The following is a 72,089-nucleotide window of genomic DNA, read 5'->3' on the forward strand; positions in this document are numbered from 1 at the left end:
TGTTTTTTTGGTGATTTTTTGCTCCACTATTCTTTCGGGTATTTTTAGTCCTTCTTTTGAATGGGTAGAGGGTGGAGTTATTGGTAGTTTTTCCAATGATTTATTTTCTGGTTTTTTTATTCATCTATTGATAGGTGGCGGTTTATCTGCATTTATTTTATACCAAACTTATTATGTTATGAAAGGTTTGTTGTTTTACATATTTTATTCAAAGTATTGGAAAAGTTTTTTTTTCAAAAAGAAGCCATCAAATATTTTGGTACAAGGAGATACAAAATCCTCTTCAGAATCTTTTGATAATTTACCGACCGTTATCCATAATTTAATTCAAGAACAGCATTTAACTCAAGAAACTGTGGAAGAATTGTTGATTGGTTTAGAAAAAGAGGAAATGAAGCTAGAGTTGTCGCAAATTTATTCCTATATCCATTATCCAGATGTTTTTGGGAAGCTCTTAGTACAATTTATCTATAATCTTTATCATATTCAAAAAACCACAATTAATCAAATTAAAGCCCAAGATAACAGTCGTCATCCAGAATTGGAGAAAGAAAGTCTAGCTTTACAAAACTCTACTGATGTTTCTAGTTATACAAGAAATTACCAAGAAAATACAATTGTTGAAATTCAAGATTATACTATCCACAGGGAAGAAGAAAAATCTGAATTGTGGAATTTAGAAATTATTGAAAGTATGATTGATGATACTTCTTTGTTTTTAACGGATCAATTTTGTATTAAAGAGCGTTTAGAAGATGTTTTTGGGAGTTTACACTCTTCTTTTTCATTTCCGTCGCCTAATCTTTCTAATGGCTCCATCTCCATTGCTAATCAAGAAATACTCAAACCTCAAGAAGCTTTGCCTTATGCAAAAGAACTTTTTTTAAATCTAACAGAAAAGAGTATGATGGTTCCAATAGTAGGGCAAGTTAATACAGAAAATGTTAGTCCAAGTACTTTGGAAAATTATGATGTCACTCTTAATAAGAGGGATATTGAAGTTCAAGAGGGGAGTCCAGTATTGACTGAGGATATAACAGATGAGCAAGTCTATGAGTACAAAGAAGTTTTAGAAAATGAAATAGATGCTTACTTACAAGAAGTTATGGAACAAGAAATAAATACTCAAGATAAAAATTTATATAAAGATATTGGAGTAGAATTTATAGGAGAAGAAGTATTTCAAAATGTCCATTCTTTTCATTTCCCATCTCTAGAATTACTCAAGAATTCTGTTCCTATAGAGGCATCTGAACAAGAGGATAAAGATTTTATTGGAGATGAAATTATCAGTATTCTTAAAGAATTTAATATTCAAGCAGAACTTGAAAAAATTATTGTGGGACCAGTAGTTACAAGATATGAAATTAAACCCCCAAAGGGATTGAAGGTGAATAAAATTACGGAACTAGATGATAATATCGCCTTGGGGTTAGCTTCTAAAGATAGAATCCGTATAGAAGCTCCAGTCTTTGGAAAATCTGTAGTTGGGATAGAAGTTCCTAACTTAAAAAGAGAAGTGGTTACATTTAAAGATATTGCAGATATTTTTGAGAAAGATTTTGAAAAAAAAGATTATCATATACCATTTTTAATGGGAAAATCTCTAGATGGAGATATTTTAATCAGAGATTTGGTCAAAATGCCTCACCTCCTTATAGCTGGTTCCACAGGTTCTGGAAAGAGTGTTTGTGTGAATACACTCATTAACAGTATTTTGTACTATAAAGATCCAACTGAGGTAAAATTACTTCTTGTAGATCCGAAAAGAGTGGAATTAATCTTATATGATGGTCTACCTCACTTGATTACCCCTGTTATTAAAGAGACCCCAGAAGCAATTAAAGCGTTAAAGTGGCTGGTGGCCCATATGGAAGAGCGTTACACTATATTAGAAGAAAAACAGGTGAGAAATATTTCCGAGTACAATCAAATGCAACAAGATCAGGGGTTAAACAAAATGCCTTATATTGTTGTTGTCATGGATGAATTTGCAGATCTCATTCTTCTTGGAAAAAGAGATGTGGAAGAATCTGTTATTCGTTTGGCAGCTATGGCTAGAGCAGTGGGGATTCATCTTGTTTTGGCAACACAAAGACCATCAGCCGATGTTATTACAGGGCTTATTAAGGCTAATTTCCCTAGTCGAATTGCATTTAAAGTTTCTAGTAAGATGGAATCTCGTATTATTCTCGATGAAAATGGGGCAGAAAACCTTCTTGGGAAGGGGGATATGTTATTTTTATCTTCAGACGGGGGAGCTATGACTCAGAGAATTCAATCTCCTTTGATGAGTGACGAAGAAGTACGAGGGGTTTGCAATTTTTTTAAACAGAGGTATAAAAGTGATTATTGGGATGAGGTTATTGAAAGCGATTTAGAGACAGAAGGTAGTGATACAGAACAACTAGATGAGCCCCTATTTAGGGAGGCGGTAGAAATAGTTATCAGAGAAAAAAAAGCTTCTGCCTCTTATCTTCAGAGGAGACTTAAGGTAGGCTATAATCGTGCTGCAAGAATGATAGAAACGATGGAAGAGATGGGAATTATCAGTAGGGCTAATGGATCCAGACCGAGAGAAATTTTAGTAGATGCGTGGGAGTGGTAAGTATCAACGATGTTTTGAAACACCTACCCTCTGACAAAGAGAATAGACAGGACATTCTGAGCATAGAGGGGATGTAGGTTTACACAGGGTTTGCCCAAAACCTACAATTAAATGATTAATCTTGAACCACCAAGTTTTATCCGTAACTTTTTTGGAGAGTTCTGCTTCTGTTTCCTCTGGAGTTTTAGTCTTTACAAATCCCCAGCGGTTACAAATTCTGTGTACATGAACGTCCACACAGATATAAGGTTGTCCAAATCCTGACGCTAAAACTAAATTGGCTGTTTTTAATCCCACCCCATTCAATGCTAGTAATTCTTTTCTCGTTTGAGGGACCTTTCCATCGTATTTATCCAAAAGAGTTTTCGAAATATCCAAGATAAGCTGAGATTTTTTTTTGTAAAAACCGATAGTGAAAATAGCCTTTATTATTTTTTCTTTGGGGATTTTTAGCATGTCTTGTGGGGTTTGTGCTAATGCAAAAAGATTATCGGCAGCAACAGCGGTTCTTTCATCTTTAGATCGTAGACTCAGAAGTGTAGTAATTAGTATTTTATATGGAGATTCACTATTGACCTTCATCATATGAAGAACAGGGGCGTTCCAGCTTTCAAAGTGTTTTTCTAAGATTGTGAGTGTTTCTAAGAATTTTTTGTAAGTCATAATACTCACTCTCTAAGATTCTTTATCCAATTCTATTAATTGAGAGGCAATTAGGTGGATATTTCCAGCTCCCATTGTCAAGATAATATCATTTTCTGATGCTATATTTTTTACATAAAACAAAGTATCTTCCATATTTTTAGATACATAATAATGTTTAAAACCTAGTTTAGAAAGTTCATCACCAAGCATTTCAGAGGAAATATTTTCATTATTAGTTTCTCTTGCACCGTAAATATTATCAATAATCAAAAAATCCGCTTTAGCTAGGGCAAGGGCAAAGGCTTTCATATGTTCTTTGGTTCTAGAATAAAGATGAGGTTGAAAAATAATAATAACACGACGAATGCTCTTATTCTGACTTTTTATTTGTTGAGCAGTATCAATTGTAGTGCTGACTTCTGTTGGATGGTGAGCATAATCATCAATGATGTAAGCTCCTTTATAACGACCATGAAACTGAAATCTACGGTAAGGAGACTGGAATTTTTGCAATGCCTCTTTAATGGTGGAAGTAGGAATCTCTAAATATAGAGCTACTGCTATAGCCAACAAAGAATTATAAATATTATGTTTTCCTGGGATAGGTATGTTAAAACGGTCTATTTTTTTATTTTGGTAATAAATATCAAAAGAAGAGTTGAAACCTTCCATTACAATATTTTCTGCATAAACTCCGTTATTAGGGACTAAACCGCATAGAAGATATTTTTTGTTAATGGAAGGGAGTAATTGCCTTATATAGGTGTCATCACCATTTAGTATGGCAATACCATAAAATGGAGTTCTATTGATGTAGTTTAAAAAGGCACTTAAGAGATTATCCATATTTTTATAGTAATCCATATGATCATTATCTATGTTGGTAATTACGGCTATCTCTGCAAACATATAATCAATAGATGCAAAGGCTTCACAAGCTTCGTAAACAATGTAATCTCCTTTTCCTAAATAGGCATTTTTATTAGGAAATTTAGTTGTTCCTCCCAGCATCAAGGACGGATGTAGATCTGCTTTTTCTAAGATAGCCCCAATAAGGGAAGTAGTGGTTGTTTTACCATGAGTTCCAGTAATACCAATGGGTTTTTTTAATTTTAGAAGTTCTCGTACCAGCTCAGCACGAGGGATGATGGGGATATTGAGAGCATAAGCTTTTTGAATTTCTGGATTCTCTTCTGGGACAGCGTTAGAGTAAATAACTACAGCGGTATCTTCCAAAATATTAGAAGTTTTGTGTCCAATAAAGATTTGGGCCCCTCTTTGAGATAAAAAATCTGTAATAGAAGAAGACTTGAGATCGGATCCAGAGATTTGAAACCCCAAATCTAAAAAAATATTGGCAAGTCCGCTCATACCAGAACCGCCAATTCCGACAAAATGGAGTTTTTTGTTTTTTAAATCTGTAATCATGGCAGTTAAAGATACTGATTTTTCTACTCAAAGTCAATTCACTGGGGAATTTGCCACGGGTAGTTTTGGAAAAATCCAAATTTCTGTCCTTCTATCATTTCCATCGGTGCTAGGTTCATAAAAAGAACGACCAGCGGCCATGAGTAAGGTAGGATTAACACCGAGTTCTTCTGTGAGGTAACGAACAACCATAGCTCCTCTGGTTGTGGAAAGTTCCCAATTAGTAGGGTAAAAATCACTCAAATTTTTTCCAATTGGTTTTGAATCAGCGTGTCCTACGACCATAACAATTTTATCTTTCAAGTTTTTTATTGTGGGTACAATTTTTCTCAATGCTTCCTCTCCTTCTGGAGAAATAGAGACCTCTGCTTCTCTAAAAAGAATATTACCATTCAGTTTAACTTTAATTGTTTGGTTATCATTGGTTACAGACATTTGACCCTCTTGAATTTCAGATGCCAAAGAATCTTCCAAATCTTTTTGTGTGGATTGCATATCTTGAGTAATGCTAGGAGTATTATCTTCTTTTGCCCCAATCATGGACTTCATTTTTGTTTCTAATTGAGAAATACGATTTTCCAGATTTTGTAAAGATTTTGCGATGTCTTGATTATTTATATCTTCTGATTCTATTGGATTTACCGCAGAATTAGGAATTTGATTGGGAGTATTTTCTAATTTTGAAATCTCTTGACTTAAGCGGTCTAATTCTGTCTTAGCCTCTTTCAATTTTGTGTCTGTGGACATCAGTTCTTGTTGTAAATTTTGTACTTGAGTTTGCTTTTCGTCTAAGGGCATTTCTTTCCCAGTATCTCCATTAATGAGATTGTTGAGTCTAACTTGTAAACCAGATAGGTAAACATTTAAATCACTGAGCTGATTTTGTAGTCTGAAAATACGATTTTGTAATGTTGGAATATCGTTAGAGGTACTCGGTGCATTTTGTTGTGTTGTATTTTCATTGTTTATTTCTGTCGGATTATCTACCGTTGTAGTAGTTTGAGCATAAATGTCAGGTGCTACTAAAATTAAAATTAACAGTAAAAATTTAAGCTTTTGTTTCATACTTTTGTCCTTGTGTTAAAGATTCATATACCATATTAGCAAGTCCTAGTGGGCTTGTTGTTGCGGAATCTTGGGCATACTGATCTAATAACATATCTTTAAAAATATCTTCTCCCATACTAGTTTTAAACAGAGTGGAGTCTTTGTTTAAACTACTAATAGTTTTTTTCATTTCTTTATAAAGCTGTCCAATAAAAATAGATTCAAACTGTTGGCTGACTTTCATCAATTCTTTATTGGTAGCATTCTTTCTTGGAACCTGTAATCCTTCTGTGGAGTAACTGTATGATACTGGGTTGGTTGGAGTTATTTCCATATTGCTTTTCCTTTTAGAGCTTAATGATCAAAGTATCTGTGAGTTTTAATTTCTTTTTGATCTGATTTTGAAAATCTCGAGCATCTTTTTGAGATTCAAAACCAAGAGCACTGACTCTATAAAGTACACCTATTTTTAACATATTAATATTATGATAACCCATTTTGGCCAAATTATTTTTAAGTGCTATAGCATTTTGTTCATTTTTTACTGTTACCATCCTAACAGCCCATTTTCCATTGGAATTTTTCAAATGAGGAATAATACCATTACCTTGTGCAATATTAGAGGGTTTAATTACTGGTTTTATAGGTGTATTATCAACATCTGTAGGTTTTTGTTTGATAACTACTGGATTTGTATTGACAGGGGGAGTAGCCTCCAAACTGGAGGTATCCATAGGTGCAATATCATTTTCTGTAGTTATGGTTTGGCTAGGTAAAGTACCAGCGGGAGTGCTACTGGCGGCAGCAGAATCTAGTGCTTCTAGATTGTCTCCAGCATAGACATTGTCCATGTTAGACCCTGTATTATCATTCATTCCTACCAGTGGAGTTACATCTACAGAATTGTTCGGCATAATTTTAAAATAATCTGCGGTAGCTCTTTGTTGCCCTACCCAATATCCCAAAATAAAAACAAAACTGACGATAAAAAAAGCTAAAACAACAGTCCAAAATACCTTTGTTTTATCAACTCTATCTATTTCTTCTAAACCTTGCGTTGAAGGGATAATCACTTTTTGTTCATCAAAATGTTGCTCACTCATGTATATCTTCCTTAAGTTGTGCATACAGCCGTTCAAATTTTCTTTGTAATTCTATTTGATCTAGACTATTATCTATAACAATGTCGGAAGGTTTAAAAAAATGATTATCCTTTTTTTGTTTTTCTAAAAGTTTTTTCAGTATTTCTGGGGTGAGATAGGTTTTTCTTTCCAAGATTCTTTGTATGAGTAATTCTTTATATACACGAATTTGAATGATGAGATGACAGAGCGAATCTAATTCCATTTGAAATAACAATGCAGCATGAAGAACAATCTTTTTGTTTGGGGATTGTTGTATAATTTGAATAATTTGATTTTTCATTTTAGGATGCATATACTCATTTAATTTATTGAGCTCTGCATCATGGTGAAATACAATCTCTCCAAGTGAAGAAGGAACAATTTTTCCGTTGCTATCTAATATTTGAGATCCAAATAGCTTTGAGAGATCATGAATGGTCTGTTTGCTTTGTAGAATCTCTTTTCCTACTGAATCTACATCAATAACATGCCAACCTTTAAGAAAAAACAGATGGGCAAGAACATTCTTGCCCGATCCCATTAGTCCAGTAATTCCGAAAACTGTTGGCATTACTTCCAAAGTTGAAGACGTCTTAACAGTCTTTCTTTTCCTAGTAGAGCCATTGTTTCAAAAATAGCAGGTCCATGTTCTTGCCCAGTTACAAAAACTCTTAGAGGCATAAAGAGTTCTTTTCCTTTGAGATCCATTTCTTTTCCTAAATTTTTAACTTGAGCTTCTATTTCATCAGCAGTAAATCCATCTGGTAAATTACCGATTATGGTTTCCAATTTTGGAATCATACTTTTATACGGATCCACAAACCAAGAGGAAGATTTATCGAAGTCTTCGTTGAAAAATATAGAAGTCAGTTCTACAATCTGTGCAAGGAATTCTAGACCACCAGCGGTAATTTCGAATATTTTTTCCAATTGTGCGGAGCTATATGATTTTAAATCAGGGTAAGCCGCTTCCATATAAGGTACTAATAAGGCATTTCTCTCGGTAATCGGTAGCTCTTTAATATAAAGGCTATTGATAAATCGGAATTTTTGAATGTCAAACTTGGAAGAGCCCTTAGTAATTCTATCAGGGGTAAAAAGTTCAATCAACTCATCCATAGAGAGTTTTTCTTTGTCTGTAGCTGGGGTAAAACCCAAAGTGGCTAAATAATTAATAATAGCCCCTTTTAAATACCCTAGTTTTCTATATTCTTGTAGAGATGTTGCTCCATGTCTTTTGGAGAGCTTGGAGCCATCTGGTGCTAAAAGTAAGGGAGTATGTCCCATTTTTGGAATGGGGGCCCCTAAAGCACGATAAACCAAAATTTGTTTTGCAGCATTGGTTAAGTGTTCTTGCGCTCTCATAATATGAGTTACACCCATTAGAATATCATCCACAGTAACACAGAAGTTGTAAACGGCAATACCATTGGACCTTAAGATGATAAAATCTCCAAACATCCCTTTTTTCATAACAACATGACCTTTTATCATATCATCCATTTCTATATCTTCTTGGGCTACTTTTAAGCGAATAGCAAATTTTTCCCCTTTATCTACACGAGCTTGAACCTGTTCTGGGGTTAAATTTTTACATGTTCCATCATAAATGGGAGGTCGTTTCTCGGCGGTAGCTTTTTCTCTTTTTGCTTTGAGTTCTTCATCAGAACAAAAACAAGCAAATGCTTTTCCTTCATTTAACAGTCTATGGGCATATTCTTTATAGATATCTAACCGTTCAGATTGTCGAATTGCATTAGGTAAATTTCCCTCATCAAATTTTAATCCAAGCCAATCCAAATTGGCACGAAGTTCCATCTCATCTTCTCTTTTAGAACGAGCTAAATCCGTATCCTCAATACGGAGAATGAGTTTTCCTTTGTTATGTCTTGCAAAAAGATAGTTCCATATGGCACTGCGAGTGTTTCCAACATGGATACTCCCCGTAGGAGACGGGGCAAAACGTGTAACTACACCAGACATTTTGTCCTCCTTTTATTACGCTAAATAATAGCCGTGTCAGCAAGATAATTTTTACTACAAGTAGTAAACTCTATCAGTATTTCCCTTTTTGAAAAGAAAAATGATAATGAGAGCAAAAAAGACACATTCATTTTCATAAATTACAATTTAAAAAAGGCACTGATTTTAAAATAGCACTTTTTAAGGATAAAGGAAAGTATTTTACAAAATAGTTCCTCGGTTTTCAGGAAAGATACGAAAGGGGGGACTTGAACCCCCACTCCTCAAAGAGGCCTAGGACCTAAACCTAGTGTGTCTACCAATTTCACCACTCTCGCATGACATGAAATTTAGCTTTTCTTTATCCTAAAGTCAAGGAGATTTCTTTCTTTTTGAAAATTTTAGTTTTCCAATTGTTTCTTTTGTTCTTCCAGGTCAGAGTATTCTGCGTAAATTTTTTCAATTTCTTCCTCTTGAGATAAAATCATTTGATGCAGTTCTTGAGCTTTTTGGTAATCTGTATAATATTCTTCTTGAAATTGTTTGTCTTTGAGTTCTACTAGTTTTTGTTCTCGGTTTTCTATGGTTTTTACAATAGCTTGGAGCTGTTTTTCTATATTTTTAATCAGTAATTTTTCCTCTTTAGATAAAGTTTTTGAAGCAATATTTTTCTCATTTTCTTCTTTGAGTTTTTTTACTTCTTGTATTACTGAGGGGGAATCATAAGAAATTTCTTCATAGGCATCAAATCTTGTTTTGTAGAACATAAGAATTTGGAAAATATCTGCCCAGCTTTCTTGATGCATAGATTTGAGTTTCTGCTCTTGGAGTAAATAGACATGTGGCTTGAGATCTCTTAAAATTTTACGGTTGTGGGTAACAATAATCAGAGTGCCTTTGTATTCCTGTAAAATACGGCTAATTCCCTCAATAGATGGAATATCCATATGGTTAGTGGGTTCGTCTAATATTAAAAAATTGGAATTTTTTAAAAGTAAAGTGAGAATTCGTAGTTTACTTTGTTCCCCACCAGATAAAGTTTCAATAGGTCTATCAGCTCGAAGATGGAAACCAGAAAGAGCTTGATGGTATTCTTGCATTTCATATTGAGATTTAAATTTTTGCTCTAAATATTGAAGTGCTGTTAGTTTTCCGTATTCCTTGCTCAAAGTTTTGTCTTCTTGAACGAAATATCCATGTTCTAAGCCTTGCCCATATTGGATTTTAGGATTTTTTTTTTGAATAGCTCCTATCATTTGAGTAAGAAGTAATGTTTTTCCTGTTCCATTAGGAGCTAAAATTGCTATTTTTTCGCCTCTTTCTACGGTCAAATCTAGATCTCTAAAGAAGATTCGATTTTCTAACTGAAAATTAAAATTTTGTATTTTAAGAACGGGATTAAAAGGCTTGTTAAGTGGACGATGATGAAAATAAAGAGGCTTTTGATTTTGATGATGGACTTCGTAATGGTTTAGCTCCTCTTCTAGTTTGTCCAATCTTTTTTGCATACTTTGAGCCTGCGTACTCCTAGTACCAGCTTTAAATTTTTCGATAGTAGGTTTAAGTTTTTTAATTTGGTCCTCTAGTTCAGAATACTTTTTTTGGTACAATTCTTTTCTTTGTTCCAGATTTTTTAAATATTCATTATATCCACCTTTTACTTTAACGAGGTTGTAATTTTCTATACTTACAGTATGAGTGGCAACTTTATTAATAAACTCTGTGTCATGCGAGACGAAAAAAACTGTGCCAGAATATTTTTTTAAGAAATTTTCTAAAAATAATATATTTTTCAAATCTAAATGGTTAGTAGGTTCATCCAAAATTAATAAATCTGGTTTTTGTATCAAAACTTCTGCTAATAAGGCTCTTCTGAGTTCTCCACCTGAAAATGTGTTGATGGGACGATGAAAATCTTCCTTTTCTTTGAAACCCAAACCCTCTAAAACTTTTTCTGTTTCGTAGATATAATGAAATCCGCCCTGTCTTTCAAAACGGGAAAGTTGTTCTCCATATTGTTCCAAAATTTCGGGACTTCTGGGATTTTGTTCGAGTTCTTTTTCAATTTTTAACAGCTTTTTATATTCTTTGTCAATGGGGAGTTTTTGGGTTACAAAATCTAACAAAGAAAGTTTGGAATCTGGAAGTTTTTGGGCAATAGATAAAATCAAGCCTTTGGAAGGAAGTTGTACAGTGCCATCATATTCCGTATCTTTTTTTAAAATGATATTGAGAAGAGTTGTTTTTCCACTTCCATTAGGTGCAATTAAACAAGTTCTCTCTTTTTCAAAAAGAGAAAAAGATGCATTATGGAAGAGTTCTTTATGACCGAAATTTTTAGAAAGTTCTTTAATAATCAGCACTATTGCCTCTATTTTTTAGTAATATTGGACTCCTATGTGAAAATGGATTATCTCTTAAGATAGAAGCGCGTTCGGTAGGACTCGAACCTACGACCTTTGGATTCGAAGTCCAAAGCTCTATCCAACTGAGCTACGAACGCAATACACAATAAATATAGTCATAAAAAAAGAGAAATCAAACTCTATGGAAAAAATGAAAAAAACTTGTAAAGTTTCAGAATGTCCGTAAAAATCAGCCAAATGAGGGGTATAAAAAGATGGAAGTTTAGCCTAGGATATTGTTACTTATTGCTACCAAAATAGAGAATTTATAGATAAGATATAATCGTTAGAAAAATACGAGAGTTGGTTTATGAACACCTCATAAGAACATGAAAGCACACAAATTTCCAGAAAGATTTTTCTTAATTAAGAAACACACCCAAGCATTTAAACTGGGACTCTTAAAAAAATAATGAAAAAGGGGTGAGTGACGGGGATCGAACCCGCGACAACCGGAACCACAACCCGGGGCTCTGCCACTGAGCTACACCCACCATAACGAATCTTGTAACGTGCCGGGTAGGGGTCGAACCTACGACCTACAGCTTAGAAGGCTGTTGCTCTATCCAATTGAGCTACCGGCACAACGACATATTAATAATAATCAACATACCATAAAAAAGCAAGTGAAAAACAAATAATTTTTTGCGATTTATCATTGGTATTACGAGAAATAATCGATTTTGACTTACTAAAAAAGAAATCTCCATCTTACAACTAACAAACAAAAATACAAAGCTAAGTGGAGCAATAAAAATCGGGGTGGAGAGACTTGAACTCCCGACCCTTTGTACCCAAAACAAATGCGCTACCAAGCTGCGCTACACCCCGAGATGAACTAATAAAATATAGTGTATTTTATTTTGAAATCAAAATTTTTTGAAATGAGATGGTTAAGATTTAATCTCTTATTCTAAAGAAAGAGTATCTCGTTTTCTAGAAACGCTGGATTTTTGTTCTTTCAATGGAATTAAGTTAGAAAGTATATAAAAAGAACCAACCCTACCTATAAACATAAGACATATAAGGACAATTTTACTTTGGGGAGTGAGCACTGGAGTTAGATTTAATGTAAGTCCGACGGTGGAAAAAGCGGTAACTGTTTCAAATATTAAAGAAAAAATAGGAGCATCCTCGTATAAACTCATAATGAAAATAGCTATGACTAAAATTAACACTCTCAAAAAAAAGATAGCTCCAGCTCTAGCCACCAGACGAGTTGTAAAATTGAATCCCATCAGAGGTTCTTGAGATTGAGTTCTGTGTAAAAGCACTTTTACTAATGCCCAAATTAACACAAAAAGAGTGGTAATTTTCAATCCTCCTCCTGTAGAACTAGGTGCTGTACCAATAAACATCAGGATAACTAAAATCCACATTGTAGATTCTTTGAGGTTGATCATAGAAACAGTTTGGTAACCAGCCGTTCTAGTGGTGACTGATTGAAAAATAGAATTATGAATTTTATCTGCAGTACCAAACCCAGCTAGAACATTATGCTGTTCTATATAGTAAAACAAGATAGCTCCTAACAAAATTAAAAAAGTAGTCAAATATAAAATGAGCTTTGTTTGATTACTGAGGCGAACAATTCTTTCTTGTTTTGTCGTTTTAGACGAAAAGATGTAAATAATCTTTTTTCTTATGTCGGATATAGTTACAAAACCCAAACCTCCTAAAATAATTAATGCACTAATAGTATACATAATGAGAGGGTTGTCATAAAAGTACCGTAAATTACTGGATACTAGAGAAAATCCAGCATTACAAAAAGCGGTTACAGCGTGAAAAACGGCAAAAAAGAGACGATTGGATGGATTCATATTTAATGAAAGACTACCAAGATATAATAAAATTATCCCAACGGATTCTATAACGACGGTCGAAATAATAACTCCTTTTAAAAGAGAATTAATATCCTGCATTTCTTTAGCAGAGTAAAGTTCTGTGGTGTACATTCTTTCTTCAAAAGAAAGTCTATCTTTCAAGTTAATAATATACAGTGTGGAAAAAGTTAAAATGCCTAATCCGCCAATTTGCACCAATACTAAAAGTACAAATTGTCCAGCAAATGTTAGATCTTTGGTAATATCAATAGTACTTAATCCAGTTACGGTAACTCCAGAAGTAGCGGTAAAAGCCAAATCTACAATGGGGATATCGTGAGTTCTACAAAATGGAAGAGAGAGGAGCCAAGTTCCAAAAAAAATTAAAAAAATAAATCCAAAGGTAAAGGAATATAAAAAATCCATTCGTATAGAACGCAAAAACCCAGAAACACGATTAAATGTAAAAATGAGGTAAATAGAATAAAAAAAGATTTCAATGGTGGTTCTAATTTTAAAAATTAATGGGATAAAAGTCCCCGAGGAGATGCTGTTTACTTGAAAAAAGAAAAAATAAATACTTCCAAATAAAATAGCCAAAGCCATTTCTCTAATAAAGCGCTCCATTTCTCTAAAAATAAGCATAACCAAGGGTCTTAGTATCTGGAAGGTAGTAACGATAAAAATCAAAATATCAAAAAAAGTGGTATCTTCACCAATATCACTAGTCAATAAAGAAACGAATAAAAATAAGGAAAAAAGCATAATAGTATAAGTAATACAGTCAAATATATAAAAAAGAGAAAATACTCTTTTTTTGAGTTTTGCAGAAATATTAATACTAGAAAGATTCCAAGCCATAATTTTACCTATTCCCTTTTTAGAATAAATTGTCGTCGTTTTGAACGTTTTTAAAACCAAAATAAGTATATGCTTTTTTGGTAAGAATTCGTCCTCTAGGTGTTTTTTGAATAAAACCCCCTCGTATCAAAAAAGGTTCGTAGATATCTTCTATAGAGTCTTCACTATCACCCAAGGCTATAGATAGTGTAGAAAGACCAACAGGTCCACCTTGATAGTGTTGGTTCATAATCTCAATGAGTCGAATATCATTTTTTGTCATTCCATATTTATTGATCTGCATGGCATCCATAGCTATTTTTACCGTTTCTTCAGAAATTTTTTCTTCTTCTTGAACCAAACTGAAATCCCAAACTCTTCTTAAAAGTTTTTGTAAAATTCTAGGAGTACCTCTTGATCGCTTAGCTATCTCTCGAGCAGCGGATTCCTCTATTTTGAGTTCCAACATTTTTGCTTTTTGTTTCAGTATGGTTAGAAGATCATCATAAGTGTAAAAATCCATATGCAGATCGATTCCAAAGCGGTTTTGAAGAGGAGAACTGAGCATTCCTGGTCTTGTAGTTGCACCTATCAGTGTGAAAGGTTGTAAGTCTATTTTGATCGTTTTAGCTCCTGGACCTTGCCCAATAATGACATCAATTTGAAAATCTTCCATAGCAGAATAGAGAATTTCTTCCAACACAGGTTTAAGTCTATGTATTTCATCTATAAAGAGAACAGAACGGGGCGTGAGGCTAGTTAAGATGGCAGCAAGATCTCCTGTTTTTTCCAGCGATGGAGCTGAAGTCGCGATCAACTCTTGTCCTAGTTCTAAAGCGATAATATTTGCCAAAGTAGTTTTTCCTAGTCCTGGTGGGCCTGAGAGAAGAACATGATCCAAAGCTTCTTGCCGTTTTTTTGTGGCAACAATATAGGTTTGTAGGTTTTGAATATTTTTTGTTTGTCCCGTAAAATCTTTGAGTTTTTTAGGGCGAAGATTGGGGTTTTTTTCTATTTCATCTGGGATATTCAACATAATTTCAGATGAGTTGTTCATAAGGATCACCAAATTGAGTGTTTTAATTATAAAAGATAACGAAAAAATTATTTTTTAGTATATTTATCTCACTAGAAATTCAAAAGGTTTTCATATGGAGCAAAATCGAAGCATATCTATGAAAGATATTGTTAATTTTTGTATTACACGGGGTTTTATATATCCTAATTCAGAAATTTACGGTGGACTTGCTAATACTTGGGATTATGGTCCATTAGGTGTAGAAATCAAGCGAAAAATTAAAGAGATATGGTGGAATGAATTTATCCAAAAGCGTTTAGACATGGTGGGTTTAGATGGAGCCATTTTGATGAATCCTAAAGTTTGGGAGACATCAGGACATCTAGGAAATTTTACAGATCCTTTAACGGACTGTAAAAAGTGTCGATCTCGATTTAGAGCAGATCATTTAATTGAAGAACAATGTGGTATTCAAACATATGATTTGGGTCGTGACGAACTAGAAAAACTTCTGGAAGAAAAATCTGTGATCTGTCCTAATTGCGGATCCATTGGAGAATTTACTGCTATTCGTCAGTTTAACTTGATGTTCAAAACTTTTCAAGGAGTTACCGAGGAATCCAGCTCCGAAATTTATCTGAGACCTGAAACAGCTCAAGAGATTTTTATTCAGTTTAAAAATATTTTGCAAAGTAGTCGTAAAAAACTTCCTTTTGGAGTAGGGCAGATAGGGAAGTCATTCAGAAACGAAGTAACGCCAGGAAATTTTATCTTTAGAACTAGAGAATTTGAGCAGATGGAGATAGAATATTTTATCCCACCTATTTTATTGGAAAAATCTTTTTCAGATTGGGTAAGAGATAGTATGACCTTTTTTACCCAACACTTGGGAATCCAAGAATCTTTGCTTCGTATTAGAAGACAGGAAGAAAAAGAATTGGCACATTATGCTAAAATGACTTCTGATATAGAATTCTTGTTTCCATTTGGCTGGGGAGAAGTGGCAGGAATTGCTCATAGAGGAAATTATGATCTGAGTGTACATCAGGATGCCACTGGAGAAAATTTAGAATATCTGGATCCTTATACTCAAGAAAAATATCTGCCTGAGGTGATAGAACCCTCTTTTGGAGTGGATAGAGCTTTTCTTGCTCTTATTGTTTCTAGTTATAAGTTGGAGGTACTACCAGATGGTAAAGAAAGAAATATCTTGGCTATAAAATATAATTTAGCTCCTGTTTCCGTAGCTATTTTACCGTTGAAAAAAAATGAACCTAAAATTGTGGCTCTTTCTTATCAGGTAGTAGAGTTACTTTCGTCCACTTATAAGGTTGCTTATGATGACACAGGAAGTATTGGTAAGCTTTACCGTAGACAAGATGAAATAGGAACTCCATTTTGTATAACAGTGGATTTTGAATCTTTAGACGATGAAATGGTAACGGTGAGAAATAGAGATACGATGTTGCAGGAACGAATTGCTATAAACCAGCTCCTTCAATATTTTCAATCTTATTTTTAGGAGAAAAGATGGATATTAAAATTTTAGCTGAAGGGCTTTTTGCAACAAACTGTTATGTATGTTCTTCTCATCAGAAGGCTTTAGTAATTGACCCTAATCATCAGGCAGAATCTATTGTAGAATTATTAGACGGTTTAGAATTAGAAGCTATTTTACTAACTCATGGACACATAGATCATATTTCGGCATTAAATGAGCTCAAAACATTTTATCCAAAAGTTCCTGTTTATCTTCATCATCAAGAAGTAATTTATCTCACAGATACTACTTATAATCTTTCTACCTCAATTTTTGGAGAGCCTTATGTGTATAAGGGTGATTTTGAGTTGTTAGAGGATGGACAAGAAACTGTATTTTTGGGAGAAAGTGTAAAGATTTTTCATTTACCAGGTCACTCCTTAGGGAGTTTGGGTTATTATTTCCAAAATAAAAATCTTATTTTTTCTGGAGATGTTCTTTTCTATCATTCTATAGGACGAACGGATTTGAAAGGTTGTAATACGCAAGATTTGTTCGATTCTATTAAAAATCGGCTTTATACCTTGCCTCGGGTTACAGAAGTCTATCCAGGACATGGAATTAAAACCACCATTCAACACGAAATGGAAAATAATCTATTCACAAAATAAAAAAAAAATTGATTATGTCAAAAGAAGATATTATTTTAGTTTGCACTATAAAATAAAGGAGTTTTTAATGGAACAGTTACTCTTAGAAAGAGAGATTTTACTTGCCGAAAAAAAGAAGCAAAATACAGATGAAGAGATGGATGAAGAATTCTTAGAAGAAGATTTTGAGGAGGAAGAGGAAGAACTTGAAGAGGAAGAAGAGTTAGAGGACATTCCATTGGAAGAATCTGAAGAAGAACCCGATGAGGAATTTTTAGATGAGGAAGAATCTGAAGAACCAGATTATTATGTGGATGAAGATGGCGAATTTGTAGAAATAGAACTGGATGACGATGAAGACTACGATGATGAAGACTACGACGATTATGATGAAGATGATGACGAGTATGATGAGAAATTTGGTGATGAAGATTATGACGAAGATTATGATGATGACTACGACGATGAAGATTATGACGAAGATGACGACGATTACTATGATGATTTTGACTATTTTGACAATGATGACGAATAAGGTTAACTAAGGGTCAATGGCAAAAAAATATTTTTCAGAAATATATGGCTGTCAGATGAATATTTCTGACAGCTTAGAATTGGAAGAAGCACTCAAGCAAGTTGGTTGGGAAAAAGCAGATTCTGTACAACAAGCAGATGCGGTACTCATTAATACCTGTGCTGTACGGCAAACAGCTGAAGATAGAGTGTTATCTCATTTAGGATTTTATAAAAATCTAAAAACTAAGAAAGATTTTATTCTCGTTTTTATGGGGTGTGTTGCACAAAAAGAACAGGAAAGGATAATAAAAAATTATCCTTTTGTAGACTATGTTGTTGGTACTAAGAATAGGCATCTCATTCCAGAATTGTTGAATAAACATAACTTTTACTCTAAACAAACTTTCAAAAAAGATATTCATCACCGAGTGTGGACATCTTTAGATGAAGATGCGGAGCAGTTTTTACCCCCAGTCCCAGATGCGTTTCATCCATTTAGAGCATTTGTTACTATTATTAATGGATGTAGTAAATTTTGTACATATTGTATTGTACCTTACACAAGAGGAATGGAAAAGTCTATTTCTAGTGAAAGAATTTTAGATCAGGTTAAAGATCTAACCCAACAGGGAGTGAGAGAAATTTATCTTTTAGGACAAAATGTCAACTCTTATGGGCTAGATTCTGGAGATATCTCTTTTGCTCAACTTTTGAGAAAGGTCTCTTTGGTGGACGGAGTGGAGAGAATAAAGTTTATCTCTTCTCATCCTAGAGATTTTTCAGATGATTTGATTCAGGAATTAGCAAATAATCCAAAAATTTCAAAAAATCTTCATCTGGCATTACAATCAGGTTCCAACGAAATACTCAGACGCATGAATAGACAACATACGATCGCAGACTATATTCAAAATATTCAAAAACTCCGAAATATGGCTCCCGATTTTCAAATTTCTACGGACATTATTGTTGGATTTCCATTTGAAGGAAAAAAAGAATTTGAAGAAACCCTCCAAATAATGAAAAAGATTCGTTTTTCTCATTCTTTTAATTATATGTACTCCCAAAGAGAAGGAACAGCGGCAAGTCATTGGAATGATAGTATCCCTTTAAAAGAAAAAAAGCGAAGAGTTCAAGAATTAATAGATGTTCAGACTCAAATTACAAAGGAAATTCTGCATAGTATGTTGGGTAAAGAATTTACAGTTTTAGTGGAGAGTGTAGGAAGTCAGCCTAATCAATGGCGAGGTTTTACAGAATACGAGATGAGAGTTGTTTTTGATGATCCAACAGATGGAAAAGAAAATTTAATTGGGAAAAGAGTTTTGGTTCAAGCACAAGATTTATTAGGTTTAACTCTGCACAGCAAGGTGATAAAAATTTTGGACTAATCAAAATGGATTTGAAAACTATTATTCAAAAAACGGCATATAAACAAGATTTTGTCCTCAAAGAGCGTACATTACACGCTGTTCTTGTGATTCTTTGTATGGAGATACAAGGAGAGATACATTTAGTTTTTCAGAGAAGATCAGCATTGGTAACTCGTCCCCGAGAAATTGCTTTTCCTGGAGGAAAAGTGGAACCAACGGATGTTAACTTGAGACAAACGGGAGCTAGGGAAACTCACGAAGAAATGGGGATTGAATACGCAGATTTACAGGTGTACCATAAACTTTTTAGACTGAGTACTAAAGATTTGATGAATTTGGATGTGTTTCTGGGATTTACTACTCTGAAGAGCTTAGACGAAATGAAACCAAACCTAGATGAAGTAGAAAGTATTTTTAGCATACCCCTATCTATATTGAGGAAAACACCACCCACTCTCCATTTTATTAAGTCTCAGTATATTGTTAGAGAAAAATTTAACGGAGAGACTGTAACTTATTTTCCTCCTGTAGATGATATGACTTCTGTCAATCAAGGACAGGATATTTGGGAGGATTCTCAGCATCCTATATTTGTTTATAAGACGGATTATGGCTATATATGGGGGCTTACAGCTCAAATTTTGTACCAATTTATTCAGATGTTGGACTCGGATGATGTATTAACGTCAATATAGTGGATACATTTTTGTAAAGTGATTTCCTGTATCCAGTGAATATTAGGGATATGTCTGAATAGTGTTAGTTGTCTTTTGGCGTATCTTCTTGTATTTTGTTGGATTTGCAAGACACATTCTTCTAAAGAGATTTCCTTGTTAAAAAATGGAATCCATTCTTTATAACCTATAATTTTGTTGAGGATTTGGGGGAAACCTTGAGGTTTTTTCCAAAGATTTTCTACTTCTTGAGCTAGTCCTTGTTTGATCATGTTAAAAACGCGTTGGTTAATTCTTTCGTATAAAATATTTCTGGGTATATCCATACCAATCATCAAAAATTCGGCTGGAGGTCTGTATTCTTGTTGTATTTTTAAATCGATGATACTTTTTCCTGTGCTATATTTTACTTCTAGTGCTCTTTGTACCCTTAAGGAGTCATTGGGATGAAGTTTTTCAGCAGATTTGGGATCTTGAAGTAGAAGTTCTTGCCAAAGTTCTTCTGAATTTTTAGTTCGTAATATTTTCCTATATTCTTCTGAAAAGCTAGGAGTTTGAAACATTCCCCAAAGTAAATTTTTATAGTATAAACCTGTTCCTCCTGTTAAAATAATATTCGTTGTTGCTTTTAATTCTTGAATTAACTCATAAGATTTTTGGAAAATATAAAAACTATTTTTAGGTTGGTAAATACTAGCAATATCCACTAAATAGTGAGGAACTATTGCTCTTTCTTGTTCAGATGGTTTAGCACTTCCAATATGGAGCTCCTTGTAGATCTGAACAGAGTCCAAATTAACAATAACAGCATGGTAGTGCAAAGCCAATTGGATAGCTAAATCTGTCTTACCACTTCCTGTAGCACCCACCAAGGCGATAACCTTATTTAAACGAGCCATAAATATCTTTTTCTATTTCTTTGACCGCAGATTCAGTGGTTGTGTTGACAACAAAGTAATTGTAGTAAGGAATAAATGCTAACTCCTGAATAGCATTTTGCAAACGGAGTTCCACTTCTTTGGCGGAAGTATCTCCACGATGATTTAATCGTCTCTTGAGTTCTTCTAATGAGGGAGGAAGGATGAAAATCCTTTTTGTATGTGGATAAATTTTGGTTACAGATAACGCTCCTTGAACATCAATATCCAAAAGGCAACGAGTTTCTGAGTTTTTGGAGAGAATATTTTGAATAGTTTGTTTAGCTGTTCCGTAGTGATTCCCGTGCACTTCGGCTATTTCTAAAAATTCACCTCGATTAAATTTTTCTTGAAATTCAGTCCGATCTACAAAAAAATAATCTACTCCTTCTTGTTCATTAGGACGCTTAGATCTTGTAGTTGTAGATACTGAAAATTCTAATATAGACTGATTACGTTCCATTAGCTGTTTAATAATGGTTGATTTTCCAGTTCCAGATGGACCGGATATAATGATGATACGGGACTGATCTTCTTTGGTCACAAAAACTCCAAAACCTATTTTCTTTCATAATCATCGAAAAAACAATGAGAAAAATTGAACGGAAATATACTTAATTTTTATGCTTTTGAGAAGACAATTGTAAAAGTATTCCAACGGCAAATGAAGTCATAATGAACGATGTTCGTCCATAACTGACCAGTGGCAGAGTAATTCCAGTTGGAAAAAGTAATGCCATATTAACAGCAATATTGACGACAGCTTGAAAAACAATAGAAAAAGTCAATCCAAATGCAAGTAAGGAAGAATAAAGATCTTGATGGTAAAGTTGGCTGGCAATTTTAAATCCTCTTTGAAGAAAAATCAAAAATAAGATAAGAATAAAAAAAGTTCCTAAAAAACCAAATTCTTCAGCTGATGCAGCAAAAATAAAATCATTAAAGATGTATGGAATATTATGTTTTCCATCGCCTGGTCCAACACCTATAAATCCCCCTCGCACAAAAGCATTAAGGGATTGATATACTTGATAAGCACTTTCTGGATTTTCTTTTAGATTTAAAAGCATATCAATTCGTTCTAAACGATAAGGAGTGAGGAGTAAAAATGGGAGCAAAGCTAAAGTTCCTAAAATACCCAAACTCAGGAGAGTTTTCAAAGGCATTTTAGCTACAAAAAATAAACTTAAAATAGTTGTAAAACAGAGGATAGTCGTCGAAAAATCTTTTTGTAGTAGAATAAATAGGCAGGTTAAGGTGGAAAAACCAATTACAATACTCTTTTCCCTGTTAAACTCAGTACTAACCATAGAAGTTTTCCAACGACTGAGCTGGTAGGCAAGGTAAAAAATAATAAGGATTCTAATGATTTCGGAGGCTTGAAAGCGTATTCCAAAAATGGACAACCAGCGTTTCGCTCCTCCAATTTCAATTCCAATTCCTGGTAAAAGAGGAGCAATCAGCAGAATAATAATAAAAAAAGACAACATAGGATTGAGTTTTTTAATCAGGTGGATAGGGATAAAAAAACCAACAGCCCCTGACACAGCAGAAATAAAAATTCCTACTAAATGTCTATGAAAGAGGTAGTAAGGATCTCCCGTTTCTTTGAGAGAAAAAACGGTGGCAGTACTATAAACTAGTATTGTGCTAAAACAAATTAATGCAATATAAATAGTGAGCATGATATAATCTGGACTGGATGATAAAGCTGTTTTTTGTTTCATTTTTTCCATATTTTAGGTTAACTCATTGACTATTTTTTTAAATTCTGTTCCTCTATGCTGATAAGATACAAATTGATCAAAACTGGTACAGCCTGGAGAAAGTAGAACTGTTTGAGCCTGATTTTCTTGAGCTTTACGGTAAGCTAATAATACAGCTTCTTTAAAATTGTAAACATAATCAGAATCCGCAAATTTTACCATATTTTGTAGTTCTACACCTGAAAAACCATAAAAAACGATATACTTTACGTACTGTAAATGTTCGTTCAATAATAAAAAATCTAAATTTTTATTTTTTCCACCCAGAATTAATACAATTTTTCCATATTCAGGATTATCCAAATTGGGGATAATGGCAAAAGGAGTTGTGGCCTTGCTGTCATTAATAAATTGGATATTGTGTATTTCTCCAACCCATTCAGATCTATGTTCTAAACCTTTGAATTCTTTTAGCACTTGTAGTTGTATTTTCTTTGGTATAGCTAGTTCCGTTGTAAATGCTAGAGCTACACACATATTTTCTACAATATGAGAGCTTTTTAATTTTAAATTTTTTTGCTCCAAAAAGACATCTTGGTAATGATAGATATTATGACTGTCCATAGAAAAAATATAATTTTTTTGAAATATTGTGCTAATTCTAATAATCTTGGATGAAATTATGTTTTGGAAGTGCTGTGCTTGAGGTAAGTTCATATTTAAGATAGAAAAATCATTTTGAGTCTGGTTGAGAAAAATTTTTTCTTTGGTTTTCTGGTAATCCAAAAAGGACTCATAACGATCCAAATGATTAGGAGTAACATTAAGTATGGTTGCTCCATGTACACTATATTTTTCGGCATCTTCTAGTTGGTAGCTAGAAAGTTCTAGAACAACTATGTCTTTTGGGCTAAGTTCTTTTATCTTGGAAATCAGTGGAGTGCCAAAATTTCCTAAAAGATAGGAATTTCCTTTTTGATAGCCCTTTTGGAGTATTTGAAAAATCAAAAAAGAAGTTGTGGATTTACCTAAACTTCCTGTAATGCCCAAAATTATGGGAGTACGATTTTCTTGTTTAAGTATGTTGAGCGTAAAGGCGATTTCCGAGTCTATAGGAATTCTTCTTTTTTGGGCTTCTTGTAGCAGAGGTATTGCTCGAGGAACGCCAGGTGCGATAAGAATATGACCAATATCTTCTAGTTGATTATTGGATTGTATTGGCTCATCGTAAACATCTATGGGTTGAGTTTTTAACTTTTCAAAAAAAAGTTCTTGGAAAAAATTTGTTTTTGTATCCGATATAGAATATATTTTCCCAGTATCAGATAGGTACTGAACGAGTGCTTTTCCTGTTTCAGAACTGGCACCAACAACGAGATAACGGGGATTATGTGTTAACATATTCATTTCCTTGCCGATTTTTTAATAGGTATATTTATTATATAAAGCTAATGGTTTTATGTGGTAAAATGAAAATAAAAATAATTAAGAAATAGTTGGAGGCTCGTATTTCCAGTAACGAGAATAATTCTAAATTGAAAACTTCAATATCTCAGATAGGTAAAGACGAGAGACAGGAGCTCTTTGATACATTTGTTGCTCATGGCGGTAAAGTTGTAGATAAAGAAAAAGAGACTGTGATTGACAGAAGAACTCAGTCTCGTGAAAAACCTAAAGGAACTTCTACTAATATGTCCCTGTTTAAGGATGAGTTGGACAAAACAAGAAGTGTTAAAGATGCTATTGCGGATTTTCAATCCAAAGATGTTTCTAGAAAGGTGGTCTTAGTTCCAGATGAGTATGTGGAAAGAGTTAAAAGGAAAGAACAACTTAAGGGGGCGAGTGCTTTTTTTAGAAAATTTTCCGCATTTATTTCTGGTATTACCGATTTTTCTGGAAAAAGTATACAGTCTAGGTTTAGTAGGGAAACTTATATTATTCTAGCTGAGGATATTGCCAATCTCAAGGCTATTACGGGTTTTATTGTTGGTTCCTCGTTATTTAGACGGCTGGATATAGTGCGATCTTTTGCTGGTACGTATCCTATTTTTACCGAGATTATTTTGAGGATTAATGCACTAAAGCTAGATCAAGTGACTCCTAGGTTTAAATCTCAGGCCCCGTTTTCTTTAGAGAGCTGTAAGATATATTATTTTATGATTATCAAGTCTTTTTTTCCATTTTTTGGTAGAAAAGAAATGGTACTGTCGGCGTTTTCCCAATGTTTTAGAGTTTTAAAACAGCTTCAGCTCTACAATAAACAATTTCTTGCTACAGAAGAGGAAAGACTTCATAAAGCTATAAAAAATATTTTTGATTCTTACCTACCCAAACTCAATAAATTGTATCCTTTGCTGATACAAAAAGATGTGGAGATTATTTCTCCGATTTCTAAACACGTCCTAGAACTTACAGAAGTAGATTTCTTGGGTTCTTGGGGTGCTAAAATTCAAGAAGTGATTTCTCACGCAGATGCAAAATTAGATGAGTCTGAAGAGTCTGATGATTCTGTGAGTTCTTCCGAAGAATCTGAAGGACAGGAATCCTTGGAACAAGGGATGAAAATGATTAACACGATTGTCCTAGATGAGAGCAATATTTACCAAGAAATTATTTCTTACCCTAGACGGGATAAGATTTTTATTACGGCTTACCTCTTAGATTTTTGTGCTAAGCGTTATTGGATACTAAATAATAGAAAATATATAGAGTACAAACCAGCTCAAGAAAATGGAGAAAGATTTTCGTTAGAGATTCTGATTAATGAGTTTTTTATTAATATTGAAAAATTCCATGTCACTTTAAAAAATTACTCGCAAATTTTGACCAGTTTATTGGGTTTTAATCCAGATATTGATGCTCCTAAAGACGGACTTATGGTAATTTCTCGTGAAGAAGAAAATTTACAAGAAATAAGAGCAAAACTTAACAAACAACTTCGGGAACAAGTGGTTTCTTTTATTGGTGCTATTGTGTTACCATTAGGACAAAGAAGGGAGTATCTATCTCGGTATATTCAGAACCCCGACATGGATTTTGATAGCTCTTTATTTAAAGATAACCCTTTTACTGTCTATACCCCATTAGGGATTATTCAGGATTTTTACCAATTTATCAAGGCGTTTCATTACTTGATCACCCGTGGGGAGCTTTCTGGAAATAGTAATATTGTTCCGCTGTCTTCTAAACTTCTCCATCTTAATGAAGAAGTATAATTTTTAGGTAGTTTTTTATGGGAAAGGAGTGGAGCGATTTGTTACAAGATGTTAAAACATATCTTTATGAGGACGAAAGTCTAATCAAACTCCCAAAAATCAAAAGCTCTCCAAAAAGGCTTTCTACTTTTCCAGAGAAAACGGAGGGGCAAGATCTGTTAAAAAAGAAGGAATCTGTTGTGGAGCCTACCCAAAACCCAAAAGAAATAGAACAAGAAGTGTCATCTATTCATTCATTGACATCTCGACTTCAATCCTGTCATGCTTGTGTACTGGCACGTACTCGATGTCATGTTGTAGTTGGGAGTGGTAACCCCGAAAGTATGCTATATATTATTGGTGAAGGTCCAGGACAAGAAGAAGATTTACAAGGTAAGCCCTTTGTTGGTCGTTCTGGGCAGCTTCTTACTAGAATGTTAGAGGCAATAGCCGTGAGTAGAGAGGATATTTTTATTACTAATATTGTCAAATGTCGACCACCTGGTAATAGAAATCCACTCCCAGAAGAAATAGAAGCCTGTACACCTCACTTAAAAGCTCAGTTAGAGTACGGAAAACCCAAAGTTTTATTGGCTTTAGGAAGATATTCAGCTGGATTTTTACTCAATGATTATAAGTCTAGTTTAGGTTCTTTTCGTGGTTTTTTTCATCAGTCGGAATATGGTAATGTTGTTGTTACTTACCATCCAGCTGCTGTGTTACGCTCTCCTAATCAAAGAAAACCGATGGTTTGGGAAGATCTTAAATTTTTAGCCCAATATTTATACCAGCAAGGGTTTTATAACTCCGAACAGATAGAGATTCTTAAAACAAATAAAGCTTTGGAGAATTGATAGAGATGAAGAGGGGGCGGTATTCAATTTTTATAGTTGCTGGTGGAACTTTTGGTCATATTAGACCGGCTATTTCAGTAAGCAATGAACTAGAAAAATCTCATTACTTTTCTCTTTTTTTTTGTGTCAAAAAAGATCGTCGCTTTCCCCTTATTCAGGAGAGAGCCAAAAAACAAACAGTCTTTTTAAATATGCAAGGTTTACCAACGTACAGGACAAAAATTTTTCAATGGTTAAGATTTGCTTTGTTACTATTTTTTTCTTTAATTAGAACCAGTTATTACTTTATTTTCTGTAGACCCAAGGTGGTTGTGGCTTCTGGTGGATTTGTTTCTTTTCCTATTTTATTTTGGGCGAGACTACTTAGAATCCCTTATTTTGTCTTAGAACAAAATTCTTTGCCCGGTCTAGTTTCTAGAATTTTTTTTAAAAAAGCCAAAAAAATCTTTTTTGCTATGGAACCTATAAATCCTGTATATAAAAATGATCCTCATTCTATGATAGTAGGTAATCCTATACAAATGGAAAAATTTTCAAAAAAAGATGCTCTAGATTATTTTCAGTTACCTGATATTATGGCTTCCAAGAATATTGTAGGAGTTATTGGTGGATCTTTAGGAGCTCAGGCTCTAATAGATTGGTCTTTAAGTCAGGAAAAATTGCTGGAAAAGATAGATGTAATTATTTTTTGCATTACAGGATATTCTCTGTATCCTTCTTTAAAAAATTACTCTTCTGAAAGATTGATTTTTATTCCTTTTGTTAAAGATATTTCTTTTTTTTATGCTCTTTCCGATATTGTATTAGCAAGATCAGGAGCTTCTACCATTTCGGAATTGTTTATTTACAATAAACCTAGTATTTTTGTACCATATCCATTTGCTACAGAAAACCATCAGTTTTTTAATGCTCAATTTGCTTTGAAATATCTTAAAGGTTGTATTATAAAACAAGATGACTTACATCGTTATACGGTTATGGATTTATACGAAACTATTGAGAAAGACAAAGAGCCAAAAATAAACTCTCAACATTTATTGGAAGCATTGTCTATAATTACCCAAAACATTAAGGAGAGTTTATGAACAAAAAGTTTAACTTTAAGGAAAAAACTATTGGCATACTTGCAGGAGGATTTTCTAATGAAAGAGAGGTTTCTTTACGTTCTGGCAATAATGTCCATCGTATTTTAAGTGAACATGGTTATCGTGCAATATTTATTGATTTACTCAGTAGAGATCGTTTGGCTTTGGAGCTGGCTAACCATAAAATAGATATTGTTTTTAATACCTTACATGGATTTTATGGAGAAGACGGTCAACTTCAAGGAGATCTTAATTTTTTGGGAGTACCCTATACTGGGTCTGGGGTAGGAGCCAGTACTGTGGGTATGAATAAATATTGGACAAAGATGATTGCACAGAGTTTAGGATTCCATACAGCTCAATATATAGCTCTGCAGAGAGGAGATTTATTGGCTGATACAGTTATTTCTTTTCCTTTTCCATGGTTTATTAAACCTATGTACGAGGGGTCTAGTAGAGATACTCACATTGTGAAATCCCAAAAAGACAAAGAGGAATTAACTCTTATTACGGATAAAGCATACCTCATAGAGGAAATGATATTAGGAGATGAGGTGACTTCAGGGATATTAACGGCAACAGAACAAGAAGTAGTATTGCCTATTTTAAAATTAGTAGCACACAATGAATTTTATGATTACGAAGCTAAATATACTGCAGGTAAAACGGAGTTTTTTTGCCCAGCTCCTTTAAATCTAGAATTAACAGAAAAAATTCAAAAATCTAGTTTAAAGATGCATCAAGTATTAGGATGTTGTGGAGCGAGCCGTTGTGACTATATTATTCAAAACGGCTCTCAGAAGCCCTATTTTTTGGAAATTAATACTAGTCCAGGTATGACAGAGCTCAGTGATATCCCCATTGAAGCTCGATCTTTTGGATGGAGTGAAATAGAGCTTTGTGAGTTTATTTTACAATCATCTCTTTAGGTTGAATATGCAAAGACACAAGTGGTTAGTTAATAAAAAAATTCTTACTATTAGTATCGGCATTATTGTTGGGCTGGTACTTATTGTTCATATCTCCAATTTGTTAATAGTAAGAAATATAGAGATTAAAGGTAATGATTATCTTAAAGAAGAAGTGATATTAAACGTTTTACCTAAAGGGAATATTACTTTGTGGAGTTTGGATAAAAAAAAAGTTTTACAAAATTTGAGTCAGAATATTTTTATAGAGAATATAGCTTTAAAAACCAAATATTTTAGAAATTTAGAGATAGAAGTCAAATTGGTACCCCTTATAGGAGAAACAGAACAATTTGGAAAAAAAGAATATATTACAGAAAAAGGAAAGTATTTAACTGGAGATTTTATTAATCAAGATATTTTTTTACCAACAATAATCTTGTCCAAAGAGACAAAGCATGAAAAAATACTCTATTTATCACAACAGTTAGCTATTATAAAGTTCAATTATCCCGAATTTTTCAAAAAGATTAATAAAATTGATTTGCTAGATCTTCAAAATGTAAGTATTTTTATTGTTAATGATGCATTAGGCATGTTAAGGGAATATAAGCTGTATCATATTCCGTCTGTTCAAGATTTTTTAAAAATCCAGATTGTGGATGGGAAATATAATCAGGGATCTGTGATAATTTTAGATGGTGATTCTGTTATAATACAGGATTAATGTTGTTTTTGGGAGGGGATAACATGTCAGAGTATGATTCTATTGAAATTGGTATAGATATCGGTTCTTCTAAGACGGTGGCGGTTGTTTCACAAAATGATGTTTCTACGGGGAAATTATTAATTTTGGGAGTAGGAGAGTACCCAAACCCAACTGGGGTTAAACAAGGGAAAATACTAGATTTTGCTTCTACAACTTTATCTATTCAAAAATCTATCGAACAAGCGATGATGGTTTCTGGTTTTCAGTTTGCCTCTGCTAATGTAAATATCCCTGGCATTGTAGACAGTATGAATAGCACGGGAATTGTTACTATTGCCCGTAAAGATAGAGAAGTTCAACCTAAGGATGTAGCTCGTGTTATTAAACAGTCTGAACTTGTTAATCTTCCTGCGGATAAAACAATCCTTCATCTTTTCCCTCAGAGTTTTATGTTAGATGAGCAGGATAATATTAAAGACCCTGTTGGAATGAATGGACTGAGGTTAACTGGACGAACTCATTTGGTAACAATCCCTCAGATTTCAATTGGTAATGTTGTTAAGTGTCTTCATAGAGCTCATATTGCTCCAGTAGATGCTGTATTTTCTGGATATGCTTCGAGTTTATCTGTATTGACACCTGAAGATAGAGAGGCTGGAGTACTGTTATTAGATATTGGAGCAGGAACAACGGATATTATGGGGTTTTTAGGGGGATATCCTATTTTTTCTGCAACCACATTATTGGGTGGAGATAGTATTACACGGGATCTTTCTATTGGGCTAAAAATTCACGAGGGTGTAGCAGAAAAATTAAAATGTGAATCTGGAGTAGCTTTTACGGATTTAGTAGATCCTGTTATTCAACTGGATGTTCCTAGTTTGAGACCAGGTGAGATTAAAAGGGTTTCATTGCAACACACAACTGGTATTATTCAATCACGTGTTGAGGAAATTCTTCTTCTTGTCAAACAAGCCTTAGACGGTAAAGATGTTAATTTGTCGCATTTTACATCTATTGTTCTGACGGGAGGAACTTCTTATTTAAAGGGGTTGCCTGAATTGACGGAATATTTGTTCAAGATTCCCACAAGAATCGGGTTACCGAGAAATTTAGGGGGGCTTTCTGAAAAAGTGGATAGCCCTGCATATAGTACAGTTATAGGGCTTTGTATTGGAGATAGTTTAGATCTTTCTTCTACTATGAAAGAGGGTGGTTTTAAAAGAAAAAATACATCTGGTGTCATAGGAAAAGTTAGAAATTTTATAAAAGATATTTTAGGGTAAGGTAAATCATGGGATCTATTGGTATGTCAGAAGAGTTTTTAAATCCAACCAATATTAAGGTTGTGGGAGTTGGCGGGGCAGGTTGTAATACTATTAATCGTATGCTTGAAGCTGGTTTTAAAGGAGTAGATTTTATTGCTTTAAATACAGATGTTCAATCTATTAATATTAGTAAAGCTAATCATAAAATACAAATCGGAGCTCAGTTAACAAAAGGCTTAGGTACAGGTGCCAATGTAGAACTGGGTCGAGAAGCTGCTATCGAGAGCAAAGATGCAATTAGGGAATCACTCATGGGTGCACATCTTGTTTTTATTACGGCTGGTATGGGAGGAGGTACGGGTACAGGTGCTACTCCTATTGTGGCAGAAATTGCTAAGGAGCTGGGTATTTTAACAATGTCTTTTGTTACTTATCCTTTTTTATTTGAAGGTAAAAAAAGAATGGATCAGGCGGTGACAGGAGTAGAAAGGTTGAAAACAGAAGTTGATTCTCTACTCATTATTCAAAACCAGAAACTTATGGATACAGTGGAAGATAAAAATATTTCCTTAGTTCAAGCTTTTGAAAAGGTCGATGATGTTTTAGTGCAAGGGATACAGGGGATTACAGATATTATTAATAAAACGGGTATCGTTAATGTGGATTTTGCAGATGTTCGGGTTATTATGCAGGGGGCAGGTTCTACTCTTATGGGGTTTGGAAGAGCCTCTGGAAAGGATAGAGCTTTAAATTCAGTACGGATGGCACTGAACAATCCTTTATTAGACTTAGATATTAGTGGGGCTGGAGGTATTTTAGTCAATATTTCTGCTGGTAAAACACTTTCCTTGATGGAATATAACCAAATTGTAGATCTGATATCCTCTCAAGCATCCGAAAATGCAAATATTATCGCGGGAGCTTATATTGATGAAGATTATGCAGAACAACTTTGTGTTACTGTTATTGCAACACATTTTTCTAACTTGATGTCTAATACAGCTGCATCTCATGTTCAGTCTATTCATACTAGTTCTCCAAAATCAGCAGAAGAACCTATCTCATCAGACAAAACAGATGAAGTTTTGGTAGAATCATTGATGCCTATGGAAACGGTGGATGAAGTGGACGAAGATACCATTTTTGGAAAGCAGATACCCAATAATACAATTAGCTTTGATAGTCGTTCCATGCTAGAAAGAAATAAAGAACGACAACAAGAAAATAAAGAAAATCTTTTTCTTACTAAAAGAGATACAATAAAAATTTTTGATGAGGACTTTCAATTAGGTAAATTAGATGTACCGGCATTTCAAAGAAGAGGTATTTAACTGTTATGATAAAATTATGGAAGTCTTCCACATTAATTTTATTATTGGTTGTTATTTTCCATAGTCAATCTTATGCAGGGTTCAATTATCGTCCGTATTATGCACAGAATTCTAATTTGGCTTATGTTCAGTCTTTGGGGTACGTTTCTGGGATTCTTCCCTATCAGACCTCTTCTATTATGCAGTCTCCTTCGTTTTTATACAATAATCAATCATCCTCTGTTATGGGCGGTTATGGATCTACACAATATTCGGCACACAGTTTGGATATTGCCTATTTTTCTCTTGGAACTGGTGAAGCTTCAAATTTTGTATTTGGTTTTGAGTATTTGGTGAATCTTATTCCTGAGGGGACTTTAGTGAATAATGAATATTTTTTAGGAAAAACTAATACTTTTGGTTTTGAACAAGTTTTAGCATTAGCTACTGCATATAGCTTTGGGAGCAGTGGTACATTTGGAGTAAACTTGAAAATCCCTGTGGATAGTTATAGTAAAGGTATAGTAGATGGTGGGTTTCTTTTGGGAGCAGCCTACCATATTGATTTTTTTGGATTTAATTTTATGGCTGGTCTTGCTAATATTGGACTTATGGATGTAAACAAAGAACTCAAGGGAGTTTATCCAGATATTCAGGCGGGGTTAAGTTATAGTTATATTGATAGAAATGACGAAATGGTGTTTGAATTAGGTTTTAATATGGAAAATAATTTAGGAGAGCTTATTAGTGATAGTTTTGTTTTTGGTATGGGTGGTAGAATTCGTGTGTTTTCTACTGGTTTGTTAAAAGCGAAACCACTGATTAAAGATGATATTCTACAAACTAAAGACAATAGAAGAACCAAAAAAACTCTTCAAGATACTTTGGCTGGTATACAATCGGCAATATACATAAATATTGGGTTTCAATTTTCTAAAGATAGCCATTTTTCCATTGGTTTTTCTTCTATTGTGGATAATTATTTAATTGATATTGGTTTGATTTTTCCTAGTGCTATGACAAAAAGGTTTGGTGTTTATGTCTCCGTCGGAAGTACTCTTTAAGGATTATTTTGCTATTCTTGAAATTTCTCCTTTTGCTTCTATTACCGTGGTTCAGGCTGCCTACAGAGCTTTAGCTAGAATTTACCACCCAGATTTACGGAGTGTTTATCCTGAGAACTCTAAGACGATGACAGAGATCAATGAAGCCTATGCGGTGCTTTCTGATCCAGTTAAACGAGAAGGGTACTGGGAGTTTTTTTTGCAAGAATACATAAAGAAAGAACAGGTGAGAGGAAAGCATTTTTATTTTTATAAAAATTGGGAAGAATCTTTGAGAAAAAGAGAGCAGGAACTGAATGATAGAAAAAAAGCAGACACACAAAATTTAGATGATCAACTTGAGGTAAAACAGTATATAGAAGAATATTTAAATTCTTCTGGTGCAAAGTTAATATCTATTCTAAAGAAAATTAAAAAACTTTCCGTGAGTGAACAAGAAGAATTTTTACAAAAGCTTATTGTTTCGCCTTATCTGACTTTGGAAATGGAAAAAGAACTTCTTTATTGGATTTTAAAAGAAGAAAAGCAGAATGTTGTTCCATTCATTTCTAAAGCTTTTAAGTATAAAGATTTATTTCCACTCCTTTTTGGATATATTTCTAAGTATCAAATACCAGATTATTGGGATAAAATGCTCCTTATTGCCAAGCAACTCAATGTAGAATTAGAGAATCACCTTTATTTAGCTTTATCTCTTTTGCAGGTAGATTTTCCTGAGGATAAACAGTCAGAACTATTTTATTTTGCCAAGCAGGAATGGCTTCCAGTTTCTTTTTGGAAAAAAAGGAAAAAAACTAAAACATATAAAGAGTACCACAAACAATTAAAATTGCTATTAAAACAAACTACTTAAATTGGTAAGAATATGCAAAGTTTAAACTAAATCTAGAGCTATTGTAGTCTTGGTAGAGAGACTGAAAAATCAAGTATTCAAAAAACATCCATACAGAATGTTGGTTCCAAGTAAAAAGTTTGCTTCCTGCCGAAAAATAAATACTAGTGTTCCATTTTTTTTTGTTAGAGAAAATACGATTATAAAAATGTTCTCTTACAGAAATTCCAATAAAGGGTAAATACTCTGGGTAAATTACAAACGCTGCTGTTATTCCAAAATAAGGTGAGTCAAAGGCATTTTGATAGTAGCTAAAACCCAGTTCTGTCAGTAATAATATGCGGGGATGAACCAAAAAACTACCAAATAGGGAGGAATCCACTCCAAAACCAGATATTTCTTGAGCATTATTTTTGCTGTCTATATAAAAACTTTGAAAAGAAAAACCAGATTTTAATCCTAGTTCCCAAGAGTAAAGAGTTTTTGGTGCGATCAAAAAAAAGAATAGAAAAAGAAAAAAATAAGAATTATATTTTAATATCTTCAAGGGGAATATCCTTTTTGTGGAACTAGATTAAATTTAATCTTTTTCTTCAAAAAGAGAAGGAAAAGGGAATAAATATGAAAAAAATGGCCTTAGGAAAGGGTTTAAGTGCTCTTATTTCGGATCTTCCATCGGATCTCCCTTCCAAGGAAGGGGTGATTGCAGAAGTTTTTATTGAGGATATTGTTGTTAATACACAACAACCTCGGAAGAATTTTGATCAAACTGCTTTGGAAGAACTGGCTATATCCATTAAAGAAAATGGATTAATTCAACCTATTGTTGTTAATCCAGTAGAAAATGGTAAATATCAAATTATTGTTGGAGAGCGTCGTTTTCGTGCTTCTAAGATGGCAAATCTTACAAAAATTCCCGTCATTATAAAAAAAGCTGATGATAATAAGATTTTTACTTGGGCTTTGTTGGAAAATATCCAAAGAGAAGATTTGAATGCAGTAGAGATAGCCGTTGCTTATTCCGAACTTATGGATCGCCTCAATTTAACCCAAGAAGCTTTAGCGGAATCTTTGGGAAAGAGTCGAAGTACTATAGCAAACACTCTACGCCTACTTAAACTACCTCAAGTGATACAACAAGATATCTTAGACGGAAAAATTACCGAAGGTCATGCGCGTGCTATTGCTTCTTTAAATCATATAGATGAACAGATTGAGCTTCGTAATCAAGTGCTTCAAAATCATCTTACAGTGAGGGAGGCGGAAGACTATATAAAGAATCATAAACGACAAAAATCTAATTTAAAGACACAAAAAATATCACCTGATCATTCTTCTTTAAAAAACCTCGGTTCCGATATTTCAGCTTCCTTAGATTTAAAGGTTAAGATTGTACCCAAAGATCAAAAACATGGAAAGATAGAAATCTATTATTCAGATTTAAAAGAACTAGAAAGACTTAAGACTCTTTTAACTCAACAGAATAAATTTTGGATCTAACGATGTTACAGTACTGGGAACTTGCACAAAAACGCTATTTCCTAGACAAGATTTATATCTTTGATCGCTATTATAACCGAGTATTTTTTAAAAATCTGTTCATTTTTTCATTTTTGTTTATTGTTGTTTATTTTTTTTCACTTTTCTTATCTTCTTTACCTGAGCTTCTCCGAAAATCGTCGTATAATGATTTTATTACAATACCCAATATTTTAACTTATTATATGTATTTGATACCTAGTTATATCAACAATACTATTTCTTTTTCTTTTTTATTTACTATGAGTTATACCTTGGGTGTTTTTTATAATCAGCAAGAAATTTTGGCTTTGGTTGCTTCTGGAGTGAGTACTCTTCGTATTTCGTTAATTAGTTTATTTACTGCTGTGATCATTTCTATTTTACTGATTATTGCCAATAGCTGGTTTTTTCCTTTATGGCTCAGCAAAGCGGAAATTTACAACAAAAAACTCAATTTAACACAAAATGAGCGTTATGTGAATAATATTCAAGTAAGAGATATTCATGGGCTTTTATACTTTGGACAATATTTTTTAGAGGATGAAAATACTTTGCAAGATTTTCTTATCTTAAAAGAGAATTTTCGATGTTTGCCTTTTCACTTGAAAGACGATTTTCGTTGGAGAAATCTTACTTCTTCCAGTGTAGAGGTGATTATTACAGAGCTTTTTAAAAGCCAAAAGGATATCCCTTCTTGTTTTCCGTTTGATTGGTCTTTAAGGGGCGATGAACTTCATTTAAATCCGAAAACAAAAAAATGGGAGGCTACAAATTTTATCAGAACTATTTTTGATCCTAAAAACTATAAAATCTCTTCTATAGAACGGATTAGCAAAGAGGAGATTTCAGAAATCATCATTGATCCAGTCTTTTTTAAACAAGAAAAGAAGAATATAGACAACCTTACATTGAGCCAAGCTTTCTATCAACTGAATCAGCTTAAAATACACGTAGAACCTCTTTATGAATTTGAAATGGACCTTTTTGATAATAAATTATTGAAACCTTTGCATGTTCTTTTTTTAGCTTTATTTTCTGCCACTTTAGGCAAATTTTTTTCTAGACGACATGTTTTTATCTTCAGTTTAGTTTTTTCTTTTACTGTAGCTTTTTTATTTCTTATTCTTGTTAATGTAGGTTATTCATTAGCTAAAAGTCGTATATTTCCTGTATGGTTAGGGCTGTCATTTGGGTATTTATGTGGGCTTATTATTTTTATTTACCTTTACAAGAAACAAATGAGCTAAAGATGCACAAAATTTATTTTTTATAGATTATTTTCCGAGAATAAGACTTTAAATATAAAGGACGATTTATGGAAGATATTTTGGGGCGTTATCATCAATTTTTGAAAGTCAAGGGCTTATCCAAGTTAAGTAGAAAAGCCTATCTGAATGATATTTCCTTATATTTGAGGTTTTGTAAAAAATTGGGTTTAACTTGGAACAATCAATCTTCTATATTTTCTTATCTTTCCTATTTAATGGCACATCGTGGTAAAGTAGTTAAACCGTCTACCATAGAGAGAAAACGAGCTTCTTTTGTAGAACTGTCTTGTTGGTATAAATTGGATTATGGGCAAGGACTATTTCATAAAAAACTTTTAAGAACCCCCAAAAAAGGTTCTTATATCCCTAATGTGTACACAACGCAACACATAAAAGAAATTTTGGCTCATTTTGACCTAGAAAATATTTGGGAATTTCGGGATGTTTGTCTTATATTATTTCTCTTTGGAAGTGGAGTGAGAGCTAGTGAGTTGCTTAATATTAGATTGGCAGATATTAAGCATTCTGGAGAAATTAGTGTCATAGGTAAAGGTAATAAACGGCGTGTTGTATTTCTACCCCGATTTGTTTTAGAAGCTTTTTCAAAGTACAAAGATATTTTTTTCCCCTATATAATCGAAAAAGATGCTTTATTTTTCAGCCAAAAATATGAACCACTCACTTATAGTGGTCTTTATTATATTATTACTCATTTATACAGGAAAAAACCAGAGCTTAAATCAAACAAGCATTTACATCCTCATGGTTTTAGACATAGTTTTGCCACGGCTCTCTTGGAAGATGGAGCAGATATAAGAAAAATAGGAGAATTACTAGGGCATAGTTCTTTAAATACGACTCAAAGATACACCCATGTTAATAAAAAGCTTCTTTTGGATACCATGCTTCGGTATCATCCTAGCTTTGTAGTTTAGTGAAAATGATGATTTAAGACTTTCTTAATGAAAAGTGCTTAATAGCCAGAGGTTGAGAGTGATAAAATTCTGGAAAATTTGCGAGTGTACGACTAACTTTTTGGAGTTCTTGAATATAAGACGAAATATCCGAGAATTCTGGGATATTTTGCAAGGATTCCAAACTATTTTTTGTCTTCTTGATACTAGTATTAATAATGTTATAAGCGTTATACAGACTATCTTGCTCTGGTGCACTTAAAGTAGATATGTTGTCCATAGAAAATTGCAAGGTGAGTAATGTTTCATTGATAGATTCTAAAATGGGAATTTCTTGCTGAACAATATTTTTTAAGGTCTTTCTGTCTTGAGAATAAGTGGTGTCAGGAACCAAAAAAGCAATATCTTGAATTTGTGTTTTGATAGATAAGATTTTTTGTACCATAGACTCATAATCAATGGATGAAGGTTGTTGTCGTATTGTTTTTTGTAAGACAAAACTGACAAAAACAAAAAGAATAAAAACAATTACAATTATTTTTACATACAATGGGAGAGAACTCCAGTAAGGGATTTTAAGTGGACGAATTTTTTGCATAGCATCTCTCTAAATTTTACTTTTTATTTTTGAAGATCGGTCAAATTTAGTTTTCTTTAATAAGGATTTTACTAAAGATTGGGGTTTTAGTTTCCGAATTTTTACCAGTGTGAGGATTTGTATGTACAAAATTGTTCTGTGTGTATTGTTGAGTGTGTTTTTTCCATTAATAACTTTTGCAGCCCCTTCTGTAGAAAAAACAGAAAAATATCTTTCTGATTTAGAACAAGAAATTAAACAAGACATGGACCGTACCAAAAGCCTAGATTCAGCAAGTAGTTCCAACGTACTTGCAAAAGAGATTGGGCAAAACCATAATGTTGTAGAGAAAGACAAGGGTGGAAATTTTGCCGTTTATTTTACGACAATTTCGGAAAAAAAACACCCATTGGTAGATTTTTATATTCGCTACTATTCCACCTTTGGTAAAAAAAAGTTAGAAGAAGCTTTGTCTCGATTAAAGGAAGTTTTCCCTGTTATCATTAGATACGCCAATCAAGAAAAACTCCCTTTAGAGACTGCTCTTATCCCTTTGGTAGAAAATGAAGCTAAGCTTGGTGCTGTGAGGGGCGACCGAGGAGGTATGTGGTTACTTCCTAAATCTACGGCTCAAATTTACAATTTACGTATGGATGATTATACTGACGAGCGTTTGGATATGGAAAAATCGACTAAAGCGGCGTTAACTCATTTTGCCTCTCTTAAAGAGGCATTCAATGGGAACTGGGACTTAGCACTTACCGCTTTTAATGGTGGGGGGGCTTATTTTAATCAGAAAATTAGGGAGCTAGGAATAGACAATTTTTGGGATCTTTTAGAAAAAGAAACCGATTTTTCCAGTGATACTCTAGAATATGTGCCTAAGTTTTATGCTTTGTTAACTCTTTTGAAACATCCTAAAAATTATGGAATTGATATTCCTAGTATGAATGATGATAAAGTTCGATTTACCAATATTACATTATCTAAATCAGGAGTTGCGTTTAAAGAAATAGCGAGACTTACTAATGTGAGTACAGAAACTATCACAAGGCTCAACCCTCAGTTATCCAGACAGTATACGGTCAAAGGTATGAGCCTTTATATTCCTGCCAATACTAAATATCTTATGACATCTAGGATGAGAGTTGCCAAAGCGATTAAACTTCGTTATTTACCAGCTTCTGGAGGAAATGTAAAATATGGTTCTGTGAGCCGTAGAAAGACTGTAGTAGCTAAAAAATCTGCAAAAAAACGTAAAAAAGTGGCTAAAGTCCCTACTTTTTCTTATAGAGTAAAAGCGAATGATACTCTTTTTGGTATAGCCAAGAAATATAATGTTTCTGTAAGTTCTCTTATGGATCAGAATGGTTTGTCTAGCCGTTCTATCCTTCGGATAGGAAAACTTCTTAAAGTACCTAGATACAGCTCTCAAGTGGCAAAACGCACCAATAGCACTGGTGGAGTTAGTTATACTGTGAAACCTGGTGATACTGTCTATTCTATTGCAAAAAACTATAATGTTTCTATGGACAAAGTAACTCATCATAACAATGGTAAGATTAAACCTGGAGATCATCTCATCATACTCAAATAGCTTTTGTTGGTACTTTAACTGTAAAATTGATCCAGTTCGAGAATGTTTTTTATGACTTTTTCATTGTACTCAATAGGTACTTTTTCTAGATATTTTTGAGCTTCTTCCTCTAGCTCATACTCTACAGAGTTTTCTGCTAAAGTCTCTATCAAGCTATTTTTAATTTTTTCGTATGGAGCTTTATAAGAGGTATGAAACTGCTCTATGAATAGATATTGTTGTTTGTCTTTATCAACTGATAGCAATGTGGGTATTTCTTCTTTTACGGGAATATAAAGCCCAGAAGTATACTCTTGAAGTTCTTCTACAGTAAAAGCACCTAGCCAAGTGATCTTATTTGTTTGTTTGGTCAGTTCTTCCAAACTTTGGATCCGTATAGGAGATTTTTTTTCTAAATAACACTGATACACCTCAAAAACATTGGATCTTTCAAACTGACCTTCATTTTCGTAATATTTTCTCAATTCTAGATCTTCTTCGGAAAGTTCTTGAATTATTTTGGATTGGAGGTTTTGAAGATGTGAAAAATATATTTCTTGGATTTCTAAAATAGAGAATAAATTCTTTTCTTGAATGACTCCAGATCCTAGTAAAGAAGAAATAATTTCATTTTCTTCTAAAATTTTGAGCTGTTTTTTTAAGTTTTTCGTGTCCAAAGGAAATGTATTTTTATAATGCTCTGCAATAAGTAACTGACGGGTTAATTTCCAAAGTAGATCACTTTTTTCTTTGTGTTGAATGTCTTCTTGAGAAAGATGCCATAAATAAGTTAAAGTGAGGAGCGGTGTTTTATTGACCCATAACAAAGGTTCTAGGGGGTTAATTGTATCAAAAATAGACATAACGACTCCTTATCTTGTGAGAGACTCCAGATAACTACAAATTTAAAAAAGGATTATTTTTTTTAGAAAAAAGTTCCTCCAAGGGAAGATTAAAATAATACGACAGAAATTTATCAAAAAACATATTGCATTCCAAACTTAAATTTTGTTTTTTTAGAATTTTTTCTAGAGGCAAATAAATAATTTCCCAAATTTCTATTGTCCAACTCCGCAAATTGGAAATAATATTTTTGGGATGATTTTTCTTGTAGCATTCTAAACAAATAAGATGTGGGAGTTCATCTGAAAATATGGAAGTGATGATACCACTCTTATTCATGAGTTTTTTACCACACTGAAAACAGTATAAAATTTCTTCATGAAGTTTGAGAATTAAATTCCATTTGATAAATAAACTGAGTAACAGATTTTGAGATTGTGCAACTGTTTTTATCTGAGAACTGAGCGTAAGTAAACTAGAAAGCATTATAAAAAAAGTTTGATTTTCCTCTACTCTGTTGATATAAAATAATTTTTTGATTTGAAGCATTAGGTTTTGGAGTGAGAAAAAATGAAAAAATTCCATATAAGGTGGGGTAAAAGAAAAAAGTAAAGAGATTTCTTGTACTTTAGAATAAGCGTATTGCTTTTTACTTTGGAGGGAGATTTCAACAAGATTAAAAGGTTGGATAATTTGGTGAGAAATATGTTTAGAAATATTTGTATAAACCGTTAAAAAACCATCTAATGGGGTGAATAAAGTAAGAGCATATCCTAGTTTACTTTTTTCTTTCTTGATAATAAGGGCTGCAAAAAAAGAATTTTTTTTAGATAAATTCATATTTATATGTTAAGAAGAGAAGTAATCAGATAATCTGCAATTACACAGGTAATACTGGAGATTACAACAGCTTCTGTGGTGGCTTGTCCTACAGCTTCTGATCCTCCTTTTACAAAAAAACCTCTAGCACTACTGACAAATAAAATTAGAAATCCAAAAACCAATGATTTAACGAACCCCAGAAGTACTTGGTTAAATTCTAACATTACCAAAGCATTGGCAAAATATTGATCCATTGTCTGACCAAGATAGCTCATAGCAATAAACGATCCACCTAAAATTCCCATAGCATCAGAGATAAAAACAAGAATAGGAAGGACTAAAATTCCAGCGATAATCCGAGGTAGTAAAATATACTGTACTGGAGAAATCCCCATTGCAACAATAGCATCTACCTGTTCATTAACAACCATTGTGCCAATTTCAGCTGCTGCAGAAGAACCCGATCTCCCAGAAACTAATAGAGCCGTAAGAATGGGACCTAGTTCTCGTAAAAAGGCTACAGTAATTGTTCCCCCAGTATATGCAGCAACCCCTTTGAGCTTGGTATCCAAATAAACACCTGTTGAAAATGCAAAAACCATTCCCATGAATAAAGAAGTAAAAGCGACAATAGCAATAGATTCGAAACCAATTTTTTGGATTTGAGTGAGCAAATTTTTCCAAGGAAATCGCTTATGAAACACTTGTTGAAACGTTTTTAGGAGCAGAATAAAATAATGCCCAAAACTTTCAATAAAACGAATGATTATACTACCAAAATTTTCAACGAAACGAACCAATTCATTCTCCTAAATCTGAACCTAAATTTAACAATAGAAATAAGAGTTGCGAAACAATTCAAAAAAAGAGAAAAATATTTTTGTTTTATAGTTTAATATTCGATATATTTTTAGAGAGAGGAGAGGTGTGTCTATGTTAGAAATTGTTTACACTGTAATTCTGTGTGCTGTATTTTTTCTTGCCAGTACTAAAGAACGCCGTTTTAAAAAGAACAGGGATAAGTACATTGATGAATCTCGTGTTTATTTATCCAAGGATACCGATTAATAATTTTATTTGTATAGGAATCGGAAGGGGTCTATTCTTGTTTACTCAGCAGAAGGTCAACTCATTTTAACCTAATTTTAGGAGGGAAGTTGTGGAGTGGAAAGTATATTTGACCGTTATTTGGTTTATTTTTATCCATACACTTATTATTTCTGGTCGTTTTGATCAGACTAAGGTGGTGTTATTGGGGTCTTTTGTGGCTATTGTTTTGGGCTTTATCCATCGAGCGGAGATTTTTACTTCTATCGATTTTAATGCTCTTGCATTGCTTACAGGTATGATGATTATTGTTGGGCTTTTTCAAAAAACGGGAGTTTTTGGTTATGTTGCTATTAAAGCGGCTAAGATGTCCAAAGCTAGACCTATTGCACTTTTGTTCATTATTTTTTTATTGGTAGGAATTTTTTCGGCATTTTTAGATAATGTAACTACGGTACTTTTATTTACCCCAGTTATTTTACAGATTTCCAAGCTGTTAAAGGTATCCCCATTCCCATATTTAATCACAGAAATTATTGCTTCTAATGTAGGTGGGACAGCTACATTAGTTGGAGATCCTCCTAATATTATGATAGGAAGTGCTTTTGGACTTTCTTTTAACCAGTTTATTGAATATGTCTCTCCAGCTGTTATTATTGTAACACCGTTTATTTTGATTTATTTGTATTTAATATTCAAACGACACTTAAAAACTAATGCCACTTTAGAGGATATTGCTATACTCAATGAAAAGGAAGAGTTGAAGGATATTCCATTGCTCAAAAAATCTCTTATTGTTCTCTTTTTTACTTTTTTGGGGTTTATTTTTCACGATAAACTTCATATCGATTCTGGAATTGTAGCCATGGGTGGAGCCGTTTTTTTACTTTTGATTACTAGAGTTCGGACTGAAAAAGCTTTCCATGATGTAGAATGGGATAGTATTTTCTTTTTTATTGGTCTGTTTATTATGGTGGGAAGTTTAAAAACAGCAGGTTTTATAGACTACGCCAGTGCTAGTATTCTCAAAATATCAGGAGGAGATCTTTATACCATTTGTCTTTTTATGATTTGGGGGGCGGGTCTTATAGGTGGAATTATTGGAAGTGTCCCTATGGCGGCTTTGATGATACCTGTTGTAGAAATACTCAGTCAAAATCTTACTGGAGATATTTCTGCTATATATTGGAGTCTCTCTTTGGGAATTTGTCTTGGAGGAAACCTTACTTTGACAGGTTCTATTGCTAATTTAGTGGTAGCATCCACTGCAAAAGATTTAGATATAGGGTTTAGTTTTTTTCGCTTTTTAACCAAAGGTCTACCTATTACTTTAATCTCTTTACTGATAGCCAATATCTATGTATATCTAGTGTTTTTTAGGTAAATTTCCAATTGTAAAAACAATTTGTAAAAATAAAAATGATTTTTTACGAAAAATTATATAAATTTTGTTGATATTGAACGAATATAACTAAAGAGGTTATTTATGAAAAAATACTTATTATGGGTGGTGGTGGTTTCTACTTTACTCAACGGAATCGGGGTTTCTAAAGTAAGTGCCCATGATTTTTTTGATTATGACGACACAGATGATGCTTGGTTTGCTTTTGGAACTCGTTATGCTTTATTTTCTCAAACCAATAATAATGGACCTATAAATACTTTTGGAAATGCTTTGGATATTTCTGCGGAGGTTTTTTTAACTCAATTTTTGACTTTTTATGCGGGATACCAGTTTATGAGTTATAACTGGGAAAAAAAACCGAGCGACATAAAGTTATTTGATAATAAAATATTACTGGGGGCTCGTTTATACTTTGGTGGACTGTTTTTTGGAGGAGGTGGTTATTCTACATGGACTACAATAAAAGACTCTTCTTCTGAAATTAAAGAAAATTATTGGGGAGGGTATATTGATGTGGGTTACCAATATTCTATTATAGATGATTTACTTACGTTAGAAACGGGTGGACGACTTTATTTTACTCCTGATAGTGTATTCAACAAACTAACGCCCTATTTGACTAACAATGTCTCTAGTTCTGGTCGTAATTTTATCCATTGGGACTGGTATGTGGGTGCCAAAGTATTAGTGTAGATATGTTATTTAATGATAAAGGCAGACCAAATTTTAAATAACCAACCCCATAGAAGTTCCAGTGAGGATTTTGCTGGGATGGAACTTTGAGCTGTGAGCGGATAGTATGAATCTTGTCCGAGGGCATCTTTCAAGGCAAGTTTTCCTATTATTTGACCTTGTACAATGGATTTTGGGAGAGTATAAAAAATGGGTTTAATGCTTGTAAGTTTAGCATAATGATAGATTTCAGGTGTTCCCATAAGAGGACTCACTGTAAGTCCTAGGGTTGGTATAGAATATAGTTGTGGGATAGAGTATAGATGGTAATTGTCATAAATGTAGTTGATTACCTTGGTGATATCTTCCACTCTGTTGTGATTAGCTATTTTAGCTGTACCAGCAAAAGAACCTAAGTCAACAGCAATAAGTCTTGTTTCTCCCCTTTTTACGCTAACGGCTACATTAAACCCAGATTTACCAATGTAGCCAGTTTTGAGCCCTTCAGTTCCTTCTAGATGTCCTAAAAGTGGGTTGTGATTTTTTTGGGAAATTGTTTGTCGTTTTCTGAAAGAGTGGTTGGGGTAATTTTTTTTGGTTGGAAAACGTAAAACATCTACCGTGTGAAGCTCTTCAATCGATTCGGGAAACCTACGAATATATTCCCTGCAAAACAACGCAAATTCATAAGCGGTAATATAGTTATTTGCAGAATAGCCATTGGCATCTTCAAAATGAATATGATGTAGTCCTAATTTTCTTACTGTTTTATTCATTTCTTTTACAAATTGTTTTACAGATCCTGATAGAAATTCGGCTACGGCTATAGCAGCATCATTTCCAGAAGGAATAGCTAAACCTAGCATAAGTTCGTACATAGTTACAGTTTGTCCAGGTTCTAAAAACATGAGACTGGCATCTGAAGGGAGCATTTTTGCCCAAGCAGAAAGAGGAATAGGGACAATAGTATCTTTTGTTATGATACCTTCGTGAATTTTTTCGTAAATCATATATAGTGTTACCATTTTTGTTAGAGATGCGGGAGGAAATAAAATATGTGGATTTTTAGCAAAAACAACATGACCTGTTCTTTCTTCTAAAACTACCAAGCTTTCAGAATAAATAGGTTTTAAAAAGGAAGGAATACTTCCTGTATTAAATTTTGGAAAAGATTTTTGCAATGTTTTATTTTGAAAATAATAGAAAAAATATCCAAAATAGATAAAAAAAACGAGAATGATCAACAAAAAAGTAGTAGTTTCGATAATATCTGTCTTTTTTATTTTGTACATATTTTACTTACGATTTCTTGTACTTTTAGGTTTTGGTAAAATTTTTTTACTATTGAGTTTGGATTGCTTTAGCTGTGTATTTTTATCTTTAACCAAATTTTTCTGTTCTGGAGAAGACAAGATAGAAATGAGAGTGACATCAAAAAGAGTTTTAGTTGCTATAGTTTGACTTTCATTTTGTATAAAGAGGAGTACAGTAGGGATACTAAAAATAGTATGTTCCCCTTTTTTCATAGAAAGTAAAGCAATTTGAATTCCTTCGGATAAATCTTGCATATTAAAAATGTCTGTCTGTTTTTCTTTGATATTAGTGATATGCTCTTTATCCAGTTCAGACAGAGAATATTCTATTTGCACTTGACTTTTTTTAGAAGGACCCAGATGACCTTTTCCTTCAGAAATAACGGAATAGGTAATACCTCGTTTTAGTGTATTATTAAAACTTTGGTCTTGAACTAGTCCCATAGATTTATTATTTTCCGTTTCTTTTCGTAATTTGTCCGCTCTGTTGTAAAAAGCTTTCAGAGCTTCAGAATGTTCTATTTTATATTTTGGAGTCTTAGTTTGGAGGCTATCATTTAGACCTGTCGTAAAACTATCAGAGTCCAATGGAAAGTATTTGAGTTTGAAATCTTTGCCGTAATCCGAACCTACAAAATATGAGAATCTTTGAATTACCTTTTTATTTGGTGGAGTAGGAGCAAATGTACTCGTTTGTTTAGATAAAATCCAGTCAATGTATTCATTATTGGTAAGCTCTCTTTGTTCTTCTATAGAGTCGGGAACACGGTTGGAGTACCCATCCAAGAGTCCTTGTTTAAAAGAGGGAATATCTAAGACATAAGCTTTAGATTTGATATCTTGACCTTCTATATAACCTAAAATATAATTGGCCTCTTTAAAGGAGTTACTGTTAGCTGCAAAGACAAAGATGGGAAAAAATAGAAATAAAAAAAAGATATTTTTTTGCACAAGTTTTCCTTCTTGAAGGGAGTTTTTTGTAGTAAATTTAACCAAAAGTTAAAAGTTAACAAAATTATATCAATTATTTAAGAGAGCTTATTTTGTGTGTACCATATTGTTACGAAATATGATTTTTACAGTAGTTTTTTTGCTTATTCCTACTTATGGTTGGCAAACTGAAATTTCTATAGATGAGTTGATTGGTGATGTACACTATACAAAACAAAAAAATTACCGATCTTTAGATCATTCTGCTTTGTTGCCCAATAAAAAAAATATGTTTCTTCAAAAAGCGGTTTATTACGCTTTATTAAAGGTTTCTGAACAGTTTCATAAAGTATTTCCCAATATCCCTTTTAATATTCTTAGCACAACTCGTAGTTTTCGGCAGCAAAAGTATATCTGGAATCAAAAGTGGGAAACTTTAGTCAAGCAATATGGCTCTCCTGGAGAGGTGCGAGAAGCTATACTTAAGTATTCTTCATTACCAGGAACATCTAGACATCATTGGGGGACGGATATAGATATACTGTACATAGAACCAGAGGATTTTAAGACTCCACAAGGCAAAAAAATCTATGCTTGGATGCTGAAAAATCTTCCAAAATATGGATTTGAACAATGTTTTACGGCTGGGCGAGAATTAGGTTATCAAGAAGAACAGTGGCATTGGTCTTATGTGCCACTGGCTAGAAAATATATGGCTGCCTACCAAACGTTGCTTAAGCAAAACCCAGAAGCCCTGGTGAAAAAAGTGAGGACAGTAAAAGGATTTTCTCCTAAAGACATCTCTACACACGATCTTCTGAATCTCGTAAAAACTTATGTTTTTGAAGTTAGCCCGAAGTGTTTGTAACATGTTTAATTTTTGATAATAATAAACTCGGATGTGTTGGAATTTCCCCAATAACTTGTATCTCTTGCGATGATTTGGTTTCTAGAGTTATAAAATTCTGTATTTACAAACATTTTGTAGTTACCCATAGGAACTTTGGGGTTAGACCACCGAATATTAGTATCAGTTTTTCCAGAAGGAGAAGTTTTGAGCATTTTTTGAGCCACTAAAATTTCTCTGTTATTTCTGGTATTCCTAATGACGACAGAAACCCTAGCTTTCGTCACATTTTTGGAGTGAAACAGATTTACATTAATATTTCTACGGGAGGCACTATTGACATTAACTTTAGAACCTCTTGTGCCTTGTATAGCAACAGAGCGAATAGCTCCGTTATAACGAGGTTTAGAAAGTTCAGAAGGATTACCCACAGCATCTACGAATACTTTTTTTCTTTTCCAACTATTGTTTACAAAGTTATTTGCACCAGCGTTTGGCGAACCAATGTTCATATTGGTTTTTTCAACAGATTTTTTTGTAGAGATATTTCTTGCCTGTCTAGAGTTTTCTCTTAGTGTTCCCATTAAATCTTCTCGAATTTGCTGTGAAACTCGAATAGAAATCATATCTACAAGTCTTTGTAAAATTTCTGGAGTAACTTTTCCATCTGTTTTCAGTAATTCGTCTAAATCACCAGGAATTTGTGGCTGAATATATTGTGCAGCCAGTTCTCTAAATTCCTGATCTACATATCCTTCTGGTCTAGTGAAGGCTACATTGTCGCCTAGTGGTACATCAGATTGTATCTCTTGAGCCTTAAGCACATAAGGGGAGAAAACGAGTGGTAAAAGTAAAAGAGATTTCCAGATTTTCATATGTATTTCCTTATAGATTCTTATTTTCTTGACTTATAGATGCTCGGATTTTACAATATAGAAATTGAATTTTATTCTTAATGAATTTCAAATTTTTGTTAAATTATTTTGGATTTGGATAAATCAAGTAGTATCATCTATAGTATTGTTACCTTGTAAGATTGGAAGTTTGTATTTGTAGGAGGGTTATGAATGCTAGAAGTCAAAGACGTGTATAAAGTATACGGAAAGGGAGATACAGAACTTATAGCCCTCAATGGTGTTTCTCTATCTGTGGCTCAAGGAGAATTTTCCACTTTGGCAGGAACTTCTGGAAGCGGTAAAACAACACTATTAAATGCTATTGGTTGTATTGATGATTTTACCAAAGGAGAAATTATCCTTGATGGTCAAAGTATTGGTCGGTACAATCAAAAAGAAAAAACAGAATTTAGGAGAAATAATCTAGGATTTATTTTTCAGGCTTACAATTTAATACCAGTTTTAAGTGTTTTTGAAAATGTGGCTTTTCCACTGAATTTACTTAATTTACCCCAAACAGAGGTTAAAAAGAGAGTCAATAAAATTTTAGATGAAGTGGGGATCCTTTCTAAAGCTCATAAAAAACCTTCTGAAATTTCTGGTGGACAACAACAAAGGGTGGCTGTAGCCAGAGCCTTAGTAAAGGAACCAGCTTTGATTTTGGCAGACGAGCCTACGGCTAATTTGGATTCTAAAACTGGAGAAGATATACTGAAGCTTATGAAAAAACTCAATCAAGAAAAAGGAGTAACTTTCCTTTTTTCTACTCATGATCAAATGGTAATGCAGTATGCTACTCGAATCATCCGTATTTCTGATGGAAAAATTATTGCAGATGAGAGGAAGTAAATATGCTATTTTCTTTAAGTACTGCATTTAAAAATTTGAACCGTGCTAAGGTACGGTCTTTGGTAACTATCAGTACGGCTGCTTTTGGAATTATGGGATATTTATTTTTTTCTTCTCTCAATCAAGGCACTAACGAAGATACAATTAGAGCCCAAAAAACATATATTACTGGTGAAAGTCAACTACTTTTAAAAACTTCTTTTGATGATTTGAAGAATGTGAGTTTTGATAATCTTTTTGATTACTCCTCTTTAGCTGCTCAACTGGATAAAGTTAATCAACGGGGTATAAAAATAGAACCTAAAGTTGTTACTTCTGGTGAGATTATTTTTTATAAAGATGATGGCTATGCTTTAGATGGGTCTTTAAAAGTTTCGTTGGTGGGTACAGATGCAGATACAACGGATATCAAGGGACTTGTAAAAGGGACTACTGCCAAAGAAGCTAAAGAACAGGATATAGCAGGTATTTGGATAAGTGAGTTTCTTGCAGAGAAACTTCAAGCCAAAATTGGGAATTCTCTTATCGTTTCGGCTAAAACAGCTGGTGGTTCTTATGAAGCAATTGATGCTGTTATTTTGGGATTTTTTACTGCAACATCAGTCGGGGTGAATATGTCTCAAGTCTTTATATCTAGTTCCATTTTGGAAAATTATCTGAATGTAGATATCAAGAGTCAAGCGACCAATATTCTTTTCAATAAACCCAGTCTTAAGTTAGATATTTCTGGTGTTCCTGGTTTAACCTACCATAATTGGCAGGATCTATCAGAAGATTTGATTTTTATGCAAAAATTTCAATCACAGAGGATGAATTTTTTTAATATGTTTATGACTTTGATTGTCTGTATTGGGGTGATTAATACCATGTTGATGTCTGTTTATGAAAGAATGAGAGAAATTGGTATTATGCGAGCTTATGGGATTAGAAATAAGGAATTGATCTATATGTTTATGAATGAAGGGTTGGCTATGGGGATATTATCCTCTGTTGTTGGAATTATTTTGGGCTTCATTATTATTATTCCTCTTATTTACATAGGTATTGATTTAAGTAGTTCCATGGGTTTAGATACAAAAATGAGTGGACCTGTAATTTTAAAGGGAGCTTGGCCTTTTCTAGCTGTAATTAAAGTAACTTTGTATAATATTTTTATTTCTGTGTTATTTTCGGCTATAGCGGCACTTAGTGCAGTCAGAAAAACCGTTTTACAGTGTATTAATGCTTAAGGAGGAAAAATGAATTGGGTCAGCTTGTCTTACAAGAATATTTATCGCAACAAGCGTAGAAGTCTCCTCACCATATTTTCCATCGGAGTGGTAGCATTTGTTATGACTTTTCAAGATGCTATTGTGAAGGGTATGCAAGATGATGCCACACAAAATATTAAAGAGCTGAAAACAGGGGATTTTTACATACAAAATAAAGATTTAGAAAAATATCAAATTTTCAATCCGCTTTCTTTGTTAACGGATCCACAAATAGTGGGTTCACTTTTACAAAAATATCAAAACATAAAAATAATTGAAAATATGGATTTTGCTGTGAGTATTTTCGATAGTCGTGATCAGATGCAATTTGCCAAAGCTGCAGCATATTCTATGAAATTTCAAGAAGAAAAACTAAGAGCGGGAAGGTCGGTTTATCGTTTGTACCAAGATAAAGGGAAATTACCACAAGGAGAAACAGAGGTTGCGGTTGCTCTTAATTTAGCCAATAAAAATAATATCAAAATAGGTGATCGTATTTCTGTTTTAACGCAAACTGCTTCTCGTAGTTTAAATGGAGTGAGTTTTACAGTCACTGGGATCATTTATTTTTCTATGGCGTCACTCAACAATGATTTGTTGGTTTTTGATATTCCAGCTGCTCAAAAACTGCTCAAAACACGCGAAGTTAACCGTATTTTAGTGGAAACAACAAATGATACTCAAGCGAGAGAAATTATTGAAGATATTCAACCCAAGCTTAAAGATAGATATATTGTTCAGCATTGGAGTGATAGTCCTGATGCAGCTTTTATTAAGATTCAAGATACCATTATGAAAATTGTGAATATTGTCTTTTTTGTAATTGGTGGATCTATTATTATCAATACCTCTATTATGAATATTTTAGAAAGAAGAAAAGAAATAGGGATGATGAGTTCATTAGGGGCTCGTGTTGGTGAGATACGCTTATTATTTTTTTTGGAAGCTATTTGGCTAGGGTTTATAGGAACTATTTTAGGTATAATACTTGCAGCAATTTTGGCAAGCATTCTAGGACATACAGGATGGGATTTTTTAGGTGATGCTGTTAGTAAAGAGACAGGTTTAGCTATTTCTACTACTATTTATCCTAGAGTGGCTTTGAGTGGAATTTTGAGAATTTTTTCTTTTGGTATGATAATATCTGCCGTTATATCTTATTTACCTACAGGGCGGGTAGCAAAAATTAGCCCTGCGGAAGCGTTTAGAAATTAAGGAGAGAATAATGAATTTAAAAACAATCTTTTTTACTTTAGGACTACTTTTTACAAGTACTTTTTTAATGGCTGTAGATCAATCAGGATTGGGGTTAAATCTACCATCTCAGGCTTTAAAGCCTTTACCAGAAAATCCTCCGACAAAAAACAAAGCTAGGGCGGAACAAATTATTAAAACAATGGATAATAAACGCTCGTATCCTAATGCTATGATGATAGGAACTATGTATACGAAAGATTCTTATACGAGTAAATCTCAAAAAATGAGGATGTATTCTCGTGGAGATATTGACACTTTAGTGGAAATGACAGATGGGGAATCTAAAGGGCAAAAAATGCTCCGAACAGAACATGAAATTTATTTATATATGCCCGATCTAGATAGACAAATTAGGCTGAGTGGTGCTTCTTTAAGACAATCTTTTGCAGGTTCTGATTTATCTTACGAAGACTTGACCAGTATTAAAAAAACTTTAGACAACTTTGATGTATCCTATCTAGGAGAAGATAAAGCTTTTGGATATAATACTTCTGTTATTTATCTTGTAGAAAAAAAAGATAAGAACGGTAAAACAACTCAAGCCTATCCTATTCAAAAACTCTGGGTTGATAAGGTGAGTTTTTTACCTGTGAGATCGGAAAGTTATTCTCCTACTAAAAAACTTTTAAAAGAGATGAATATTATAAAATACAAACAAATAGAGGGTTATTCTATACCTATGGAAATGGTTATACAGGATAAACTGAAAAAAAATACTTCGACTCGTGTGGTATTTTCTGAGGTAGATATTCATGCAAAAATTACGGATAGAACTTTTTCGTTGGAAAGTTTAACATTTTAATGGACATGGAGAATGAGGATTCGTTTTACTTATTTGGCAGTATTTGTAGCGTTCCTATTGATCGATTTGTATTCCTTTGCGTTTGATCAGCAGGTAGATTTAAGAGTTTCTGGTGGAACAGCAAATGCGGATACTTATGAACAATGGAGCTTAATCGGAAATATTTATGCCCGTTATAGTATAAATAGTGAGCCTAATGATCAAATTAAGGCTGTTTTTGCACTGGATGCTAATGCTGGAACAGATTCTTCTTTTTTAGGTGTTTATCGTGCTTTTATTAAAGTACGATTTAATGATTATTTTAGAATGACCTTTGGAAAAGCTCCTATTACTTGGGGAGAAGGGATATACTATAATGCGGGTGATATTCTTTTTGATTCATCCAATACTGGGATTATTCTTTCTAGTTTAGAAATTCGGGATAACTCTCAATGGCTTATGGATATGTATTTTAGTTTAGGTCGTTATTCATATTTTCAAATAGTGGCTGTTTTCCCTACACTTAATTACTATACAACTCTTTTTTCTAATGCATTGAACCAAATACCAGGATTTCCTAGTTATCAGCAAAAAACTCCCACATTTTCAGATTCTTCTGCTGGTTGGCGACTAGGAGGTAAAATGGGTCCTTTAGCCTTACAGGTAGGAGGTGCCTATAGAGGAGATAAAATTTGGTATACCTCCTATGCGAGTTTGACATCTGGCATTGCTGGACTTATGGATATGTATTTAGATACAAGAATTTCTGTGGGAAAAGGTTTAATGCAACATAAAGATTATAAAAAAACTTGGGAGATAACAGGAGGTTTATATTACACTACCGCTGTAGATGCAGGAATGTTTAGTGTACGACTAGAAACGATTTTTAGACCTTATCAAAATTGGAAAGCGATTAAAAATCCTAATATTGTATCAGGTGGTATTTTACAAGGAGATACCAGTCAAATTGGGCTCTATAACTATTATGGAAATGAAATCTACTTTGAAATAGGTGGGAATGTAACCTCTTATTTGAGCATTTATGCTCGTAATGTTTTTTCTGCTATTGATGTGAGTGATTACATCAGTTTAATGATAACTTATACTCCTATTGATAAACTTAGTATTGCTTTGAATACAGGTGTTCAAATGGGAGCAAAATACGATTTATTCTCCTTTAGAAAAGCCGGAGCTACTAATATTTCTTTTATGGTGCGTTACCTTTATGAATAGGTAATTCTATTCTAAAAAAGAGAGACATTTTTCTTTTTATATTTTGTTTAATCCTTTTGTCAAAGATAAAGGAGGGACTAATGCGAAAAGTCAGTAAAGAAGAAGCTCATTGGGCAGGGAAAATTTTACACGAACAAAAAGAAAAACCTGGAAGACACCCTCAGGCAGAGGTGAGTAGAGCGGGTGAAATTTTAGCACAGTGGAAAAAACAGGGTGAAAAAGAAGATTAAATCTTAGGCTGACGGTTAGTTTTTTACCGTTGGCTTTTCATAAAAAATCAAAACTTAATGCAGAATTTTTATTTTGGGGAAAAGTAATATAACAAATATTTGAAACTCTCAAAAAACGAAGAGATCGATATAGTATTTGTTTTTTTGGTAGAAAAGTTTTATCTTTCTAAGAAAATTTAGGAAGGCTTATGAAAAAAACTTTAATTAAAATGGTACAATATAATAAATTGGCAAATGCTTTACTGTTAAAATTACTCGATACGCTTTCTAGCGAGGAAAGACTAAAAGATCGTGGTTCCCATTATAAATCATTGGATGAATTGTTTGCTCACATTGTGGGTGGGAGTATTTTTTTTATGGAGGCAATAGGACAAATCGCACCACAGATACAAAAAAAATTCTACGATATAGAAAAACTTTCTGTAGAAGAGTTAATTGCACTGGCACCAGAAATGGATCAGTTTGCCATTGATTTTATTAGAAATGTTTCTGAAGAAGCTTTGAACCAAGAGGTAGATTTATTTGGTAAACCAACAGAAGCAGTGGATGCGTTTATTATTTGGGCGAGACACGGAGATCACCACCGAGGACAAATGAGTCAAATACTTGATGAGATGAATATAAAACACGATCTTATCTTGCTGGAATCTTAACTCAGCAGGACTACACAGTATGAAGTTTTTTAAAAAAGTAAAAAAAATATTCAGCGATAAAAATAAGGTAAGGTTTGAGTTAGAAAATTTTTATTTGTTGCTACGGTGCTATAAACAAATTGAATTGCAAAAGTCTTTTTTATATAACAGAGAGAAAGATATCAATAAGCCATCTATATTGCTGATTGTGAGTTCTTTAGGATATACCGGTGGAACAGAAAGTCGCTTGAAAAAATATATTAAGTATCTTAAGCAACAGTTTAATATTTTTTTGTTATTATCCCCCCCCCCCCCCCCCAGTAAGGCTTCCCATTGTTCTCCAATAGTGAGTGATTCCGATATATTTATCTATCAAGCTGATCCTTCTTTTGACAGGGAAGCTCTCACATTTTTAGTTATAGAAATTATTATGAGACATAACATCTCCCTTATTGAATACAATGTCACTCAATATATGAATTTTGACTATGTTAGAATAGCAAGGATTCCCAATATAAAAACCGTTGCTATTTTTCATACAAGTTTAAAAATTATGGAAGAGCAAAATGGACTTGATTTTTCGACTCTAATTAATTCTACTAATAAATGTTTAGTAGTTCGTAAAGTAGATATGGAATATTGTCCAACTCTTACATTACTATGGCCTAATGGGGTTGAAAATATTCAAGATATTTATTCATACCCAAAAGTAGAACTTTATGAAAAATATCAGGTATTTATGGCAACTCGTTTAGATTTTGATAAATGGAATGCTATTGAAAATGGGTTGAGATTTGCTGAGGATAATTGTTATCAAGTAGTGTTGGCAGGGATTCCTGTTTTGAGTGGTGAATATGACATCAAAAATAAAATACAACAAGAATTTCCGAATCTTCATATCAAGTATATTGGTTTTGTAGATGTTCAGTCTCATTTGATAGAGTACGTGGGTAATTATCTCCTCGTACTTGGTGTTGGGCAAGTCATACAAGAAGCGGCTGCATTGGGATATCCAGCTGTTATTACTAGTACTGTTGCTAATGCAGGAGTTACTTTCTTGACTCAAGAGAATCTTTGGGATATGGTTGATGCAAATTTTGCCAGAGTGGAGAAAGATTTACTTTTGGAGCAAAACATAAAGCTTTTACACAGGAAAGAACGAGACCAGTTTAACCTAGTAGAGCTATTCAAAGAACACTTTGATATTTCTAAACAGGTAGACGCCTATATAGACTTAATAAAAGATTTATAGATTTCGGAAAAGTATCCTATTTCAGCAACTTGAGCACTGGAATTAGGATACTTTCAAGAATTACTATTGTCCTTCAGAAGATGAGGCAGTAGTAGGTTGTGTTTGTTGTACCTCAGTATCAGTAGATTGAGACTGATCTGTTGTTTGCTCTTCTGAAATAACAGTTTGGTCTGTTGAAGCATTTTGCTGTTGTGTAGAACCTTCATTAGAGGAACAAGCAGTTCCTAAAACTAAAATAAATAAACAGAGTAAAGCTAGTTTTTTCATAAATTCCCTCCTTATTGGGCTAAGATATAGCTACAACTTAAAGATACTTGCAAGAAAACTAGAAACAAAATTTATAATTTTTTTTTCTTATCAAAATTATAGATTTGTTTTCTACGAATTTTCCATTTATTCCAAATATCAAGAGCTTTAGAGCAAATTTGGTGGGGATATTTTTTATGATCTTTTGTATACATAAAACCCTCCAAAACAGACATAGCCCATTTTGCATCTTTTTCTGATATTTGTGACATTAATCAGAACCTCCTTATGAAGTTTTCCTCCCGAGCTAGACATTAAACAAACTAAAGTTTATTTTTTGTTTTGTAAAACTGGAGATAAAGATTTAATAGCCAAATTACCCGTAAGTAAAATATTCCATTTTTGTAAAATGGTGCTTAACCAAATAGCCGAAAAAGAAGTGTTTTTACCCCCTAAAAACCTTTGGGAGGGGTTACCACTGCAAGAGGCAATAAAAAAATTACTTATTGCTAACCCTAATTTTGATATAACACAACTGGCTCAGTTGGTGAATACTAATCCCTCTTTTGGTAAATAATTATGGCTAGTTTAGGCGAGTGGGTCGTGGATGTCATAGCTGATTTTGACCCAACAAAAGTAGTTAAAGGTATGAAAAAAACTGGAAAAGACGGGGCTAAAAAGTTTGTAGAAGGATTCAATAAAATTACGGGTGCAACTTTGCCTACTAGTATTTCAGGAGCTATCGCTTATGGAATAAGCAAAGCACTCACCAGTACTAAAGAAAAATTAGCGACATTAAAAAAAGAGGCGGATGACATACTCGGTAGAGATCAAAATAACGATCAAGTCGCTAGAGAAACAGGAGTAAGTGCTTCTATTTTAGAGGCTTTAGGAAGAGCCTCCGAAGTATCTGGAGGCGGTGGGCAAGGCGAAATTAACGGATTATTTAAAAAAATTAATGAAAATATCATGACTGGTCAAAGTAAAGTAGGCGGTAATAATACTTTAGATGTATTTAATAATACATTAAAAATACTTTTTGACCAAAAAAATGATCGTAGCCGAGCTATGATGGCTAAAGATTTAGGGGCTGAGGAGCTTATTCCAATGGTTTTGGGTAAAAACCAAAAGCAATTTCAAGCAATGTTAGGTGGTTTGGGGGCTAATTCTAAAGGGAAGGTTTATAACAGAGATAATGCGATTGCCAGAGGGAGACAAAATATTGAAAATATCCGTAAAAAAGAACAGATGATAGATATTGACAAAAGGGATGCTGTTGAAAAATCAGCAAGTGGAAAAGATACAGGGGCTACTTTTGAACAAATGATGGTACGAGAACAACAGTTAAACACAGAAAAGTTAATTAATAGCATTAATAACTTGCCCGATAGAATGAAAGTAGCAGATGCTATGGACAAAACGAATGAAATGATGGATACAGTGGGCGAGAAATTAGCAAGTGGGATGGCATCTTTAATCGAAACTATAAAGAACATTCCTTTTATTGGGAAATATATAAGAAAAGTATTAGATAGATAGCCTCCCCGCTCTTTTTAGGTTTTGCGGGGATATTTTGGCTATCATATTTATGAGTGTTTTTGGTTTTACTTGATAGAGAAGTTCATTAATCATCGAACGATTAAACATATTAGAAAACTGTGGGATAAAACTTGAAGGTATATTCATTGAGTGCATATAAATAATACCTTAATAAATAGTTAAAGTCAATTAAAACATATATTCTATATTGTGTTTCATATCTAGTTTCTTTCCTAAACCCTGAACAGCAACTACAAGATGAATGGTAGCTCCAATACCTCTTTCTGAGACCTATAAACGGCTTTTCTATTAAGTTATAGGTTAAGTAAGATGTAAAAAGTTTTCTATTATCTCCCTTAAAAGTTGATTTACACCTTTTTCTTGGCTCTTTGCTATTTCTTTGAGCTGGTGAGAGTGTTCTTCTTTTATTCTCACACCTATTCTCACTGTATTTTCTAAAGTATTTCCATAGCTCTGTCTACGGGTAGAACCCCGCTTTTGTCGTTTATATTCTCTGTTATATTCCTTTTTTTTATCTTCCATTTGCTTTTCTCCAAAATATATATTTAATTTATAGGTAAGAAGGCTTTAAAAAAAGCCCCCCTTTCGGGGAGCCTTAGCTATCTAGCTAAAAAGCTAGAGCTGGTAGGACCAATACCAGTAAAGCTATGAGTAGCGTTTTACTCATTTTTAAGCCTCCTTTTCTTTTAGAAGTTTTTCTAAACTTCTTAGAATAAATATATTACTTTTGACGCCAAAAGTCAATAATTATTTCAAATATTTTTCAATAAAAATTAGTATCTATCGTATTATTTTGTCTTTTTTCCGTTAGAGAAGGTAAAATCTCTCCTATATTTTTCTAGTTATCTTTTTATTAACAATAAACAGAAAGGAGGGTGGCTCTATGGTTTTAGGAATCATTGTAGGAGCAATTGCCGTTGCGATTGCAGGTTATTTTATTTATAGAAAGTTTAAAAAGTAAGCAAAGAAGGGGTGAAAGCCCCTTGAAATGGAGGTGTGATTTGAGCGAGGATGCTTATAACGAAATTGAAGATACGTTATGGTGGAGGATGGGACTTACATAAAGGAACTAATAGCCTCAATACTAAAGGTCAGTTGATGGATTTAGAACATTTTGAGATACTTTTATAAATAAAACACATACCAAAAAGTGTAGTTATATTTATTTATACCTTTAGATATAATTTTGTATCCCTCTTATTTTTTTAAGAGGGGTATTTTTTTTCACCCTACTCCCCTATCCATTTTTGGATAATTTTTTATAAAATAATTTTTACTTTACTAAAAAAAATATTATTATTATAAATAAGAGGCTTTGTGAATAATTAAAATGAATGGATTTACAACCTAGATGGTTGATATAGGCTACTGAAGATAAGAGATATTATGTTAACCATAACCTATGCCTTTCTTAGGTCCCAAAAATCAACTTTTCAGCTTCATTTTTCCGTTATTCGAGACTTTGAATATTTTGAAAACCCAAACTTTGAGGTTTCAAATATTTTGTAACATCTATACAAATAGTATCGAAAAAAAAGAAAAAGCAAAATAATTTTGAAAAAATATTCAAAAAAAGAGATAGATTTTCCGAGTAGGGTGAAAAAAACGGACAACCCCGAGAGATTGCCCATTTTCCTTTTTTAGAGTGTTCGGGATTAAAGATACTCAAAACTACAAAAGTAGCTCAAAATGCCCTAAATCCATCAACTGACTTTTAGTATTGAGGTGATTGACTCCTTTGTGTAAATCCCACCCCCCACCATAACGTATTTTAATACCTAGTTTTTGGGCAGTTGCTAATACAAACCCAGCAATAACATAAAAAGCAGGTTCATCATCCCATTTTAAGCCGTGTTGGTAAGGGCAAATATCTACGGCTAAAGATTTTTCTCTCCCTACCTCTTCCCCTACAATATGCTTACTGTACTGCCCTTTGTCGGGGTCTAGCTTGGATGCCCCTTTCTTGAAATTCTCCCTTGCCTGTTCTACAGTCCTAGCTCCTTGTACAATGCTAAAGTCCAGTGGAGTTACTTCTATAACTTCGTTAAAAAGTCTTACTAGGTCAGCGTGACAGGTCTCTATTTCTTTTATACTATTTTTACTAAACTTCATTTTTAATTTTTTCTATTAATTCTTCTTCTGAAGAAGCAAAGAAAAATAATTCATCTGCAAAACAATAAAAATCACTTTTTTCTAGGATAATATGTTCGTTTTCCGAGTCCGTCAAAACAATACAATCTTCGACCGCTTGTTTTATGTAATACATTTCTCCATTTATTTTTTCATGAGACACGATATAATCCGTAATTGAATAAATATCTTTTAATACCTTTAAAATTTTCATTATTTTTCCTCCATTTCAAGGGGCTTTCACCCCTCCCCTACTTACTTTTTAAACTTTTTGTAAATAAAATATCCTGCAATCACAACCGCAATCGCTCCTACAATGATTCCTAAAACCATAGAGCTACCCTCCTTTTTTAATAAGGGTAAAGATAATACAATAGCGTTTTTGGGCTCAAAAACATAAGACAAAGCGAAAAATAAAGTGTATATTTGAAAGCGGAAGTTTGAGAAAACTTCCAAAAAAAATAAGGAGGCTTAGAGATGAGTAAGGCAATACTCATCCTGCTATTGGTATTAATTACCAGCTTCGCATTTTAGCAGGTTTTGCTCCCCGTTTGGGGGGCTTAACTTTTAAGCCTTCTTACCTATAAATAAATATAAAAATCCCCTCGAGTCAAAACTTTTTTATTTTATATATGTATATTTACATTCCCCTAATAAAAATCATAAGATGACCTACCCTTTCTGGGGTGGCTCACTCTCTTATGGTTGTTTCAAAGCGAGTTTGTTGTTTTGAGTAATTACCAGATGAGATTTTTGTCTGTATTGCTCATACTCATTGAGCTGGGTTTCTATATCCTGCTGGGTGTTTTTACCTCTTAATATTTTATCTCTTCTCTTTTCTAGCCTTGTGTTTAAATCTTGGTCATAAGGTAGATATTGAGGTTTAACAATGTAACTGGTACAGCTACTTACACATATCAGTATACCCATTGTAAACAGGCACTTGGCTATATTTTTCATAGATTTTTACTCCGTTTAACAAAGCCTCGTTAGAGGCACTTAAAATTCTTTTCTTTCTTCCGTTTTACCTACGTGGACCCCATAAAAAAAAGTACCCGTAAATGCCAGTAAGACAGCTATAACAATAATGGCAATCTTCATTTTTCTTTCCGTTTGAAAATAATTTTGAGTACAGATTTAATAAACCCCTGTAGGCTCTTTCTGGTGAGGGCAAAGATGAGGAGTATAAATATCACTATCACCATACCAATAAACAGAGTACTCTCTAGGGGGTTGGTAATAAACCCTCTGTAAATCTCCAAAAATCCAGTCATTTTTTCTTCCTTCCTTTTTTATTTTTCCTGAACCGCTTGGGCGTTAATCCGTTCAGCCAGACTTCTATGGCACTTACGCCCCGTTTGTAAGCTACGTACAGGGTAGCCAAGAGTAGAGTGATTAGCCAATGTTTTACTAAAAAATCCAGTATCACACCTAAGCTTTCTTTTAAAAAATAGTAAGCAACATCCCATTGGCTCATTCATTCTCTTTTCCTGTTCTATTTCCTTTAAATATATTATTTTTCTCTTTTGAGGCTCAAAACCCACTATTGAGCCTCAAAACGCCATTGTATTATCTTTACCTTAATAAAAAAAGGAGGAACAGATGGAAGAATTCTTTACGCAAGATTACACTTACAATATTTACGAAGTGGGTTTTCCGAGCTTGGAGAATAGACTGGAAGATAGCCTGATTTTGGTTAATACAGATAGTATAGGTACGGTCAGATATGTAAAATCTCTCAACAAATACACCATAACTATTGTAGACACACAAAAAAGTAGACTCGATACTCCCGAGTGGACTGGAGATATTCTTGTTTGCCAGATGGATTTAAGCCCTTATTTTGACGGCTATATTGCAGAAAAACGAGACTATATTATTAAGCGGTTCAAAAATGAGAATTAGTGCTTACCTGGGTGTGCCTACTCTATTTTATTTTGATGCCCTGGAACTCGACAGGGATTATTACTTAATATCCGCCCTTTTGGAGGACTTGGAGCAAGTCAAACTCTACAACGGTACCAGTGCTTGGACTTACAAAGGTTTCAGCAAAAAGACTCTTTATGCTAAAGGCACGGCTTTAAAGGGGGGCTTTTTGTTAAATAAAAGCTTTTACGGAGATGTTTTTGACCTTTGCCAAGCTTTTAAGCTGTACTATACCAGTACGGGGTTTAGCCCTACGGTAGTCAGAACAGGCAACTTTTACACGGGTAATTTTCAGGTCTTTAAAACCCCTTTTTTTATTGGAGATACTCTCAACAACCAGTTAATTACGGCGGTAGACTACAATTTTAATAATGCATACAGTACGGGGGTTGGATATGTCGGATTTTCTGATAATACAGGGCAATAATACCCCTAGCGGGGTGAATATTGAGGGTAAAACATACCCCGATATTTCCAGTTTAAACGGGCAAAAAACCCCTTCTCGTGGCTATGTTATGGGTAACTTGGATAAACTTACTGTAGCTATTACAAAAAGCAGGTTTATCGCCCCATATTAAGCCGTCTTGATAAGAAGGGTAAATGTCTACGGCTAAAGATGTTTCTCTGCCTACCTCTTCCTCACTTATTGCTTTTGTATTCTACAATAGCTGTATCATCTACTATTTTAAGTGTATAGATTGGATTTTCTTTAAGAACTGAAGAGTTTTTAGACTTTTCCAGATGGTGCCTTACATTACCCGTAATGTTGTAAAACATTTCATCTTCTATATTAAGAATAGGAAAATGCTTTAAGAACCAATATGTAAAATAAGTGCCATTTAGATTATTTCTAACAAGACTTTTTACGAAAGGTTTTTTGAGAAATAAATTGTATCTAATGCGGACGGTATGGGCTCATTATTGTGAAATACAATATGTTTTACTGAACTAATTTTATTGGCACTTTTAAGATCTTCTATGAGATATTGGACAATTTCATTTTCAGACTCAGAATGCACCTTTTGAGCGTTAGCATAAGTATAGGACAATACCATTAAATAAAAACAAGGAAAAATAATGTAGTATATACTTTTATTTCTGAGTAAAAATAGGCTGAGTAAAGTAAATAGTAGTAAAACACTTGAAAATCCAATAAAAACTCTATGGACTATTACAGGATGAACTAAAAACATAATGGGTATTAAAGTAATCAACAAAAGAATTATTGGAGAGAATATTTTTAAGCTGATATGGAAAATGGATAGGGTACCCTTTTTATCGACTTGACTCTTAATTAAATACCAGATATAAAGTATTATTGCTGGAATAGTAAAAACTATCCAAGTGGTTTTATCTGAAAAGAATTTACTTATGAAAACAAAGGACTGCGTTATGTTTCTAATAAAAATTCGAATTCCTTCTAAGTTGAACGAAATAATAGACTGGTGCGAAGCAGCCCAACCAGAAATAAAAAAAGATGAAATTACCTTAAAAATTAAAAATGAAAAAATAGAAGAGACAAGAATAACAATCATCTCCTTTATAGTAAAAGGAGTATTCTTATCTTGATTAAGAGAAACTCCTATAATATATAAAGACAAAATAAGAGTTATAGAAGGTTGATAAACAAACCAAACAGAAGTATATAGTAAGAAAGAGAAAAAATATCTTTTTAAAAAGAAAAAGTAATACGAAAGACACCCTACAAAAATAGAAATGCACATGGTGAGAGAATCATACTTATAACTAAGATTTTCTAAAAAAAATGGATTAGCAATGAAAATAAACACTACCATTGCTGAAATATAAGGTTTAACTTCCTTGAATATACGGAATATCTTATAGATGATATATCCAGATAAGCAAAGGAAAATCCCACCAAATATCTGGTACAACGGAGCAAAATCTAAAACTTTTGGGCTAAAAAAATTCAATATATAATAGACTAAACTCCCCAATAAACGTCCATCAATAACCCAAGTATAGGATCCTTTAATACTTCTTTGTATATCATCCAAAAAATAAAAATCAGCAAGGATAATAGGTAGAATATACAAACTTACTAGAATACCTAGATAAGCTAAAAACTTTTTGTCTTGACTGGTTAGTTTCATCTCCTCTCCCACACTATAAGTATAAGCTAAAAAGAGGAGAAAATCAAGTGTTATTTAGCTTTAATCCAAAAATCCAATGTAACATTTTTAGGGCGTGTTTCATTTTTGCTATCTGTTCGTACAACTCTTGAAGAATCAAAAGTATAATTACTTCTAGCACTTCCGCCATCTGTAGACAATGTCATTTTACCCGATTGAGACCATTTAAAGACACCATTAGTCCCAGACGGAGATTGATTTCCTATATTAAAAATAGATCCAGTCATTTTCTGCATCGTATCATCTTGTCTAGTAGCTACTGTTCTCGTTCCTTCACCATCCATATTACGAATAAATCTGTCTAATAAGTTGGGTACCCTAAAGTGGTCTGCATCTGTGGGTGCTTCATAACCTAAGTCTGTATTTCCCCATAAATCCCCTATTTTAGTATATAATTTGGGGTAATCTACTTTTAAGTATTCTGCTCCGTCACATCTAAGATACCCATCTAGTCCAACATCGGTGGGGTCAAAGGCAAACATCTGTATAGAACCTATCAAGTTGTATAAGTCCTGAATGTTTATCGTTTTTGTTCCGTCTGATTGGTTGATTATCAGGAGATCATTTTCTTGAATATCTGCAGCGGTAATTAGTGGTAGTTCACTGATTTTCTTTGCCTGTGTTGGAAAATTAGCCCTAGTTTTTCCGTTCGTTCTGCTGTTTTTGTTGTTAGAATTTTCTTGCATAGTTATACATTTTTCTCCTTTTTATTAAAAATAATGCATGTATATTTATATAAAGTTCAGCGTAAACTCCACTCCTGCCATGATGAATTTTTTAAAAAAGCTTTCTGCAGAAGCTTCACCTGTAATTTCTAAAATCTCTCCTATAATCCACTCTTCTGTTTTTTCAGTCAATAATGCTTCTTCGTCTTCTGTTAATAGTCCATAAATGAATCCTTGGTTAGCATTAGACACATTAATTGTTAATTTTCCTGCTTCACAAATAGCCTCCACAACTGCATTTTGTGAAAAAACTGCCTTAATTATTCCTACCAGCCCAAACAGTGTAAATGGATATTTGTACGCATTAATATATCCTTGCAAAAACTCTGTTTCTTCCCCAATAACGGAAAGCTCCAAGTGTTGTATGAACCCTGCCTCATTCAATTTTTTTGCAAACCATGGATCAATTCCAAATCTAGTGGATAAATATTGAGTATCCTCTAAAAAATCGTTCCAATAATCTTTTCCAGCACTATAAAGATTTGTAAGGAATTTAGAATCAGATTTGTCAATAATTTCAACTTCTATCATAAAACTCTCTAATTTGTGATTTCTTTAAGCGAAATATCATAATCTCCATCTTTTACCATAATTTTCGTTAGTTCGTGGTAATTTTTATGTATAAAATCCTCGTAAATATATGTAGTTTCTCCTTCTTTAAGCCATCCAAAATCAACATATTCTACCCACTCTAAATTACAACTGGTTAAGTAGTTTCTGTAAGATATCTTGGAACCGCTATATTGGGTTGAATTGAACTTGTCAAGGAATGTTTTTTTTAAAACCTCCTCTTTGTTATTAGGAGGAATAGCACCATCTAAAACACGGTAAGAGAGTTCAACAGATAGGTTCCGAACAGAAGACACAATGAAATAAAATGTGTACGGATAATTTGTTCCTACGTCCACATTAATAGACTGAGGAGGTTTGTTTGGTGCATTTTCATCATAACTGACAATACCAGCGGTAGGATAATATTTTTTTATTAACTCTTTTAGTTTGTTAATTTGTTCAAATGTGAGATCGGGTAAAACTTCTTGATCACTATATTCTTTGTCAAGATTGTTGTAATCAGGATCAGAACAAATACAAATGAAGCATACACCTGCTGGTGGATTAGCAGATATGTAATCCGTAGATGTCCAACTATTTGTTATGGCTATTTCTTTATTGATAATGGAACTCCTAGGAAAAACTTCTTGAATAATCTTTAAAAATCCATTGAATGTAGAATTATTATCTTGAAGGGTTTGACCAGCATCTTTTATCCATTTGAAAAAAGCCTCTACTATTTCTACTGTTTTATTTTCTTGTTCCATTTTTATTGTGGAAAAACCCTCAAATAGGAGGTGCATGTTTGTTGCTAAAAACTCATCGTCAGAATTGTAAGTGAATTTTGTATTTTTTTCAACGGATTTTCTGAGCTTAGATACATTTTCTTCATTTGTGGATGGAGTAAAACCTAAGTTCTCTGAATAATTACTCATTTTTATTTCCTAGCTTAAAGTTTGATAGCCCTGTTTGACCTTGAGAGAAAGAGACCAGTGTATCGGTAGATGATATTGTAATCTCCGATATTCCTTTTGTGTTTTGTGAGATTGTTATAGAGGAGACAAAGCATAAAAATCGAGTGAGGTATTTGCTTAGTTTTACCTTTAAACTTTCCATAGTGGAGTCAATCTCATAAAACCTTGAGATGTCAATCCCTATATCGGGATAATAATAGTTTTCTTCCGGTTCTGTTTTTAAGAGATTTCGGATTTTGAACTCCGAAGAATTTTTGAAAATGATATCATTATCTCCTTTTGTATCAGAAAAATCTAGCATTTGTTAGCCTCCAGCGTAGTATTTATTTGTGCTACTGTATTGTTAAAATCTGCCGTACTTGTAGCTACAATAGTGGTTGTTACCTCACCAACCGTATAGGTTGCCGTGCTTACAAGGGTTAAAATAGAAGTGGCTAGTTGTTGAAAAGCATCTACTACAGCTTTGTTGAATTCAGAAGCTCCTATAGGGTTAGATATTCCTGCCAGTGTTCCAAAACTAACAAAACATTTCCAAATTTTTAGTTTTGTATCGTATATTCCTTTTGTACTTACAACAACCTCTCCATTTAAAGTGATATCACCCACAAAAATGGGATTAAGAGAAATCATATATGCTCCTCCATCCTTATCTATTCGATTTATAGGAATGATTGGAGTTCCTGTAAGATTGATTCCTAGAGTATTTTCCCAAAGTCCGTATCGGCTAAATAAATCTATTTTACTGGATACTAACATATTTTCCGGAAAAACAAACCCCCCTAAGGTTGTCCCTAACATTTTCCAGCCTCTATAATCTATTTTGGTAAAGGCAAAGTTTAGAGTTACAATTTCTTCAATAGGATTTTCTATTTCTAGCGGTTTACCAACTACACTTGTATATTTCATTGTTGCTTGACTCCCAGTTGAAAAATGCCATCACTATTTCTAAAAGCAAGGTCATTTTCTTCTTCTACAAAACCCCATTCATTAGTGGGGTACAAAATATATTCATTGAAACAAATCCATTTTCCTTTTTCCACTCTTACAGTTAATGATGGGTTAATTTTTGTATCAAATCGCTGACGTTTTTCTGTTTCTTTAAAAAGACTATAAACTGTATATTTTGCCATTGTTTAACTCCACTATATTTTCAACGTTACTAGTATTGACCTTACTACTAGAGTTACTATTTATTTGTATTCTTTGGAATGTTAGAGAAACACTCATTATATTATTGTTCTGTTCACTTTTTGAAAATGAATAAGATTGTAATTGTCCATATTCCATATATTCATTAACTCCTATATAAGAACAAAACCTAAGATAACTAGGGTACCAAGTAAAAGTTTGCAGATAAGCCAAGCTTTCTATACAACCTTTGAAAACAGAATAAGTATTTAAAAACCAGTCATTGTCTGTGGTGAGTTTAAAGTTGACGCTCACATCAGAATTAACCATAGCCATAGGGATGGAATTACTTGAGGAGTTGGAAGTATCTCCTTGAGAATAAGCAAGAGTTCCTATAGAATTTTCACTTTCAACATACCCTGCTGGTATAATAAAAGGAACTGAATTAATAACAATTTCAACATATCTTTGAGAACCAGCCATTATTGAATACTCCCATTCATACCTACAAGTCCACTAATAGCGTCCATTCCCTGACCTTTTTTTGCATTTTCCAAGTCTTTTTGATGGATTTGTTTTATTGTATCTGAAAAATTTGTATTATTTCCTAATAGGTTACTAATATATCCAAACATGTCTCCTAACTTTTTAATGCCCTCGTTGATAAGTTTTGCCATTGTTCTGACTTCGTCCGATACAGTATTTTGAATATTTAAAATATTATCATAGGTACTTAGATTTTCTCTCATATTATCTAGAGGTTTTAGTCTGAGCTGTTCTTCTTGATTATAAATACTCATGGTCTGTTTTTGTGGGACATCTTTCATATAATTTACTTGCGTTGAACGATTAATACTATTTGCTTCTATCATTTTTTGTCTTAGAGTTTTAGAATTTTCAATTGCGGTATCTGTTGCAAACCCATTTTTATTTCTAGATTCTCTCGTTTTTTCAACTCTATCCATAATTTCTTTTTGAGTTAAATTATAAATATTTGCCATATGTTCATTATCTTCGCTACCAAAAACATTTTTAACAAGCTGGTTTTTAATCTTACCATTTTTTTGATTTCCGAGAATTTGCATAAATCTCAGAAATTGATTTCCTTCACCCGATTGTTTACCACCCAAATCTTTTTGATTAATACCATATTTAGCCAGAATCCCATTATCTCGAGCATCTTGAAATTTATTTACAGCTAGGGTCAAATCTTCTGGTGTTATTCCGCTCAAGGATGCGAATCTTTCCAGAAACTGGTACTGTTGATTTCCCATACCTAGAGATTTAGCATTATCTTCTATAGAACTTGCCAACTCCACTGTTTCCTTAACCATATCAGAACTGGCTTTGGTCATCTCGACTATCTGTTGAAAAAAACCAGTTATATTTTCATTGATTCTAAAAGCTCCTTGGATTGCACTGCTGATAATTCTAGTGACACTTCCAGTTCCTTTTAGTGCTGAAGTGAAGGCTTTTTTCACGACATTTTCAATATCTTTTTCTAGCTTATTTAAACTTTCTTTTTTTGGTTTAATATCGATTTGGGTTCCTGCTTCAACAATTTTGGCCATATAATTACCTACTTTGATAGTTTTTTAGGGCTTGGAGGAAAAAGTTTTCAAAATCCACCGTTTCCTCTTTTTTCCAAGAAATATACCTATCAATGGCATTTTCTATTTTTCCAGTATCCATAAATCCTATTTCTTCTCTGATAAATGGAGGTAAATCTACATCTACTAACCAATCTGCAAATGCTTTTAACCCTGTTAAGTACTGCCCAACCCCAATATTAGACTTTTTACTTGGATCTGAGAATGCAATTCCATCAACATCAATAATAAATTTGAACAATATGTCGACCTCATCAGGTGTCCACTCTTTGAGAAAAAAACAATTAAAAAAAGCATTTTTTCCCTCTATTCTAAAAAGAGAATAGATATTGAAAACATCCATAATTATTTTGCACACAAGAGAACATTCCCATACTCCTTTTGGTGGATTGATATAAATAAAAGTGTTTTCTACATTGCCTTTTTCTAGTTCCATTTTTTCCCTCTAATTGATCAGTGGATCTCCAAAAAAATCATTGACCCCTTCTTCTTCTCTGCACTCCACGGTAATATTGCAAAGTACCTCTTGTTCTGCTTCCATATTTTCAATAGGAGTCAAAACAGATACAACGGCTTTGTTAAAAGTTCTTTTTCCTTCAAGAACTCCTGGAACAGAATATTCTGCAATTAATGTAGCAATTTTATTATTATTCCAAGTTAAGAGAAATCCATTTCTAAGTTTTTCATAAACTGCTGCGGTCAGTGTACAAGTTCCAGTAATTTGGAATGTTCCATCTAAACCACTTTTTATAATCTGCCCACTCGAAGTGATGCTAGCTGTAAATGGATTAGATATATTAAAACTGCGCATTGCAATGGTATATGCAGGTTGATCTGGGTAAGTTATAGTAATTCTTGCTGTATTCATCCTAATTCTCCTTGAATGTTAATTTTAACCAATGCCATTCGGTAAGCTTCATTAAACTCAATACTGAAGTTAGCCACAATTCCTTTGATTTTGTTACTTTGAAGTTGTTGTTCTACCATAGCTATTTCAATATTATAGCCTGAAATGATATTTTGTCCTTTGAGATTGGATAATGTAGAAGCCACTTCTCCCTCAAGATTTTTTATACTTGTATTGGTATAAGATTGTCCCCTTGAGATGAAAGCGTCTATAGTTTTTGCCACTTCTTCTTCTAAAATAAAATAGCTGTAAACTGACTGAATCTGTTTGTTTCCTGCATAAACATCAAAAAGGAAAGCCCCTGATTTTGAATTCATCCAAAAAGAGATACCGTTGTTAATCAGTAAGTCTCTTTGTGTTTTTGTTTCAAATACAGAAGAAAATGAAGCATTTTCTATTGTTGTCTGCTGTGTTAAATTAGGGTAAACTCCTAAAAGTTTGGAAAACGTGTATAAAACTTTTCCGTCTTTTTCTGAGTTTGAAAACACACAGTTTTTTTGAGTTAGGGCCCTATTTTTAATAGCCTCATCTTCATACGGAGTTGTACTAGTAGCTGTGTATATGGTGATTCCATTAAAATCTAGAATGTCATTTCCTACTATTTCTGAAACACTAGAAGTTAATAAAATAGTTTTTACTTTAGTTTCTATGTTTTCCAAAATATCCTTTATGTCCGCTGGATTTTTTATAGTCCAAAGGTATACGGGTTTATCTTCTACAAAACCATTTTCCAGCTCATTTAAATCTTCTTGTGCCACATAAGTAGCAAGCTCATCTTTGGAAAGAATCAGTTCTCCACTAGCACTGAAAATTTCGTTATCAGGCGATGGATCAATATCTAAAGCAACCACTCCAAGTTCAAAAACTATGTTGGGCTCAGGTGCCTTAGCTTCATTAATGACTATGTCGACTCTTAGGTCTTGTTTTCTTAGCATTTTTTAGCTCTCCTTTTGTTTTATTGCGTATTCTATGCCTTTAATATTGTAGTTTGTTTGTTTTTTAACTACTCTTAGGTCATTGAAATTTACTGAAAGCCTATAAAATACACCTTCTTGCCATTCGTAAAATTCAATATTTTCCTCTTTTCCCCAATTTCCTGCAGCATTTTCTGTTTTATCTAAAAATTCTCCTATTCTGATTTGGCATTCATTATTCCATAGTGTAAATATTGTTCCTGCAAAGTGGTAGATAGGTTCTTCTTCTTGAGTTTTCCAGATTTTTAGGTTGGTGATATATATTTTACAAGTTTCAATAACACCATCTTGTTTCGGTTCTAAGAATACCTTTGTTTGAAAGATTTCACTTAACGTTAGCAATAGAGAATTAATCATCTATACCTTCTTTAATACCACTATTTACTAAAACGTCTACATGATTAGTGAGTATTTGTTTTCCCCTTATTATTAGGTTTGATTCGGGAGGTGTAAATAAAAATGGGTTTTGAATGAGTGAGCAACCCGCCTCCGCAACAAGTTTTTCTAAAAAGGCTGTATCTATACTGAAACAGTCTATCCTATTATACCTATTGTACAAAATTACTTGACACATTTCATAAGCAGAACACTTATTTTGTTCATGATCTTCCAGCAGATTGTAGTTCAAAAGTTCTAGTTTTTTGCATTCAACTTCAGTGGCATTAAATGTATCTAAAAGAAAAAGTAGTTCATTACATTTGTCAATGGCAGCCATAAAATCCCCTTAAGTTAGTTTTTTTAATCAATTTTGTAAACTCAAACACATAACCTCAGATTTTGATAAATGTGTTTGCTTTATTTTAAATCTACTAATTTGTTCTGTACTGTAACTTTCGTGTTGATTTTTTTAAAATCCCAAATAAAAATATTTTATTTTTACGTATATCTTTTTACGATGATAAATTTATTCTTAGCCAAATACTTCTAAAAATACCATCTGCTCTTATTGTTCAAAAGTCTTTTATGCGTGTCGTTAAGTTATGTTTTTTGGGTTTTAACCATCCGTATAATCTTTTCATTTTTTTCTATTTTTCCTGATATTTTTTTATAGTAGCAGTATCTAGATGTCTACTATCAATAAATTTTAATATTTTATCTAACTCATCAATAGTTTCTCTTATCAATTTGTCTATGGTTCTAATACTATTTTTAAAATTGTATTCATTTCTTAGATATTTTTTTTTAGGCGTTCCTGTTGTTACCAAAAAATCTAAAATGCCGTACATTGTTTTTTCACGTACGATTTTATTTTTTCTCTGAAGTCGCATGTTCATCTCTGTATAAGATACATAGTATGAATTATTTTCATAAGGGTTGACTTCTCTTGTTTCTCCTACAAGGGCTGTGACTAGAGAATTTCTAATTTTTATTAGATCTTTTTTAAAACCTTCTATCCCTTTTCTATAAGTCGATTTTAAATTAGGAGATATCACTTCAAGTTCTTTTAGTTCCATTTTTATTTCCCTCTCCTTTGCTTATCTAAATGAGTTTTTATCATAATTTCTTTCATCTTTTCTTTAAACGGACTGGAGAAGTGAGTCGTTTCTATGAACTCGTCCAGTGTTTGCTTTCTCTGTGGCTTACAAAAAAACCACTGTATAAATCTTCTAAACATGATTACCTCTTCTTGATTTATCCGCCGTTTT

The 72,089-nt window shown here is 33.3% G+C and overlaps 4 non-coding genes across 4 annotated transcripts; all 4 read right to left on the reverse strand.

Annotated features, from left to right (window-relative positions):
* Positions 1–11,243: 11,243 nt before the first annotated feature.
* On the reverse strand, positions 11,244–11,317 carry TRNAR-UCG (transfer RNA arginine (anticodon UCG)). The gene has a single exon. It is a non-coding gene; the product is annotated as a tRNA-Arg (tRNA).
* Positions 11,318–11,641: 324 nt separating this feature from the next.
* Positions 11,642–11,713, reverse strand: TRNAH-GUG (transfer RNA histidin (anticodon GUG)). Its single transcript has one exon. It is a non-coding gene; the product is annotated as a tRNA-His (tRNA).
* A 17-nt stretch (positions 11,714–11,730) lies between these two features.
* Positions 11,731–11,804, reverse strand: TRNAR-UCU (transfer RNA arginine (anticodon UCU)). The gene has a single exon. It is a non-coding gene; the product is annotated as a tRNA-Arg (tRNA).
* Positions 11,805–11,976: 172 nt separating this feature from the next.
* Positions 11,977–12,050, reverse strand: TRNAP-UGG (transfer RNA proline (anticodon UGG)). Its single transcript has one exon. It is a non-coding gene; the product is annotated as a tRNA-Pro (tRNA).
* Positions 12,051–72,089: the final 60,039 nt, after the last annotated feature.

The sequence above is a fragment of the Periplaneta americana genome, unplaced genomic scaffold (genome assembly GCF_040183065.1).
Source record: "Periplaneta americana isolate PAMFEO1 unplaced genomic scaffold, P.americana_PAMFEO1_priV1 scaffold_85, whole genome shotgun sequence".
Taxonomy (NCBI): Eukaryota; Metazoa; Arthropoda; class Insecta; order Blattodea; family Blattidae; genus Periplaneta; species Periplaneta americana.